The 72,089-nt window shown below is 35.8% G+C and overlaps 3 protein-coding genes and 1 pseudogene across 5 annotated transcripts; 2 read left to right on the forward strand and 2 right to left on the reverse strand.

Moving 5' to 3' along the window:
• Nucleotides 1–9,193: 9,193 nt before the first annotated feature.
• Nucleotides 9,194–11,912, reverse strand: LOC105060341 (rust resistance kinase Lr10). 2 transcript variants are annotated; one of them, XM_010944004.4, is made up of 4 exons: nt 11,878–11,912; nt 10,818–11,756; nt 10,569–10,595; nt 9,194–10,462 (listed from the first exon to the last, which is right to left on the reverse strand). In XM_010944004.4, the coding sequence occupies exons 2-4, from the start codon at nt 11,542–11,544 to the stop codon at nt 9,312–9,314; spliced, it is 1,905 nt and encodes a 634-aa protein (XP_010942306.1). In that variant the 5' UTR covers nt 11,545–11,756; nt 11,878–11,912; the 3' UTR covers nt 9,194–9,311. The 2 variants fall into 2 exon arrangements, with proteins under 2 accessions (XP_010942306.1, XP_073098535.1); XM_073242434.1 differs by lacking the exon at nt 11,878–11,912 and having other exon boundaries at nt 10,818–11,762.
• Nucleotides 11,913–12,096: 184 nt separating this feature from the next.
• On the forward strand, nt 12,097–34,286 carry LOC105060339 (rust resistance kinase Lr10). 2 transcript variants are annotated; one of them, XM_010944002.4, is made up of 5 exons: nt 12,097–12,860; nt 13,142–13,246; nt 32,737–32,769; nt 32,865–32,894; nt 32,984–34,286. In XM_010944002.4, exons 1-5 carry the CDS (start codon nt 12,104–12,106, stop codon nt 34,147–34,149), a joined length of 2,091 nt encoding a protein of 696 aa, XP_010942304.1. In that variant the 5' UTR covers nt 12,097–12,103; the 3' UTR covers nt 34,150–34,286. The 2 variants fall into 2 exon arrangements, with proteins under 2 accessions (XP_010942304.1, XP_010942305.1); XM_010944003.4 differs by lacking the exon at nt 13,142–13,246 and having other exon boundaries at nt 12,098–12,860.
• On the reverse strand, nt 28,994–36,955 carry LOC114912699 (glucan endo-1,3-beta-glucosidase 14-like; annotated as a pseudogene).
• A 7,035-nt stretch (nt 36,956–43,990) lies between these two features.
• LOC105060337 (basic transcription factor 3) lies at nt 43,991–48,713 on the forward strand. Its single transcript, XM_010944001.4, has 6 exons — nt 43,991–44,142; nt 46,041–46,108; nt 46,787–46,935; nt 47,034–47,090; nt 47,477–47,515; nt 48,218–48,713. The coding sequence occupies exons 2-6, from the start codon at nt 46,041–46,043 to the stop codon at nt 48,424–48,426; spliced, it is 522 nt and encodes a 173-aa protein (XP_010942303.1). The 5' UTR covers nt 43,991–44,142; the 3' UTR covers nt 48,427–48,713.
• Nucleotides 48,714–72,089: the final 23,376 nt, after the last annotated feature.

A 72,089-nucleotide genomic window follows, 5' to 3' on the forward strand; every position in this document is an offset into this window, starting at 1 on the left:
CAGCAGGGCGCGCGGCCCAGGCGCACGCGGGCGCGCGGCCCAGGCGCACGCGGGCCCGCGCGCAGGCGCGGCCTAGGCCCGCGCGCGCGGGCCGGCCCAGGCCAGCGGGCCTGCTGGCCCTTGCCCCGGTCCACCGTGGACCGGGTGGTCCACGGCGCGGTCTGTGGACCGCATGGGCGTTTCCCACGCGTTTCTCGCGGTCCACGGTCCTATTTCGTGGACCGGAGCGCGATCTAAGGGTCGAGGACGCTCCCGATCTTGATCCGACGGTCAGGAGGGTTTTTTGGCTATGTTTAGGATTCCTAATCACTCTCTAACCTATGTTTAAGGCTTTAAAAAGCCTGAGAACGAACAGTAGAGGGAAGGGGCTCGGGTTTTCATCGTACAGCCGTACGAACCAGCGTGAAGAGAGAGAGAGGCGCGGGTGTGCTGAGAGAGAGGAGCAGGAGGCTCCTGGACAGCGGTCGCCAGGCTCTTCAGGGGTTCAGGGGGGTCTCCAAGAGAGAGAGCTTTTGTGAGGGAAACTTCATGTGAGAGAGAATTGGGTGTACAAGGGTTGAGGGTGAGGTCTCCTCTTATAAAATTTTCTTTTCATAGTGAAGTTTGCATGCCCCGTGGAGGCGAGCCCTTTTGTGGCTGATCCACGTATTTTGATTGTTTTTCCTTTTGTTTTGTTTCTTCTTTCTTCCTGCTGCATCGCGTGGTACTGAAAGGATCTTGGGAGGTGGTGTTTTGGCCAGACATCCACCCAACAAGTGGTATCAGAGCAAGGCGGTACAAGGACGCAGATTGCAGTGGTGGTGAGCAAGACTGAAGATGGAGAAAACAGGAACAATCAGGATGGAGATCAACAAGTTTGATGGTAAGAGCAATTTCTCCTTGTGGCAGGCAAGGGTGAAGGACGTGCTCATCCAACAGGGGTTGATCGAAGCTCTCTTGTGCGATGAGAAACCGACCACCATGGAGGTGCGGCATTGGAAACGGCTACAGATGCAGGCGGTGAGTACCATCTGCATGTACCTGGCGGATGAGGTGGTGATCCATGTGCTGAGCGAGACTTCTCCGACGGTGCTGTGGTCGAAGCTCGAGGAGTTGTACATGGCGAAGTCTCTCACCAACACTCTTTTCCTCTGGAGGTAGTTTTACCAACTGCGGATGACTGAGGGACAGAGCGTGCAGGAGCATTTGAGCCACTTCCAGAAGATCCTCACCGACCTTCTCAGCGTTGGCGAGAACGTTGAGGAGAAGACCAGGGCGCTGGTTTTGCTGGCGTCGCTTCCTTCTTCGTACGAGTCCTTGGTGACTGCTCTTCTAGTGGGGAAGAGCACTATCAAGATGGACGAGGTCACCGCGGCGATACTCCAGAACGAGGTTCTCAGGAGGGAGAACCCAGCTTCGAGCTCAGGTGGTGATAGCTCAGCTTTGGTGACTTCTGGAGGTGCAGGAGGCGGTAGACGGAGCGATAGGAGATCGCATCGAGGGCGGTCTAAGTCCAGGAGGGACTTGAGCAAAATCAGATGTTACCGGTGTGAAGAGTTGGGGCATCTAGCCAGAGATTGCCCTCAACTGAAAAATCGGACGGTGGCTGCTGTAGCGACGACCGGCAGCGATTTAGATGGAGATGTCTTCGAGATATCTGACGAGGTATCTATTTCTTTCCAGCAGTGGATATTAGATTCTGCATGCCCCTATCAGGTATGTTGCAGAGAGGAACAGTTTGACTCCCTGGAGAACAGTGAGAGCACTGTATATCTGTCGAATGGATCGAGCTGTGCGATCAGAGGCATTGGGACGGTCAGCTGGAGGACACATGATGGTGCAGTGAGGAGATTGGGGGAGGTCCGATACATACCCGATTTCAGGCGGAATCTTATCTCACTTAACAGACTGGATTCGAGAGGCTACAGGACGGTAGCTGGTGGAGGAATCCTGAGGGTGCTACGCGGCGATAGGATTGTGCTGGAGGGGAAGAAGGGGAGCAAAGGATATTATTACCTGGCAGGGAGCCCAGTGCGAGGTGGAGCATCAGGAGCCAGGTGGAGCCCAGAGCGAGGTGGAGCTCCAGGAGACGGATCGGGCACGAGACAGGAGACTCGGGAGGACGAGAGGCGACGTCGCAAGGTAAGATTCCTATTGCCGCAGGATGATGCCCCGAGCAGGTCTCAGGTCAGGAGGAGCACAGCATACGACGGAGATGGGATCGAGCAGCCTGGCTCGACTCCCATGTTTGCCCATCCATGATCAGCAGGCGATTGCCCCAGGGCATGGGGGCGAGGAGATCCAGAAGCTCTCGGAGTTTGAAGGAGGCCGAATATCGAGTCGAGGTGGAGATTGTTAGGATTTGACGCCTCGAGATTCAGCCCACATTGAGCCCACAGCGAGGTTCGCGGCGAAAAATGGAGTCCAACGAGACCAAGATCACCTGAAACGGAGCTCGGATGGAGGAGATACGAGCTTTCGAAGTCGGCACGAAAATCGAGGCGGTGGAGGATCGCCGGCGACCGGCGGCGGACGGCAGCGGCGCGGCCGCAGGCGGCGGCGCGCGGGACGCGCGACCCAGGCCCGCGCGCGGGGGGCCTGCGGCCCAGGCGGGCGCGCGGCCCAGCGGGGCGCGCGGCCCAGGCCGGGCGTGCGGCCCAGGCGCACGCGGGCGCGTGGCCCAGCCGCATGCGGGCCCGCGCGCAGGCGCGGCCTAGGCCCGCGCGCGCGGGCCGGCCCAGGCCAGCGGTCCTGCTGGCCCTTGCCTCGGTCCACCGTGGACCGGGTGGTCCACGGCACGGTCTGTGGACCGCGTGGGCGTTTCCCACGCGTTTCTCGCGGTCCACGGCCCTATTTCGTGGACCGGAGTGCGATCTAAGGGTCGAGGACGCTCCCGGTCTTGATCCGACGGTCAGGAGGGTTTTTTGGCTATGTTTAGGATTCCTAATCACTCTCTAACCTATGTTTAAGGCTTTAAAAAGCCTGAGAACGAACAGTAGAGGGAAGGGGCTCGGGTTTTCATCGTACAGCCGTACGAACCAGCGTGAAGAGAGAGAGAGGCGTGGGTGTGCTGAGAGAGAGGAGCAGGAGGCTCCTGGACAGCGGTCGCCAGGCTCTTCAGAGGTTCAGGGGGGTCTCCAAGAGAGAGAGCTTTTGTGAGGGAAACTTCATGTGAGAGAGAATTGGGTGTACAAGAGTTGAGGGTGAGGTCTCCTCTTGTAAAATTTTCTTTTCATAGTGAAGTTTGCATGCCCCGTGGAGGCGAGCCCTTTTGTGGCTGATCCACGTATTTTGATTGTTTTTTCTTTTGTTTTGTTTCTTCTTTCTTCCTGCTGCATCGCGTGGTACTGAAAGAATCTTGGGAGGTGGTGTTTTGGCCAGACATCCACCCAACAAAATCCAAGCCAGCGGCCAACGGTGACAGCTAGCGCCGACCGAGTGATGACCCCGGCAACATCCATAGCCACCGGCGGTCGGAAAGACAAGAAGCAAAATCAGAGAACAGGGGAGATCCTGTTCTTGCCCAAATCCGGTGGTTCGCTGGCTCATATCGGTGGCAACAAACCCGAAAAAAAAAAAAAAGGAATAAAAGGCTTGGTGTCTTACCTAGATCCAACGAGGATAATCAGGGAAAATCGATGATTTTTCCGGCAAAAACCCAAGGAAATGGCTCGGATAAGTGGTCGAAACTGACGGTGATTTCCTCAGAAATTTGGTTATGAGAAGCCATGAAAGAGAGGATCACTAATTATAGATGTGATTAGGGTCATATTTATCCGAGTTTTAGTGGGTTTTGATCTTGATTTTTGATGAAAATCGGGAGAGAAGAAGTGGACTCCTTCCAGGAGTCCTCTTCTCTGCTTCTTTCTCCTTTTCTTTTTTTCTTTTTTTTTTGATTTTCTCCTGCTTTACGATTTGTGCAGGAAAAGTTTTTTAAAAAAATATGGGTTCTTACGGTACTCTCATCCCTTTGTGTCTATCAGATTCACCCTTTTTTTTCTCATTTTCTTCCAGAGGCCTTAACAATGCTATCAATGGGTTTTGTTGATGATGGCTGGTCGCTTTTGGGTGGTGATGGTGCGGAGGATGTAGTAGTTGCTACTAACACACCAAAGAAAATCAGTGAACAGAACATGGGGAATTAGTCTGCAATAAAAGAGTATCTTTAATTTCATGTCAAGGATATTTTTATCAAATGTTTTTTTGATGACACAGGTTTTGTAAAATTTTTAATAACAATAGTTATTATTTATTTTTTCAAAAAAATAGTTGGTGATACTTTAAAGCGTCGACACTTGTAAGCACCATTAAATGACGATGTTTAAAATTATCATTAAAATAAATTTAATTAAAGATAAATGATATTTATGAGCATCATTAGCTTTGTCCTTTATAATATTTATATGATTAACGATGCTTTTTAAAAGCATTGTAATATGAAATTTTCATGCTTTCACAGTCGATGCTTCAACGATGCTTGTGATGACGTTGTAGGTTTAATTGGCAATGCTTTTTAGCATCGACAAAGGCCAAAATATGTGTCGGCAATATTTCCTTTTTCTGTAGTGTACTGGAGTCAACAGGCGCGTCTCCCGATTAGGTTAGATAGTTTCTTCACAATATGTAGAATTATTAAGAAAAAAGGGAGACAAATTTGTCTGTTGATTTTGACAGATCAATCATACAAATTTCTCCATGGATTGAAAGTGAAGTTTCGGACCAAACCAAAAGTTTCTAATTGGAAAATTCCACAATGGTAAGCTTGGCGTAATGGAAACGTTTGAATCCCCAATACATTGTCACGGGCCAAGTAATGGTCAAGCTTGGGACTGCTTGATGTGAGAGATGTAATGCACACTATTTAAGTACAGCACAAAGAATATTTTTGCTCTACTAAACAATGAAGCAAATAATCTTTACATGTTTAGCTAACAGAAACTAAAGGCTCAAAAAGCAAAATGTTAAACAAACTTACTATATGAATAATTAAATTTATCAATAATGAAATGATTTGATGAAAATAGGATATTTAATTTATCAATAATAAGTGGCTAGACATAAAGCGGTAGACCTCCCTCCACAAATTAATGTCTCCAAACTTTTAAGAAAAGACCAAAAGATCTCACCTCTGTAGCAAGTCACACCAATAGTACTCACAAAAGTCTTTTGAAACAGAAAAGAGGAAAACAAGTTGACGTGATTGAGAATGGCAATACAAAGGGAGCATGGAAATCTTATCCCAAAAGATAGCATGCAGGTCAATAAATAGTAAGCTTGAATTACTGGAGTCAGCAAGCGCGTTTCCTGACCAGGTCGTGGACGTAGTCTCGACTCTCTCCTTTGAAAAATCCAATGTTAGACAAGTTTCTCCACAATGTTTAGAAGTATTACGGGAAATGGGAGACAAATTTCTCTATTGATGTTGACAGATCAACCATGCCAAAACGAAAGTCTCGAATTGAAAAATTCCACAATGATAAGCTGGCGTAATGGAAAAGTTTGAATCCCCGATGCACTGTCATGACCCGACTAATGAGTTTTTTTTCAGAATAATACAAAAAAAAAAATTTAAATACTAAAATAATTCAAAACCAAACTTATTTACTAAACTAATGTAAAAGAAAAAAACGTCATTTTGAATGGCATTTTTTCTCCTTCCACGTCACCCTGCTTTTCCACGATGGCATCATCCCAAAAAAAAAAAAAAAAGAAACGCCAATTGGAATGGCGTTTTCAATTTTTCCCACAAAAAAAAAGAAAAAAAAATCGTGAAATAATGGGAAAATTTTTTTTTTAAATTTGAAATTAATAAATAAATTAAAATTTTAATTTTGATTGAAATTTAAAATATAAAGATTTGAATTTGTAATTCATTAAAAAAATAAATTTAGATTTTTTATTTAAATTTTTTTTAAAAAAATGTCAAAAAAATCTTAAGAAATAAAAAAAAATTATCATAGAAAATGAAAAAAAAGAGAAAGAAATATGAAAGAAATAAAAATTTGAAATTTAATTGAAAAACATCATTCGAAATACTTGTCCTAAAAATTTTAAAAAAAATTTAAAATTTAAAATTTTTAAATAATCAAAAAAAATTATAATTTAAAATTTAAAAAAAATAAAATTTTAAAGATTAATTGAAATAAAAATATTATTTCAAATTACTTTCTCAAATTAAAATTAATTTATTTTAAAAAGATTCAAAAAAATTTTAGAAATAGGCTAAAAAAATTTTATAAAAACATAAAGAATTGAAAAAAAAAAGAAATTATAATTGTAATTGAAGAACAAACTTTATAATTTTTAATTTTAAGAAATAAGAATTATAATTATAATTGAAATTAAAAATTACATTTTAAATAACTAAATTAATTTAAATATAAATTTTTAAGAAATATTTTAAATAAAAGAAAAAAAAACGTAATAGAATATCAAAAAGATAAAAATGGAAGAAAACTAAAATTAAAATTTAAAACTATAAAAATTATAAATTAGATTAGAAAAAATATATCATAAAATAATAAAATTAAATTAAATTAATTACAATTTCTTTTTTAGGGTATTTTATAAATGTGACTTAAAAAAATTTTATTTGAATTAAATTTTGATAAAAAAAGAAATACATTAAAAAGTTAAAAAATGAGGAAAAGTTAAAAAGTGAAAAAGTTAAAATTTTTAAAAAATATTTAAAAAATATTATTATTTAAAAAATATTTTAAATAAAGAAAAAAAATACGTAATAGAATGTCAAAAAGATAAAAATGGGAGAAAATTAAAATTAAAAATTAAAATTATAAAAATTATAAAAAAAATATTTCATAAAAAAATAAAAAAATTAAATTAATTACAATTTCTTTTTTAGGATATTTTATAAATGTGACTTAAAAAATTTTAATTTGAATTAAATTTTGATCAAAAAATAAATACATTAAAAAGTTGGGGCAGTGCAGTACTAGTTTGTCTATACCGAGCTATGTGTCGGAGTTCCTATGCTGATCAGAGCGAGATTGACGGTTATCTTGTATTATTATAGGTATGTGAATTAAAATTTTTTATTTTTAATATTTAATTATATTTTACATTGGATATATCATTTATTTAATTTTTGAAATTTACAGATTTGGGTATGGGAGCGTATGCCGACTATCAAAATTTATTTTTTAACTTTTTAATGTATTTATTTTTTGATCAAAATTTAATTCAAATTAAAATTTTTTAAGTCACATTTATAAAATACCCTAAAAAAAATTGTAATTAATTTAATTTAATTTTATTATTTTATAAAATATTTTTTTTAATTTTTATAATTTTAATTTTTAATTTTAATTTTCTCCCATTTTTATCTTTTTGACATTCTATTACGTATTTTTTTTCTTTATTTAAAATATTTTTTAAATAATAATATTTTTTAAATATTTTTTAAAAATTTTAACTTTTTAACTTTTTAAGTTTTCCTCATTTTTTTACTTTTTAATGTATTTCTTTTTTTATCAAAATTTAATTCAAATTAAATTTTTTTAAGTCACATTTATAAAATACCCTAAAAAAGAAATTATAATTAATTTAATTTTATTTTATTCTTTTATGATATATTTTTTCTAATCTAATTTATAATTTTTATAATTTTAAATTTTAATTTTAGTTTTCTTCCATTTTTATCTTTTTGATATTCTATTACGTATTTTTTTTCTTTTATTTAAAATATTTCTTAAAAATTTATATTTAAATTAATTTAGTTATTTAAAATGTAATTTTTAATTTCAATTATAATTATAATTCTTATTTATTAAAATAAAAAATTATAAACTTTGTTCTTCAATTACAATTATAATTTCTATTTTTTTTCAATTCTTTATGTTTTTATAAAAATTTTTTAGCCTATTTCTAAAATTTTTTTGAATCTTTTTAAAATAAATTAATTTTAATTTGAGAAAGTAATTTGAAATAATATTTTTATTTCAATTAATCTTTAAAATTTTATTTTTTTTAAATTTTAAATTATAATTCTTTTTTTTGATTATTTAAAAATTTTAAATTTTAAAATTTTTAGGACAAGTATTTCGAATGATGTTTTTCAATTAAATTTCAAATTTTTATTTCTTTCATATTTCTTTCTCTTTTTTTTCATTTTCTATGATAATTTTTTTTTTATTTCTTAAGATTTTTTTTGACATTTTTTTAAAAAAAAATTAAATAAAAAATCTCAATTTATTTTTTTAATGAATTAAAAATTCAAATCTTTATATTTTAAATTTCAATCAAAATTAAAATTTTAATTTATTTATTAATTTTAAATTTTAAAAAAAAATTTCTCATTATTTCACGATTTTTTCCCCTTTTTTTTTGGAAAAAATTGAAAACGCCATTCAAAATGGCGTTTTTAAAGATGCCATTCTAATTGACGTTTCTTTTTTTTTTTTTTGGGATAATGCCATCGTGGAAAAGCAGGGTGACGTGGATAGGGAAAAAATGCCATTCAAAATGGCGTTTTTCCCTTTTGCATTAGTTTGGTAAATAAGTTTAGTTTTGAATTATTTTGATATTTAAATTTTTTTTTTGTATTATTCTGAAAAAGAGCTCCCCGACTAATGATCAAGCTTGGGACCACTTGAGGGTATCAAAGAAATTTTCCTACCCACTCTTAGCAGTTTTGCTCGTGACGGTCCCCCTACAACTCCAGGTATTATCCGGGAGTATTTTAGCTCCCAACGGTTAAGTGATATATATTCTATTGAAAATAAGCTGATTTATGATTAAAAAACTAGAAATGGGCTAAGTAGTTTAGCTCAGGACGGTTAAATGATATATTCTATTGAAAATTAGTTGATTTATGGTTATAAATCTAGCAATGGTGTAAAGGACATAGGCAAGAGTTCCTGAACAAAAAGACGTCTCCTTGGGATAATTTTCCAAGAATAAAGTGACCCGCTTACCCGTTAAAGTTGGGAAACCTTTGGTTTCACTAACATGAGCTGTTGAGCATCTAACTATGAACTCTTCCCACACAAAAATGCTGCGACAGATTAATTTTTAATATTGGTGTCCTAGGGATAAATTACTTTGCAATGACCACTGACCAAATCCAGGTATCCTAACTGCTGTTAAAAAAGTTAGCATATCAATCATTAAACCTCATAAGAGCATTGGTACTAAACTATCACCACAATAATAACAAAAGTAATCTATGCCTGTAATGCAGGCCTCGAACCAAGAATTACAGCATCAATCCCACAACTGAATACTTATTATTCATCACACTGATACGGAAACATAAGCAAGCATGCTTTTGACAATTTCACTTGCATCACTTATTGACAAAAGTAACAGCAACACTAACAAACATCAACTTCTTGCTCCGAGTATGGTTCAGGGATGGTTGTTAAATTTGTGTTAACACGCCTGTCAAACAAAGCTACAGAAGTGTTTGGTGGACCCGCAGAAGTGAAAGGATTGGGAGGCATTACCAAGTTCTCCATGCTTCCCTCTAACATCTGCACAACACTTGTCATTGAGGGGCGATCCACTGGGTACCATTGTATGCACCAAAGTGCCACAATAGTCAGCTTTCTTGCAATAGATGCGTCTTTCTCTTCAATAATGTGGAGGCCAAGCTCCTCCTGAGACAAACGATTGTAGATCCATTCTGGGAAGTACACTTGGCTGGTGTTTTCCACAGTAGCATCCATGTTCTTCCTCCCACCCACCATTTCCAGCAATAGCATTCCAAAACTATAAACATCTGATTTGTATGAAACATTTCCAAAGTTCCTAGAGCACACTTCTGGTGCAATGTAACCTGCTGTCCCTCTGGCACCTGTCATTGACACTATGCTTTTTTCTTTTGAACACAACTTTGCAAGCCCAAAATCTGAAATCTTTGGACAAAAATTATTGTCCAACAAGATATTATGGGGCTTAATATCAAAATGGAGGATACGTTGGTCACATCCCTGATGAAGATATTCAATTCCTCTGGCTATGCCAATGGCAATGTTATGAAGCTTGTCCCAGCCTAGCACCGTATTTCTACCATCAACTGAGAAAATGAACTTTGCCAGCGATTCATTTGGCATGAATTCATAGATAAGAGCACGTTTGAATCCATCAGCACAGAATCCTAGAAGACGCACGACATTGATGTGGTGAATCCTGCCAATGGTGCATACTTCATTTACAAAATCTTCACCATTACTGCCCATAGATCTCACGAGTATCTTCACAGCAATGGGCACTCCATTAGGAAGAAATCCTTTGAATACACTGCCATAACCACCCTCACCTAATTTAGTTTTGAATTGATTGGTCATCTTCTTGATATCAGCATAAGAATATCTCATGGGTTTAAGAGCTTTATAATCTTCCAAGAACTTTTCAACCTTTAGTTGATTCTCCTTTTCCTTCTTTCTTTTTAGCAACCAAGAGTGGCGTACCTTTATTGCGATTGCCGTTGTCACCAAAAGAACCAAGGTGCCCAGGATTGCACCTGCGCAAATGTACAGAAGTATCAGTGACCTCTAGTGCGGTATCCATAATTTCAGTAATAGAGGGTAAAGATATCAGGTCCATGTAGATAATTTAGATGGCCTCACCTAAAATCAAACACTTCTCGCATCCACCTGCATAGAGATGATTGTAGAAGGTCAGCAACATTGCTATAAAGTTCAAAGCAGACTGGTCCAAGATAAGTCGAGAATTTTGCAGTTTAGAAAATTTTGAAGTGCGAGAACTCTGCATAACAATGTGACTCTTTTTAGGACACTTTCCCTAGAACGATGGAAATGAAGAAACACAATTGGGAAAATTAACCAACTAGACTAAAAAATAGGTGAAATACAGACCTCCATGGTGATCCGGTGGAAGATTGCGTTGAGGTTGGTATGAACACATAATTTCATGACTAGTAGAATTGTGGGGTTGACAAGTTCCTCCTTCAATTTCACAGTCGGCGCAACGAGGACTCTCCCACGTTAGTAGAATGAAATCATATTCCTCTAGCATGGAAAAAAGCTGCGATGTCACCCGAATGGTCTTTATTGGTGTGCAATATTTTGGTACATCAGCCAAGTCCCGATATGATGGCATGGCGATGATTTGATTATCAGATGCACCTAGGCATTGGATTTCTTCATAATATCCGATGTTATAGTTAGGTGTGTCGGTTGCTGCAACTGAATTGGCTGTTGAACAGTTGAGGAGTGTGTAATTTTCATGTTCGTCTGCCATGTCAAAATCGTAGTAGTGGAAAGGCGAGTTGGAAACATCAAGGTTCCAGACAATGGATGCAGGGCAGAGTTTTGATTCAAGACGGATTATCTGTGTGGCATAATCGATGAATGCTATAGGAAAATCTCCGGATGATGGAAGCTTGATCACAGTTTCATTACCCCGGCAGGCCAGCTCGAATCCTGGATAGCCACAGTGCTCTGGGTAGTCGCTTCTCCGAAATGGGAATCTGATCTCGGGGCCGTCCAGACTGCATCTGGAGGATGGACAATCATCTTTGCTAGCTCCAATATCCGACAAGAAGAAGAGGAGGATAGTACAGAGGGCACCTAAACTACCCATCCTTCACGCATACAAATTAAGATTGCAACGGTAGCAAGTTGTGGTCTCCTTACAATCATAAATAACTCTTAGATTTCCATGGTCCTTTGTCTTTCCGCCTCCTAAGGCGTAATTTAAAATAACCTGTACCCATGTGGTGAACAGGGCATGATGTGCACCCTAGGGCTTTTCCATGCATGGACGAAGTGTTCTGTTCATTCTATTCATTGCTGCTGAATAGTCAAAGATAAGAACGAAGACCACGCAGGTTAACTAAGAGCTCAAGCGCGAGCAAATTAATAATGAAAAAGATTGCTTTTTACGCGCAAGGAGGTGGAACAAAATACTGATCACCTTACGATTTTTCCACGCGAAATTCCAGCTGAGGTTCCGTCGTTGATCTCTGCCAAACAAAATCAATGCGACTAGTCAGCTAATAATACATCCAAACAGAAGAAGAGGGAGAAAAAATGAAAGGCAAGACTGCCTCCGTGATTTCAACATCACCTTGGAAAGGCAGCTTCCTTTTGGGTCTTTGGGTCAAACACGCGTTTTCTTCTGGAAAGGCAGCACTTCGTTGATGAATCTTGGGGGGATAAACTCACAAGTGACCAGCACCCTGTTAACCCAAATCTTTGGAGCCTCATCCCCTCCATCCATGGACCCGAGACGGCTGGCCTCCATCATAGCCATCTTGTTGTTAGCCTCGCCTACCATCGCCTCCGGAAAATACTGCCCCCCTTCTTCTTGCGGAGATCTCCGGAACATAAGCTACCCCTTTCGCCTGACCACCGATCCTTCCACCTGCGGTGATTCCCAGTACCAACTCACCTGTGATCAGAACCGAACCGTCTTGGAGCTGTACCCGACTAGATACTACGTGGAGGAGATCTTTTACGAGGACTACGTGGCCCGTGTCGTCCCCAGCGATCTTGATGCCACGAGCTGCTCCCCACGGTCTCTACCCTTCCTGCCTCCGAGTTTATTCAGGACGTATGGCGATCCCTACTACGTATGGAGCCGGAACAGCACCACATTCGTGACTTGCCCCGCATCATCGGTGGACGAACCTTCGTATATCCCCATCACTTCTTGCGTCGATAACTCTTCCTCCTCCTCCAAAGAGTACCTGTATGCGCTGGTGGGCGACTTTACGGTGGCCGCTCTTCGGAACAGCTGCACTACCGCAGGGACGGTGCCGGTGACGGGCACGCTTCGGAATCGCACGCAGGCTGCGGTTCGCGACGTGCTGGTGGGAGGGTTTAACATCTCGTGGGCCACCGCCGTGCTGTGCCGTCGCTGCGTGGCTGAAGGGCTCCAATGCTTGTATTATACAGGTTGTCTTCTTTCTTCTTCATCTACTCGTCGAGCTTAATTTTATTTGACAGAAATACCGTACCGTCCACATTCATAAGAGAATAAATTTTATTTAAGAGAAATAGCGTACTGTACGATACTACCTTTTATTTTATTTTTTGACAGAAATATCGTACTGTACATATTCTTCTTCTCTCCTCTCTTAGAATGATTTTTATTTAACGCAAATATCCGAATTAATTGCATCGGACATAAATATCATACCACACAGATTAACGAGGTAACGGATTTCATTCGACAGAACATTTTTCCTATAAAGATCCTTGGCCCGCTGTCTTTCAGTACCGTTGGACGGGGTTCGACGTCTGCCATATTTCATGCAACAGTTCACTCCAATCCGCCTCTTGTGAGTCCCTATTAACTCCTTGATCCAATTTAATTTTATATATTTTATTTCAAAAAAAAAAAATTTTATAGATTCATATTAAAAAATTATTTAGTTATTTACTGTGAAAGAGAAGATGAGTTTTTTTTCTTTTTTTTTTTTTTGTAAAACCATAAACATGAATGACCCTCGGCAGTTTTCATCCTGACATAAAAACAAGTGTAGACTTTCCATTAAGATAGTTTTAGTTAATGTCCGCAAAAGAAAAGACGAGTTCTGTTTTTTTGCAAAACTATACGTATTATATGGATCATGGGTAATTTTCATCCTGGATTTAGACAAAATGATGGTGATAGTCTAAACAAATAGGCATCAGATATTTAAAATATATATTAGATGTTCAATAAATATATATTAAAAGTTTAGTAAATTGTAGAACTCATCTTATATTTAAACTCAAATATGAAATTGACTAAAAACTCTTTCCTTGCATAATCAGCAAGTAAATGAATTTTTTTGTATAAGGCTTCTTGAAAATTTTATAGTATTTATATTCGAATAGAATAACAGAGGGTAAATTAGAAATTTTGGAGCCTATTAAATCTACAATTAAGAAGTGGGTAGGGATGTCAATAGGGACGGTACCTGAATATTTAATCCATCCTTAATCGAATAGGGATTTTAATCAAAATGAAATTGGAATGGTATTCGGTGACCATTTTAAAAATTAAAAATCATTTGGCAACTAAATCCAACACCAAATCCATACCAAATCTGAAATCAAACATACCCAAATCTCTTAATACTATTTATTTTTAGTATAAATTCTAGCCCTCCATCACATTCAATCTAGACCATCCTTAGATCACGGAGAGGTAAATGGCTATATGGATAAACCTTAGAGGCCCGAGAGGGGGTTGTAGATAATATTTTTAATTTAAATATTTATATATGAAAATTTTGAAATAAATAAAAAAATTAATTTATTTTTGATTTTTTGGTTTCGATTTTGCAAGTTTTTTTTGATGGCGGTTATAATTTTTAATTATAAAATACATCTGATTTCAGTTTCAATTTTGGAGAGAGGTGAAGGATTTCAGATTCAGTTTCAGTTTTCTACTAGCTGCACTGAATCTGCCCCTATCACACTCTTAGTTAATGATCTAAGCCAAATATGTGATCAATTAGGATTTAGCTCCATAGGATATGCCAAGCCTATCTTTTTATTTATGCATATCCACATCGTTCCAAACTTAAACAGTAGTAGAAATAAATTATCTAATATACTTATCTAAAAATAATAATCCATAAGCATTTAATCATAAGATTTTGTTTACATCAAATTTATTGAAGAAAAAGGCTAATCATATGTCTTCGAATCCCTAAGTTCCTCACAACTCAAACCCAAGCCCTATCTATTCCTCGGCATTTGGGGGGAAAAAAAAAAGAAGAAAAAGATAGAATGATTTTTAGAGGCTTAGTAGCTTATCAAAAATCTCTAGTCCCATCAAGTATATTATACAAGAACTAGAATTTTTTGGTTTGCATGATTTTCTATAAATAAAACTTGTCAATGAATAAATGAAACATATTACATCAATCAATGTAGATTATAAAAATATATAATAGAGTTGGCCAACATAAATTTTCAAAACAAACATAAACTGACCATCTACTCTCACTCTCCTGGTCCTAATGACTATGTCTATATCAGCTCATGGTAAGCTCTAAAAGAGATTAGATCCTAGTAATAATATTTTATCCATTAGTCACGCACTAGTGATCGCCCCACTAAAGGCATGACAAAAAACTAGCTCTGATATAATATGAAAAAATATACTTCTATCAGTATGTGCCAGTAATTAGCTCCAACCGTCCAGATCTAAAAAAAATAATACATCATCAACCGACATGCACTAATGATCATCCCAATACAGATATAGAATGAGACTCGATCCTGAATCTATAAAATTATAAATAGACTAGAAAGTAGAAAAATCAACACATAATATATCAATAAATTTATCGATGCAAAAAATATATATATAGCTCATGTCCAAGAAATACATGTCATATTTGATCTCGTATTTTATAAATCATTTTCATATAGCATACACAAAAATAGATTAATTATCAAATAATACAACTTAGAACATAAAATACTAGGGATGGATATAACTTACAATCTAAGTCAACCAAATCCAAGAAAAATTGTTCGAAAAAACTATTCACATCGTTACGTTAGAAGCGCAACTCGAACCCTAAACCTAACATTTCTCTGGAGTTGAAGGCTCTATTTAAAATAATTAACACCATCAATCCTTAATCAAACAAGAGAAGGGAGAATAGAGAGAAGAGAGAGCGACTTAGTCTGAGCCGAAATAGAAGTCTAATTTATTTGGAATGGGTCAACCGACATTGGAAAGGGAGAGATGCTTGATTGAGAGCCAAATGGGCTTTTTGGGCCCTATCTACTTGGTTTAGGTCTAATCAGAGGCCCAGCTTATTCGATCTGGGTTGACCAACAAAGGTAGAAAGGATAGAAAAAGATACTCACTCTGAGTTCGATTAGGGCCAAAGTAGACCAATAAGGTACAAATCTAGATCTAGCCAAATTTTAAGCTGATCTAAAGATGAAATCACAATTTGTGGGTTCTTATTCCTTTTTCTCTTTTCCTCTCTCTCTCTCTCTCGGTGTACCCACATGTGCACTCTTTTTCTCATGGCAAAATAGGGGTTCTTGATGGCATTCAAAGGGAAAATGAAAAGAAAGGAGAGGAATGGTGCTTTGATGGTGGCATGGCGAGCATGCCAGGATCCTCAACTATGGGCAACCAAGATAGTGCTGACAGTAATAGCCTCAATGAAGAAAAGAAAAAAATAGAGGAAGGAGGAGGGTGGCTAAGCAAGATATTAGATGAAATCAAAGGAATGAAATTTAGCTTAGATAAGAATAGAAGTGGGTATAAGACTCATCGACGATTGTAGAGGCCGTCGAATCTTGACCGTTGGCGGTGATTTCCAACAAAAATAAGATGGCCACACTTGAAATAAGGAAAACAGGGTACAAAGGATTTTGAGAAGAAAAATAGAATTTTGGGGTGGCAGTACTCAACTGTGGCAGCAGGGCAATTGCCAGAGATAAGGAAGAAAGGAAAAGGGAGGCTTGGGGGTGATCAATCATTAAGAATCAAGGAGATTTAGAGAGGGTTTTGGAAGAGATTTAAACAGAGAAGGCTGGCTTAATGGTGGATAAGGCCAATCATTACAGCGGCCCCAATAATTGACGGATATTCATCCCAGCCTCGAAGACTTCACATCAGCCACTCCACCTCGATCTTAGCGCAATGGCAAAGGATGCTCGAATAGGGATTGTGGTTGCAATTCCCTTGTTCCAATCACCATCCCCATTTTTTTTCAAATTTTAAATGAAAAATTGGATGGGCCTACTGACTTTAGCCAACGTGGATCTCATTTGGGCCAGTTCTCACATCCATCCCTAAAAAAATATATTTTTAAAATTTAAAAAATCTAAATCTTTCAAAGTTAAAGATGCTTAGTCCAAAATTTATATACAACTCTTTGCTCTTGTCTGTCAATTCTGTCAAACTGAATACACATGATATCCTTGAGTGTCCACAAGCAACCGACCTCTCGGGTCAACTGCAATGCTCATATGCATCTTAGTGCCAAAGTATAGACTATTCCTAAGAGTATTTCGCAATTTAGTACTACTATGCCTACTCTATAGTTTTCTTACTTAAGTAACATATATTTCAAGATCTCTATCTCTCCTCAATCAAAATTAGTGCAATAACTAAATTTGGATCAATTATTAAAGGCTCCGTATTACATTTAGGATTAAGATATTAGGCTAGCAAGATTAGCACTAAATACATGGCTAATTAAGATTCTTTGATTGAAATAATAATCTAATCATGAATAATGGTTCATTTGAGAATGCTAAATCCTCACAACAAGATCAACAATTAAAATTAATTGTGTTTTCAATAGAGCTTGAAATGAAACAAATTCGATGCAAACATTGTGACAGATATTTGATTCCCACACATATAAAGAGTAAAATTATTTTGATGGCTGCTAAGGTGATCATGATTATATGGTGATGACTTTAAACAACAATGGCCTTTCATGGAATATATAAATGATTGGCACTAAATCATAACAGCAAGTCCAAGAAGATAAAGTATTGATGCCATAATTTCTATGTTGTTGCGATTATAATGAGTTTTCTAACGAGGTCATCAATACGTAATAAAGCTTAAAATTTAAATATAAGGGAGCAACAAATAATGGATAATTTGTTCGGATACTTAATAAGTTAGATCATATTTAATCAATAATCAATCTAGTCATGAAATGCTCAAAATCCTCTTTGGTGTAGCCAACATAGCCACATCATAATGAGCATAAGAATCAATGATATTTACCTTTACCAAGTCTTCCATCAAAACATTTCAATCACAATTAATATTTTTGACTAGTTTTAAATAACTCAATCCCCTAACTTCTGTTGCCTAACTCTGATCAAATTCTCCAAAACTTCATAATGATCCCATAACAAAGGATTTTGTCCTTTCTATGTACACTAAATCATGATTAACCCTTAAATAATTGTCATATTTGTACCCATGTATAGCCAATTTATTAAATTTTAGATCTAATTTGAGCTAAGCCAACTCTAAATTCTCTTGATAATTCAATTGGACAATTTGAAATTGATCTCTTTTATCTATGCTCCAATAAATTCAAAGATCCTAAATTGACTCACCTATAAGCATATTCAATCATCTAGAAATTTCTTCTTTTTCTAGGTCAAACTCATTAAAACCTCTCAAAATTATTCATGAAATTTTGCTAGTAGTCAACAACAATGGACGAAAATCCATGATTAATTCATAAATCAAGTTTTTGATTTCAAAATGATTTTATAAAGATCTAGTAACTTGGTTCAAACACTTATTAGAAACTCTACCAAAACTTAGGCTCTTATGATTTCACTACAAGATCAATCCCACCAATCAAAAAATATCTCTATTTGTGTCATTCCAAACATATATATCTCTTTTTCTTAAATTTTTCTTCAAATGGTTTATCATGATGTGCTAAATCGGCTAGAATGAAGAGACTGATCTATTTTAACACAAAGGATCCGCACAAAACATTAGGTCGAAAAGTAATTATTCATGATAATTGTTAATTATTTCATAATAAAATCTTATTTTATTCCATAGAAGTCTTTCTTATTTAAAATATTCTCAAGTAATCTTTTTGATTACCTTCTTTCCATTTTCTCCTTCTCAACAAGAAAACAGAACTCTTCCAATTTCCCACCAATTAGAATCTTACCCATAATTTACTACATGAATTTTTTACCCTCCAAATAACTCTCGACAAAATTGAAATTGCTATCACATTCTATAATCACATTCAATTTTGATTTCTAAAATAAATTAATTGCAACTCACTCAAATTGCTCAAAACATATCTCCATAGATCAGTTATCTAACCATTGTAACATTCCTCCCAGAGCTAGACTTGGTGTACTTAATCAAAATTTTAATTGCATCAACATTAATTCCAGACTTATCCTAAGAAAAGCCTTAGGGCTACAACATATATTTTGAGAGAAAATTAAACATTACAAAGTAATTAAATGAACTTTTAGTACTAGTAATTATTTTGAGACATCCAATGAAAATCCTAATTCTATCTCACTCTCACCAACTTAAGCTCGCATAATCCTAAATTGGCTCTAGTACCACTCTATTTGTCATGCTTTAACCCGATGGCCCAAGCCAAACATATGATAGACGATCATATATCCATAAGATTTAACCCCATAGGATATATAAGGCCTACTTTTTTGTTTACGCATATCCACATCATTCCAAACTCAAGCAATGGCAGAAATAAATAGTCTAATATAATTATCTAAAAGAAATTTTTCACTATCATTTAATCATAAGATTATATCTACATCAAATTTATTCAAAAAAAGGCTAATCATGTCTTCTAATCCCTAAGCTCCTCACTAGCTACTCGATCCCAAGCCCTATCTATTCTTTGGTATTTGAAAAAGAGAGAGAGAGAGATAGAGAGAGAGAATGATCTTATAGCTCAACATGTTACCAAAACCTCTAGTTGGATCAAGCATATTGTATAATAACTAGAATTTTTCAATTTACATGATTTCAAATAAATAATATATATCGATGAAAACATGGAATGTATCATGTTGATCAACATAGATTTCAAAAATATATAATGCATTTGATCAAAATAAATTTCTAAAATAAACATGGATAGACCATCTACTCTCACTCTCTTAGTCCCTATGACCATGGCTATGATTGGCCTATGGCAAGTCTCAAAAAAGATTAAATCTTGACTACAACATTCCATCTATCGATTATGTACCAGTGATCACCCTACTATAGAGGCTCAAAAGAAAAACTAACTTTGATATTATCCCACAAATTATGCCTTCATTAATATGTGTCAGCGATCAGCCTTTATTTTTGATAGGCTCAAAAGAAAACTAATTCTAAATACAACATGTCATTAGTTGGCATGCATCAGTAATTGCCTCATTGGAGGTCTAGAAGAAGATTAGATCCAGAGCCCATGTGATCATAGTCGGATCAGAGAGTAGCAAATTCAATATACAATATATCAATGCTTTTATCGATGCAACAAAATATAGTTCATGCCCAAGAGAAATATGTCATACTTGATCCAATATTTTTATAAAATATTTTATGCTGTGTATCAATAAAATATAGTTCATGCCTAAGAGAAATAGGTCATACTTGATCCAATATTTTTATGAAATATTTTATGCAACATACACAGCAATAGATTAATTTTCAAATAATGCAAATCAGATAATAAAACACTAAGGATGGAGGAAACTTATACTCCAAGTCAAATAAATCCAAAAAAATCTGTTCGAAAAAATTATTCACATCTTTAAACACACAGCATGATCCCTAGACCTGATGCTTATTTGGAGTTGAAGGCTTTGCTCAGAATAATTAACATCATCAACTCCTAGTCGAACAAGATAATGGAGAATAGAGAGCAAAGAGAGCGACTCGATCTAAATCCAAATAGGAGCCTAACCTATTTAGAATGGGTTGACCAACATGGAAAGGGGGGAACACTTGATTTAGGTCAAATCAGGGGCATGGCCCATTTGTCTAGGTCAACCAACAAAGATAGAATGGGGGAGGGAGGGAGGGACGGAGAGAGAGAGACTCGGTCTAGGTCCAATTAGGGCTTGATCTATTTAGTTCAAGTTAACCAACAAGATATAGGTTTAGATCTAGTTGGATTTTGGACTTAATTTAAAGGTAAGATCACATCAGGTGTGTTCCCTTCTTCCTTTTTTTTCTTTTTTATTCCTTCTCTCTCTCTCTTCTTATGGCAAAATAGGCATTCTTGGTGGCAATAAAATGAAAAATAGAAAGAAAAGGGATGATCCTCCGATCGTGGCACGATGAGCATGCCCGGATCCTCAACTGTAGGTTGCCAAGTCGATGGCAACGATAGCGCCCCCACAAGGGAAAAAGAAGAAAATAGAAGAAGCAAGACATGGCTAAACATGATCTTAGATGATATCAAAGGGATAAGATTCAGCTTAGACGAGAATAGAAGGGGTGCAAAACTCACTGACAATTGTAGAGGTCATTAAATTTTGACCAACTATGAAAATTTTTGATAGAAATATGATCGCCACACTCAAAGCAGGGAAAACAGGGTATAGAGGATTTTGAAGAGAAAAATATGATTTTGGGGTGGCGGTGCTCAGCTATAGCAGCATGGCGACCATCAGAGATGAGGAAAAAAAGGAGAGAGAGATCAAAGTGATCAATTATAGAAAATCAAAGGAAGTTAGAGAGGATTTTCATAAGAAATTTAAATAGGAAAAAGATTGGCTCAACAGCAGATAAGGCTGGCCATTGTAGTGGCTCCAATGATTGATGGCCATTCATATTAGCCTCAAGGATTCCACATTGGCCATGCATTCTTAGCCTCTTCCCAATGGCTGGGCACTTAAGCAGGTATTGCAATCATGATTACTCTATTCAAATTGCCATCCCCATTTTTTAAATTTTAAATGGAAAATCAGTTGGGCTTGCCAACTTTAGCCCATGCCCTGTTTGGGCTGATTCTTACAACCCCCCTGGCATCCCTAGATGTGGGGAAATTGATGCACTAGAAGTGGCAAAAAACATGAAATAGGAAATGAGAACTAAGATCATAAATTAACAAAAAATTATAAAAAATATGCACATAAAAATGTATAGAAATTATATCTTGAAAAATAGTTTAAAAGACAAGATGGAAACTATTAAAAAAAGGTTAGTTTTTGTTCTTGTTGGTTTCTCAAACATAGAGTATTATATACCAAATATTTGGATGCTATAAAAAAAAGCCCCTTTTTGTACTACTCTATTCCTAGAAAAAAAAAGTAAAAAAATATTATATGATAGTAAAAAATTGATGTTATCAAATTTCATAAAAAATTATACTCCTCATTTCTTTCGTTCATCTTGTCCTTGCCCCCTTTCTTCCAATCTTTACAAGTTTTGGATCTCGAACTTGGTGGGTAGAGTTAATGAAAGCCAGTCATAAGGGGGAGAAATTATTGCATGCACCGGGTGCAAGTGAACCAGGGCAAATCCTAGAGCATATCGATGGTCGATAGCCTGTAATCAGAAATTGGTGAAATACAAGGGGTAGCATGGGATGTTATCCATCATAGGATTTGATGTGATCCAATTGCAACTGGTGCATACAATATGGAGGCCATGAGGAGACAATAGAGAGGTCATATCTATCTTTCTATTTATACCATATCCAAATTGATTGTGTTTTAAAGACCAATACACCAAAAAAGGTACAGGTCAAAATATTAAGAGTGCATTGAATGTGGTGTAGACTGGAAAGAGTAAGAATTATCAGCCTGCAATGAGTTACAATCATCTTCTCACTATTATATCATGGAACGAATGGAGTAGTCATACCTATCTTCTTACTATCCATAACATGAGAGGAGAGATAGCACTATCATTTATGGAAATAATAGGCCATTTGGCATATAATAGGAAGGATAAGTTTCCAAGATGAATAGTGGCACCCTTCTTAGCAATTACAATGAGCCATTTATAAATATATGTTAGATGGTAATATTGAAAACAAGAACCTTCAATACATCAATGAATCTAGTTTATCTCTAATTTTCTAAATCTTTACTTTGCCTTGCTTTTATATTATCAGTAGGACTTTATCTTAGAAGTAGCAGCAACTACAAACTTCTTCTATCTTTGATCTAATAGGATCATTAGATTTAATATGAACCACTTTGACTACTATGAGAATGATTGGACAAAATACAGGAGTGAAATCCACTAGATTGGAAGCTAAACAGTAGACCAAACTTGTAGAGGATATATCTTAGTCGTACAATGCTTGATTGAGATGATTTTTTTTAATTATTTTTTTTTGAGATTTACAATATCACATCACTCTTAAAAGGACTTGTGTAGCTGGTGATTAAACTCACATTCGACCATTTGGACCTTGAAATGGGCTAGTGAATTCAAAATTTTTCTTTTGGAAATATACTTTGATTAAATGGATATTTAAATCTAGAAGAAATTAAATGAAACAATAGAAGACAAAGTTGATATAAGAGTCAGGATTTGCCTTCTATAGGACTTTAGCTTTTTAAAGTTTATTTCTACAAATCATGTCTATTTTTAGAAACTAGTCTTATTTGAATTAGGAGAGTGATCCGATCCAAATTTGTGAAAGGATGGATCCTACTTCGATTACAAATAAAGACTATATACCTCAGTTTTTGAATCATCAATAATTAATGAAAAAAAGATTATAAATCATGCTTTTGCTAATTTTCTATCTTTTTTCTAAATTTTTTTTAAGTGATTCATGTTGAATAGGTTGAAGTTCTTCCATCATTCTGATCTGATCAATCTAGCCTTGGTTGCATCCTACCCAATCTTATCCATCTACCTTCAAACAAGCAATGTGATAATAGTCAGAAGTCTTTGAAGATCAAGACATCTGGATCCATGCTATTTGAATCATCTTCCTTTCTATAATTCTCATTCCAGCTACTTAAATACTGGTGTGCACATTTTTTGCTGTGAGGACTACTTATGAAGAAGCTTTTAGCATATCTTATCATGCACCAAATCCAAGACATAACATAGCCATACTATCAAAGGATATCACCCTCGATAACACGAAGCCAACAATCATATTCATAAAATAAAATATAATAATATAATTTAATTCCAATCATTCATTAAGTAATCATATATATATATATATATATATATATATATATATATATATATATATATATATATATATATTAAAATGGAGCAACTGCATTAGTGTGTCTCCATCCACCACGTGGGCATGCCTCTGTCTGCCACGTGTGTAGGAAAATAAAATTAGGAGGAGGTGGGTGAGGGCTCACGAAGGTTTGAAACTAAAAAAAAAAAAATAGGTCTTTGGAGGAGGGGGAGGCACCTTTAGGGGGGTTCTTGGTCGGGCGGGCCATCAGCGATAGAGAAGGAGACGAAAGCAATGGTGAAATGAAATGGTAGGTGATGGAGGGGGCAGAGGACGAGATGGACACAGAGGTGGATGGGAAGAAGGGAGCAGGGGAACGCGAGGGTGAGGGATTTAGGGGAGGCAGAGGGGGAAGGTGAAAGGAGGGAAAGGGGGAAGAGGGGGCAGCGATCGAGGTCGAGGTGGACAGCCATCGCTTCTGTGGCTCGTCTTATATCCTGCAGCACCTCCACCGTTTACTAGATCCTCACAGACGCCTCCTTCGGTGTTAGCCCCAGCTGAAAATACTCCTTCAAGAAGGATGCGTGCCTTAGCTCTGCGCCTGGGCATTGTCCCGGACCTCTGCTGCTACGAGTCTGTCAATTTGTTTATTGGGGCCATAAGGGCAAATTGTGGTAAGGATGGTGGTAGGGTCGCTGTGGCAATGGGGATAGTGACAGTGATTTCAGCGGTGTTCTCTAACCCAACCTACCATCGGATACCGATAGAGGATGATGGATCGATCTCTATTTTCATCTCTAGTGGAGAAGGCGACGGCGGCAACGACCATGAAATGGAGAAGCATCAGCAGCGTGTGCATCAGGAGCACCCCGCCTGTGGTTCCAAAGGTGTCTTGGAAGAACTATATCAAAAAAAAAAAAAGAAAAACATCGAAAAAGAAATCATTTCAGCACGAATAGTGTAAGTTGTCAGTGAATGCATTAATAAAAAAAGTTACATATCGCATATATATATATTTTAATATAAAATTTGTATATGACAATGGCTTTTTTTTGAAGGGGATAAGTAACAGTTGTACATTTTTTATTTATTAAGATTGCATGGAGCGATTCTACCTATTGCTTGCCAAATTACTTGATTAATAAATTTTAGAGATGGCTTTGATTTTTGAAAAGTATAAGCCTCATAAATGCAGTATTAAAGTCTATAGTGTTTCTATATAGACCGTCAAAGGATTGTATCAGGACTGAATCCCAACCAAAACCTTCCTAATATCTCTCTCCACCAACCCTCATGAATGAGCTGAAGAAAAATATAATAAAATAAAAAAGTAAAATTAAGTATTATTAAAAAAATTTCATGCATCGTATGGGGTTATAATCTAATTAAACTAATATTAGTTCAATGTATCTAAATCCAAAACAAAAATACCAAAATCTATATCTCATAATTCATAAAATTGTTGACTGTAAGTTCATAATCTTCCAAAAACTAAATTTAGTTATAAAATTTCCAAGCTTGCTCGTACAAACCCCCAAATTTAGATCTTTCGTTGTTCCTAGTGGTCTTATTCTATTAAGAAATTTTTTTTTTAAAAAAAAAAAGCTAGACTAATTCAATAAGTAAAACCTATACTTCTTTACTGAATCAAGCATAAGTTTGTACATGTATCAATAAATCATTTAAAGAAGATGATTATCATTAGAAAATAAAATATTTTTTAATAATAATATATTCATACATAAATCAGCCATATTTTTGCAAATACTTAAATCATGAAATATAAGTAAATATAATTTCTAATGCATGGCATAAATAAATTCACAAATTATGCTAACATTATAAAGAAAGTCGTATCATTTATTAGTTTAGCATATCACTATTTTTAATAATCTTCTCAGACTAAATGCTAAGGTTACCTTATACCTATGATAAGAATGTAATTAATATTATGCTAACTACTATAATGCACTATGAGGGCCTTATGCCAAGCTATTATAATCAGCTGGTGAGAGTCGTATGCCAAGCTACTGTAACCCACTGATGAAGGTCGTATACCAACTACTATTACTTATTGGCAGAGCTATATATAGCTATCTATGAGTCTATAGTCATACTTCTTAAATCATATTTTTTTAAAATATATGTTCTTACATCACAATAAATAAATTAAAAAATATTTAAACACTTTACAAAGTTCATAACCCATAAAGTGAAACAAACATGAAATCAATATCTTCATAACAACTACATAGATTTTCAAAAATATGAAATGTCTAGTTCATAAACAAGTTGTTAGTATTAGAATATTCATAAAATCATCTTTTCATGGCAATACATGATTTGCATAATATCATATGCTTGATCTTTAATTTTAGAAAAGATAGAATCATCAATATCAAATACACCTTTTATATTTCATAGTCTTAAGCATTGAAAGCTTCCAATAATATGAAAATAAGTAAAGTGTATCAAGATTACTTATCTCATCCATCCTAGATCTTATAAACTTTGCTAGGCGAATTTGTCAAACCTATTTAAAATATTGAAAGCATAATTAATTTACATGCGATGAATTCAATAGATTCAAATAATAGGAAAGGAGACTATTGACCAAGTGGTCGATCTAACATGTTAACCAGGCATCGGGGCCAGTTCAAGCCTCATACCCAAGATTTAGCATGGATCTACGAGATAGGGATATGGGATTCGATACTAGGATTCATGTCTTCTAAGAGAGAGAATATGGGTGAAGAGAGAGACACAAGATAGAGAAAGAGAGCTACATTAGAGAGAGAGAAGGAGAGAGGGACAACTCTCCTCTTTTTTTTTCTCTCTTTTTTCTTTCTTCTTTTTTCTTCTTCCCTTCCTTGACTGGACAGGGGAGGATGGGGGAATGGTGGTTAGTGGCTGGAGGAAAAACAGCGGATGGTGGATGGTGGGTGGTGGGGCATGGCTGGTGATGGATGGCAATGGATAAATAACGACAACGACTGACTGACAAGAAAACAAAAAGAAAAAAATTTGGAAAATATAGGATCCTAGCGTGTCTTTTATTTGGCCATTGGCCGTTCACCAACAGTGATGGTCTCGCCGAGGAGAGTGGTAGGAAGGTCGGACAACTCAACCAAGATTCCAACATCATAAGGCACAGCACTGATGGCCAAAAAAAGAAAAACAAATTAGAAAATAGGGAAAGCAAAATCATGATTCTTCTTGTCTTGGTTTTTCAGCGAAATCGATAGCCGAAGATGATGTCCAAGGCCATGAGAAGAAAGGGAAGAGAGAGAGGTAGGATCGAAGCTTTACCTCGACTCTAGTGGCATCTTCAACTTCAATTTTCGGTGACCATAATAGTGGTATCCCGTGAATTCAAGGGGAGGAAAGAGGCGATGGTGGCCTGCAATCAATGATCTTTCAAAGGGGTGGAGGATTTTAGGAGGATGGGAGGCCTTTTAAAGATGGAGGCAAGCCACTGACTGCCTCAAGAACCTGACTTCCATCGGGAGTCATCCTTCTTTGTTCTTTTGTTTTTTTTTTTTTTTTCCAGGGTTTGGGGTTAGGCTAGTCCAGTTTGAGGGGTTGGGTCTCACATGCCCATCACTAGGCAGCAAAAGTCACATGGTTGCCTTCATGCCACTACGTTTGTTCAGAGATCAACGCAGTAGTTGAGAGTAAAGTGACCAATATGCGAAGGCCACTTATGAAGCGCTATATGGCATTTTTGGTTTCATTGCTAGAATAGGTTGAAAGAACTTTTTTTTTCCATTATCGAGAGCTAATATCATAAGTTATAGCATATTCTAGTGCATATTATGATAGAATTGGTTGATCCTGTCTTTGTGACAAATGAATCTCCTATCAATTTTTGCGTGGAAATGTTGAGGCCTTCGTGGAACCCGACATTGGGATTTTGGCCTATCGAAAGGAAGAGGCCGAAGACTATCTTGTAGAGTCCATGGGATTAATAGATCAAGAATCCTGCCAGCAAGTATAGGATTATACTAGATCGAACTAGGAATCGATACTTCGGTCAATATTGGATTGAGGTTTGAGCTTGAAACTCTGCCATCTCATTTTGCAAAAAGGTACCAAGTTCAGTGAGACTCCGCTGACATATGCTGACATAATTCTTTAATAGTAGAATTAGTCAGTTAACAGATGGTGAGTAGTGTTACAACTTTACACTACTAGTCATCCCCAACGTGAGCGCTGATGGCCAACCCTCCTGTTGATACCACAAGACTTTTTCTAGCTAGCATATATCCTAAGTCCATGTCAGACCAATTGTGATCTAAAAATTAATACAGTAAAGAAGGTGGAAGTTAAAACACAAAGGGTTTAGATAGAATGAATATGATGTGGACTCAAAAGAGTGAGAGTTATCAGTCCATGACGAGGTCTTAATGGAACGTGAGAAAAAGTAGAGTTCTTACGCCTATCTTCCCCAATTTATGATGTTGGATGAAAGATAGCATTACCTAGTATATATATAATAATTGTGGGCCATAACGACAAGAAAAAGTATCCAAGTTACACCCATCTTATTACTAGTTACAAGAAGCCACTTATACATATTAGATTGCAATGTAAAAAGGAAAAGCCTTTGACATGTAAATGAATTTAGTTTGTCTATAATTCTCTTTATTTTTTACGTTACCTTGATTTTAGATTACCAATAGAACTGTACCTTAAGAGTAGCAGTAATAGTAAACCTCTTCTATCGTAGTCCTAGCTACATTCTATTCAACCCATTCATCTACTTTCGAATGAATGGTATAATGATAATAAAAATTCTTGAATATCAAAGCACCTAAATCTATTCTATTCAAATCATTTTTCTTTCAATTATCCTCTTTTCAGCTACTCAAATGTTAGTAGTATGCCCGCATATCTATCCCTTAATGTGAGAATTTGTGAACAAGTTTTCTAATATGCCCGTTCCTAAACAGAAGAAAAATCCAACCATCACTTTCCCACTCCTTTATTTCTCTCTATTTACAAATAGAAAATGAGCAGACATGCTGTTAATATTTTTCTTTTTTGCACAGGTTAATTTTTTTTCTTTTACAAATCCTAAAATTATTTTTGTGTTTACTCATATATTACTTGAGAAAAAGAGGGGGACTAGAAGATAGCTTGTGCTATGAATGCGAGCATTTCAATGTAAATCAATATTTATCTATTTGTGTATATGATTTTGCCAAATAACCATCATGCAATTATTTACTAAATCAGATAATTTTTTTATACCACACACCACGCCCTCCCCCGCCCCCCCCCCCCAAATGAAAAAAGAGCAACCTTTTTTCATTGAAAAAAAATCTCTTAACTTTCCATTAAAAACTATTCAATATAATTGCACCTACTTCAACTTATCCTTAGAGTTAGGGTAAATTATACTAACACCCCATCAAATTTAAGCCAATTGCACTTACATCTTCTATACTTTAAAAAATATCAAATATATCCTTGAAATTTTCTAAATATTCCGATGAGGTCTCGACGGTCACTTAACCACTGATAACGTCCGCTTGTCATTACAATAGACAAAAATACCCCTATATCACAGAGGCCGTTCGAAATGGATTTTGACCACATCTCTCCCAATTCTAAGGGTTTTACAGTTGAATTTCCGTCCTCCTGTCATCCTTTCTCCAGCAAATTTCAGATGACCCAATCACACAAACCCATCCTTCCATCGTCCTTCCATCATTCTCTCTCCGATGCGGTTTCCAAACCACCATCTTTGGTTTGCATGGAGTCCCTTTCTTCTTGGCTAGCCTCTTGAGCAAATTATAATTATAAGTTCTTGCAGTCTGAGCGGTAGCTCCTGTTTCATCTTCATCCCCTTTCGAAGCCCAACCTGTCTCGGAAACTAGGATTTCCATCTCCTCGTACCCAGCTGCTTCCAAAGCAGCATATGCTGCATCTATCTGAGCATTAAACATATTGTCATAGTGCAAACCAGCCTATGCATCATGCACTCCACGATTTGGCAGGAAAAGAGCATAATTAATATCTATATTATTGGGGTCACTTTGGTAAGACAAAAATGGATATGTGCTGATAAAGAAGGGAGATCCAGCCTTTGAGAATAAATCCAAGATTGGTTTCATGTATTGGAGAACGTTCTCCTCGAAAGTACATGATGATGGAGGATAGGAATTATCAAACACAGCCTGAGAGTGTGGAGCCAAGACTTTGATGACATCTGTCATTGAAGCTTACTCAGAGCATTATATACGTTTCTAATAGCACCATAAAGAGCTTCTGCCAGCTCCTGATCTTTTTCCTCCCAGCACTTCATTCCCTACAGCGATCCCTCTGATATGCGTCAGGCAAATATGCTTGCACATTTTCTTTAATCCAGTTGACAGCTTGATCTTCATTCGTACTCATATTTTTAAGATATTCATTGGGAATTCCCACCACCAGTTCAAGCCCGGATCCTTTAAATGCCTCCAGAACACTGTGATCTGCATCATAGATTCTACCATTCTTTATCTTTGCTTCTTTCAAATATGCCACAACAGTTTCAGGTGGAGGAATGTTATCAGCAATTCTGCCATAGTTTATTCCATAGGTTCCAGTAAATGCCTGAACTGTCACAAGGCCTGCACAACAGCATAAGCAATTTCACTAGCTGGGCCGTATTGACTTGAAAATTTGACAATCATCTCCAATGTCTGAACTTAAAACTATTTCCACATGAGTACTGATTACCCAAACAGTGATACAATACCAGCTAAGTATGTTCACCTTTCAACAAAAAAACTAAAGTTTATTTTTTAAAAAAAAAGAAGATGAAAGAAAAGAATGCAACTTGAAGTATGGACTGGCCGATGTTTTATGTTTGAAGTGGATAAAGAAGGCAGGCGATAACAGAGATATAGTATGGTCAAGAATTAACTAGGGATCCTAAGTTTTGAACACAACTTGCACGAACTCAACTAGTTTTAGTTTTGACTAGGAGAACAAAATTATCATATGAATTTGCAAACCTCTGGAATGTAAAAGTAAATTGCTGAAAAGAATTGCTATAGTCGGGATGAGCCAAGAGATGATTTTCAGAAGTAGTGGACCAGGAGAGGAGGAGAAGAGACAGACACCCGAAAATCGAGATGCACCTGTTATGGTTTCGATGCAAATCCAAGGAAAACCCATGAATAACTCGTGCATGTGTCCCCGAGAAATCAAGCTTTAGGCAGAGCAGGACAGAGAATACCCTCCAAGAACAAGTCGATGGGAATCAATAAGAAGGGGGTGATTTTGATCAAACTGAGCTAGATCATGCCTATTACGCTAACGACGAATAGACAGAAAGAGAGAGTGAAAGGAGAAGAAGAGGATTTCATAATGAATATTGTTCCAGTGTCACTGAATCAAATATAAAGAGAATAGCAATGAGAAATAGAATCAGATTGATCCTCACAAAAAAGGAAGAAAATCAAAGACAGAGAGAGAGAGGGGGGAGGGAGATCCATAGCAAAAATACATACCGCCGTAAAGAAAGAGGAGAAGGATGAACAAGCATCGGCAGGCCCGCATCACATGGGCTCCTCCTAGTCCACAAAAGAAAAACACCGCCGCTCCTCCATCACCATCCGATGTATCCTAGGAGAAGCCAGAAATAAGGAATCCTCCAAACATGGCCGATGGAGGGAGAGAGGAGATGAGAGAGAGAGTGGGAGTTAGAGCTGGACAATCGAGAGCTAAACCCAGCCCCCTACTACAATGACCGCAGCCTCTTCATCTTCTTCGCGATTGCCTTCTTCCATCCCATCGGTAAGGGCACTTTTGTCATTTGCTAAAAATAAAGTATCATGTAACAGCCATGTGATATCTTTCCATTAATGAAGATGGACGGTAGGATCTCGTCGGAACGTTTCAAAAACTTCAAGGATCTATTTAATATATTTTAAAGTACAGAAGATGTAAGTGCAACTGGCCTAAATTTGAGGAGGTGTTAGTATAATTTATCCTAAATTTTAACATTTATACCTTTCTTCCAAGGAAAAAAACCACATATCATCTCATATATGAAAGTTACATTTAAAAAAAAGCTTTTTGAAGGATACGCATAAAAGAAGCCTTCATGCATCTCATGATAAAATCTAAACTGATAAATTAGTTACTCTCTTTGCATGCTTATATTTAGATCACCGAACTCTCTAATTATATTTTGTTTCTTTGCCTCATTTTGCTATAGAGATTTGCACATACAATGCATGTGAATCAAATGGAGAGATAGAGTAAAAGAAAAGTATTAAAAAAGTAAAGTAGCATTAGCTAAGGTCCAATATTGAGAAGAAAATTCAGAAATTTTTCAAATAATTAGAATTGGGCAGGTGCAATGCACATGGTTGTGGAGAGAAAAAGAGCAAAAAATATCAATATCAAGTGTCATGGTCTACCTTGAGAAGTTATTGAAAGTTATGTAGCATTTTGTTAATTATTTCAATGGAGACAGGAAAGGATAGTGCCCCACACCAAAATGCGCAACACACATGCTCACGAAGAGGGAACAAAAAGCGAAAAATGTACAATGCTGTAAAGCACTTAGACAATTATTTTAAAGGTATAGTCAAGACTCAAGAAGGGGTAGTGTCTCACCCTAAATATGTGTAATGTAAGTAGGCATGAAGGGAAAAAGTTAAAAATTTTATACACTACAATATGGCTATATGGTGTGAAGAGTTGCATAGTAATTTTAGTAATTGCCATTAAGGTGGAGTCCTATCTGTAAAAGTTTCTACTGTAGTAGTAGTGATAAGAATGGCATACGATTTAATTTTAGTGCTTTCATCCACAAATCATTAGCTTGATGAGAAATAAAATATCGTTAATTAATATAAAATATTAATTTTTTGAGCAGAAGACTCACCCAAACATTTCATTGAGTTTTGAATGAGTACCAGAATTCCATCAAAAAAAAAAGAAAAAAAAAATGAAGAAGAAGAAGAAGAAGAAAAAAGAATGAGTACAAGGTCCAAGGCCCGAAGAGGGACAAGCAGGCCTAGCCCCTCAAGGTTCATTGGAATCAAAACCTTTGTGAACGTACATATATGGTTCAAAATGTCGAGAATATTTGTTGAATTATTTGTTTTGGTTTCTTTCATGAAACAGAAAAAAGAATTATTAGTTTTGGTTTCATGCAGGTTTCTTCCAACAATTATCATCCACCATACAAGGTAAGACCTTCTCGGGAATCATTTTTACTGGATGACTATATCTTATTGCAGACGTTCTTCAACTGCTTTGGCTAATTTTTTTGATGTATTGGCAGTTTTTTTAGGATGGTTCGCCGAGGTTGAAGGTACAGTTGATTATCTATCTTGCAAGTACTAGCGACCTTGTTGATATATATGTACATCTGAAAATCTCTTAATGTCTCTCTTTGCATAGGACTCTTTATCATACCAGCACGAACCATCATTGGGATATCATGCCTGCTGGTCTACCTTGTATACAAATTACGAAGGCGGCATAGATCGCTGGACAACAGAATCGAAGATTTCTTGAATGACTACAGGAATTCCATGCCCATCCGATACTCTTATCGGCATATCAAGAAGATGACCAATCAATTTAAAGAAGAATTGGGCCAAGGAGGTTATGGTTCGGTGTTCAAGGGAAAGCTTACAACAGGCCGTCCAGTGGCAATAAAGATTTTAAAGAAGGCCAAAGGAAATGGACAGGAATTTATCAATGAAGTGTCCACCATTGGAAGGATTCATCACACTAACGTGGTGCAACTCATTGGTTTTTGCTTTGAGGGTTCAAACAGAGCTCTAGTTTATGAATTCATGTCCAATGGATCATTAGATAAGTATATATATTCCCAAGAAGGAAGTGCTGAGACTTTGAGTTGGGAGAAAATGCACGATATAGCACTTGGAATAGCACGAGGGATTGAATATCTTCATCGAGGTTGTGACATGCAAATTTTACATTTTGATATCAAGCCTCACAACATCCTTTTGGATGATAAGTTCAACCCCAAAGTATCTGACTTTGGATTAGCTAAACTCCATCCTATAGAAGAGAGTAAGGTTTCGGTAACTGCTGTAAGAGGAACCATAGGATACATGGCCCCTGAATTGTTCTATAAAAAGGTAGGTGAAATCTCTTACAAGTCTGATGTTTATAGTTTTGGGATGTTATTGATGGAAATGGCAGGTAGAAGAAAGAATCTAAACCCACATGCTCCAAGAAGCAGCCAAATCTACTTCCCCTCATGGATCTATGACCAGCTTGATCAAGGAAGAGACTTGGAAATGGAGGATGCCACTCATGATGAAAAGGAAATTGCCAAGAAACTCCTGATGATAGCACTACAGTGTATACAAATGAATCCAGCAGACAGACCATCTATGAGCCAAGTTGTAGAGATGTTAGAAAAGAAAATCGAGGATATGCAAATGCCAACAAAGCCTTTTCTATCATCTCTAGACAAGGTGTTCAAGGAAGATCATACAATCAACATGGAAGCCTCGGAATCATTATATGAGCCTGGAAGCAATACAGACAATAGATCAAATAATGATATAATCTCTTGCTCATCCAAATGATAAAGGGATGTTGCTGCTTTCCGCGCTAGATCTTTGATTTCACTTTGTTGCGTGGTTCTACTACAACTAGAAATGTTATTTGTGAAATCAGTTTTCTATAGCTTAATTCAAAAGACAAGCTTGCGTTCATGCATAAATTTCATTTTTTGTCACACAATTCATCATGCAAATCCCATCTTCTTATATCTTTGTTTCCTTTTGGTAAGATTATCTTCTTGTATGCACTCTCTTTTTCAGACTTGAAGCAGTCCTGGAGGGATGTTCTCAATTCTATAGGCCAAAGCATAGAACCAATATGGCAGATGCCATGCTCACAAATAACCCTCTAGATTTTAGGGAAGGTCCTTGTCCGACTTAAGGGCCTGTTTAGGTTTCTATTTGGGTATCTAAGATTTATAACCATGGAAAGTGGGTTTTGATCCTATAAGATCATGCATAAAATCCTACTAGAAAAAGAACTCATGTAAATAAACCTATCATGCATTTGGATGATAAATTAGAATTTCCTCTCCCTCCCTCCTTCCTCTTCTCCCTTCTGTATCTACCCCGTGTTTTATCCTTTTCAATATTTCCAATAATTAGGTAGATGATTCAATTTGACATGGTTTTAAGCATTAAAATTATCACATAGATCTTATATGGGAGAAAGATATGAACTATAAATCAATGTTTAATTTACTAAGTATTGGAAAGTCTTTAAAATATGCTTCACATGACTAAAAAGTTTCCCAATAATTATTTCATATGAACATTGGAACACAAGTTTTTACTTCTATAGGGGTATAATTTTTATCCGCCCAGCTACAAAAGCTTTACTCATTATAATGGTAGAGATGATAAAATGCAATCATATAACCAATTTAAGACTTGAACATGAATTAGACTTGTTGATACTCTTTTGTGCATGAGTTAAAATTCAAATAAGCATCTTTGATAATGAAAAAAGTGCAATTTAAGTACAAAGGCAATAGAGGCAATTCCTTCACTAATGAAATCCAAAACAAAGAAAGGTTTTGAAGCTATTACAAGAGAGTAAAAGAGGTTTTTCCCAATAGACAGTTAATAGCCAATTTCATTCTTACTTCACAAAGGCACCTTGCAAATCTTACAGAGCTATTCTATAACACTTCATGTTTGGTAAATCATAAATAATTTGCACAATAATACCTTCTTCAGATGGTTATTATAATGCTCATAGACAGCACATTTAGTACAATATAGATCCACCATAACAATCATAACCATGACAGAAACCAAATGGTAGCCAGAGACTCCAAGTATCATCTCCTGACCCACTCAACTGTCATGAAGGGAAAGAGCTAGACAAATTCAGAGTATATGTTTGGTAAATTCATGATGGGATGTGGGTTTTCAGTCCATAAACTGCTGCATAAATGCCTGAGAGATGGTTATGTTAATCTTAATGTATCTTAACTTGGAGAGCAAACATAAGGAGAAATACAAACATACAGTAAAGTGATGAGCTTATAAACTAGAGAAGCAACATATTTACCCACACATCCAAAAAGAAGAAAATGTGAGTTTGAATCTTTCCCATACCTTTGTTGCCTTATTGAGATGGACCAAAAGATTGCATAACTCCACTGGATGCTCCTAATAGTAGGAGCAAGCTTCTTCCTCACATGTTTCTCCGCCAACTCTTCCAAGTTTTGGGCGCCTTCTGCCATTGCTTGACATATCCTAATAGTAGTAGCAAGCTGCTTCCTCACATGTTTCTCCGGCAACTATTCCTTGTTTTGGTTGCCTGCTGCCATTGCTCGACTTATAATCTAGATCCCTACTCAGAACTCACAACAAATACCACCCTCTCTAACCTTATTGCAGCAGTAGAAGCACTCCAAACTTCTGATGAGAGGCCCTTAGAATTTTCATTATTATTACTACTATTCTAGTAGGAGAAAAGAAGTTAAGCCCTCCATATATGACATACGGGCTTTGTTCTTTTCAGCAGAGAGGGGGAAGAAGGGAAGATTTTGGTGTCTTATATGTAATATCCTTTTCTTCTTATGGGCTTGTATCATCCCATAACAGTGAAGCTTAGGACCTTTTCTTTCATGCAAAATATTGTAGGTGCCATTGTGGAAAGTAAAGTTCAGCTCATCAAAGATGACAACATGCATAACTATAGAAAATGGTATAGGATTCAGAGGAAAAAAAGTCAAATGCCCAACAACAGAAAAATTACTCTATTTGCTTCGAGTGAAATGAATGATAATCGCAAATCCCTCATGCTGGCCTGCAAACACACCACCAAATAAAAATATATTCTCAATCCTTACAGTCACGAACAGAACAAAAGAAGAAAGAAAGAGCAAAATTATTTACGAGTCTCAGATCCAATTCAGCATATGATCAAACAATTGATGAACAACATTTAACGGATCTAACATAGAGGAGAGTGGAGGGCCTCCACGATGTGGAATTGGACATCGAACTCGAAGGCCTTCTAAAGGCTGTGGCAACACGATGTGGAATTGGACATCGAACTCGAAGGCCTTCTAAAGGCTGTGGCAACCCCCGTTGCCACAGCCGCAGCAGCAGTGGGGCCAGAAGGGCCACCAGGGGTCGGCACGGCAGCAGTGGTAGTGATGAGGAGGAGGAGGAGGAAGGCAAGATAGGAGAATGGGGCAGAATGGAAGGAGGCGTGAGGGGGCGAAGAAGTGAGGGGAGGAGCGGAGAGGGCGCGGGCAAGGTGGGTGATGGAAGAAATGATCAAAAAGGAGAAGAGGATGAGGATGAGGAGGGAGAGCCAGATGATCTCAGGAAAAAAAACGACCATTGGAGGAAATTTTCATTTTCCTATAGGATTAGCTTTTTCCCATTATTTTTTAACCCCACGGTTCAACCAGGCAAACGGAAGCTAAAAATGAAAGGGTAATTCTTCGTATACCACATGCCAAAAATACACCGTCCCATTAGATTATTTAATTATTTTTTTAATATATATTTAATATTTATAAATTTATTTTTTTATTTATAATTTTAAATAATAAAAATAATTTTTTTTAAAAAAATTATAACATCTTATAGTTATATTATGATATCCTACGATCAAATTACGATTTATTTCTTTTTGACTACAGATTGTCACGAAAAATAAAAAAAAAAAAAATTTATTATTTAAAAATTTTATAAATTTTTAATAATAAAAATATATTTTTTATAATTTTTTTAAAAAAATTATAATATTTTATATATAAAAAATTATAATTTAACTACTAAATGTCATAATATAAGATATTATTATTTTTTAAAAATAAAAAAATATTTTTATCATTTAAAATTTTAAATAAAAAAATAAAATATTAAATATTAAATATGTATTAAAAAAATAATATTTATAAATTTTTAATGTGATTGAACAGTATATTTTATTAAATTTGAACCAATCTTATTCTTTCCAAAGCATGCCCTTAAGATTAGCTTGAATACCAAGACCCAACTAGCGGATGTTTTGGAAGTTTGATGGCTTGTTAAATCCGTTGTACAATAGTAAACTTCGACTTGTTGGCTATGCTTCCAAACGTACCAATCACATCAAGCAACATGATCTGGAATAAATTCCTTGTTCATGAACAAGATGGAATAGGACAAATTAACATATTATTGCACTTTATTCCACCAAAAAAAAAAAAATGTTTTGGCTCTCCAAAATAAAAGAAGTTAGTAAAGGGGCAAAAGGAGGATCGCTGAAAGAAATTCTATCTTAAGTTTGTCAATGGAAGTGAGTAAAAATTAGTCTAAAAAATTATAGAAAACAGGGGGTTTATTTTGCACCATCTCTAAGAGAAAAAAAATATCTACAAATGGACTGAGAGGGAGGAAAATCTTTGGATGCCCATTTGCATTGGCAATCTAGCTGCATTGCCTAGAAGGATCCAGATTGCTATTCCACGCTTTGAAACCCATTAGGCCCAGAATGGCAATGATTGGTCCACGACCAACGACCAATTGCTGAAAAGATCAACCGGGGATAGAGATGCAGATGGCCCAGGATTTGTTGCTTGCAACCAGTCTAATGGTAGATGCAGTCAAAAAATGATTGTAAGCTAGCAGTCTTTGTAGTCTTAATATCCTACCATGATAGTAATATAATAATATTATATATGATTATAATATTATATAATAATTATGATAAAAGTTATGAAAATATAATTATTATCATAAAATTAATGTAATAATAGCTCATAATATATTTATTACCACTGTTATTTAATTATTAAAATAAAAATATTGTAGTTATAATTAATTGATATTTTATTATAATATTAATTATATTTTTGTAACATGATATCCTATATTATTGTTTTATGTGTGATATTATATAACATTATATACCATATGACATTATATTATGCTATATACTATACTATATTATAAGATAGTATATTACATATTAAAAAATAATACATATTGTACTATTCTATATAATTAAATTATACTAGACTATGCTACATTATATGATATTGTATTATATTGCATTGTATTAACATAATTAATAATTCATTAGATGTAATCTTACAATGTCCATTTGAGGATGATTATACCCTCTATTGCTACCATCTCCATTTTGATCAAGGCATACCAAGGAACTCCTTTGTTGAGTCCCATTTGGGTGTATTAGGAAAAGAATGGTGATAAGTCAAATAGTAGGATAAATAGATGCATGAACATACCACTGAAGTTAGAGCATCTAAAAAGATCGTATTCAAATAGAGGATATAAATTAGCATAGGTTAAAATGTTTTAACCTTTAAAAATTTTTACTATTATCATGCCACCATTCAAAGAAGATGAATGTGAATAGAGATAAGGATGTAGCCCTGGGCTACAATAGTGGAGAGCTAAATGATCATTACTCTTGATGTTCATTTTTTTTTGGATAAAAAATTTATCTAGAAATCTATATTTTTGTGAATAAATATTTTTCAGATAATATTTAGATAAAAAAATAATTTATCTATATTCTTTTATATATGAAAAAGTGACTTCAAAATCTATTACCTATATTTTTTGCATTACTATTTTTCTAGATAAGCTGCTAAAATTTATCGATATTTCTCATAATATCCTTTCTGCTTTTTAGATTTGAAGAAAATGGATGGCTGAGTTATTGAGAATTGAATGATTGAAATATTGAAAATGAGAATGAAATATTTTAAAAATAAAATTAAATATCTACTTTATAGTGTATAATTTTATTTATTTATATTAAATATAATACCTATCTGCTCTGACATTTGCGGTCCACTTCTAGTCTCTACTTCTCGTAGTTATAGTAACCGATGCCAATTGTCCTTTTATTATGTCATTAGCATGGTTGCTTGGCACCAACCATCCAACATACTTTAGCACTTAGGAATATTTTGGAGGCCAATTCACTCGCCCTAGTCTACTCTTTCCATCGGCTATCTGGGCAAAAATATGTCTTGGCTAAAAAATTTGAGTCCCTAGCTGATTTTTCTTTAGAATTGCCATGTGTATAGTGGATTTTGGTTGTTAAGATGTTGTATAAAGAACACCTGTTATATCCTATTAGCTGTCAATCAAGCGGGTGGTGGGATGTCACACCACATTTGATGCCATAAGTATGGTGTTCACGTATCTAAAACTCTTCGCACCTTTTGAAATTCTTACACTCTCATTATAACTTTGTATAAATGCAACCATCTCCTCATGACTTATATAGTCGACACTCGTTGGCCTAATGAACCTGGGTCTCATATTCCAATTTCATTTGCATCTCTAAGGGCACCATTATCCAGCTCTTCGACTGCCAGCCATAATGTATTATTTAATTACTATCATAATTGTTGCAGTTTTTTTCCAACAGATAGTCATAGATGGTAGTCGGGTGGGAGCCGATTAAGAATTACATCTGTTAGTTAGTAGGCTGTCAAGATGCCGGGAGATGGTGTGTCATTGGAGAAGCCGCACACAATCAAAGCTAAGACGAAAGGCAAAGATAGAGCTTAGATTGAGATGGTGCTGAGCTCCGCTCGACGAAAATGGAAGAAAGATCTGCAAAATAAATCCCGCTGGAGGTGACTCCGGCGAGGACCCTCCGTCGCTCAAGATAGCGTATAAAAAAAGAGTAGAGTCTCTGGGTTTAGAGAGAGATTGTCTAAGCATACCTGGTGGGATCTTCGCTTATCTCTATTTATAAAGGGGTCAAAATGGATGATGATTGGATAGACGATCATGTCGATCTTGTCCTATCGTACAGTGCGGCATGATGCCATATGAGCATCTTTAAATACCGGCGGTGAATGTGCTTTTTATTTAGCGCGCACACGATGGCAGACGCTACAAGACGTGGGGCATAATAAATATCCCTTGAGGTCCATTTAATGAGATCGTAGTATCCCATCATGGTGCGCAGCTAGCCGGTCTGGATATGGTGTCTGAGTGACATAACTTTGATATAACCTCTTCAAGTCATATGATGGCTATATTCGGTTTGCCGTTAGTTGGTAGAGATCGATGTTGCTTGAGTCAATGGGATGGAATTACCAAGACGCCGTATCTTCATTTGGTGTAGTCGGTTGTTAACTGACTATTAAGTCGGTTGTAGGCCAAGGGCCGTGGGAGGGACATTAACCCTAGTCGGAGTAGCGCCAACTAGGAGAGATCAGTCTTCAGTCGGCCGGATGTCAGCAAGGGCATCCGACGTCTATTCAGTCAGGAAAACTCTGTATAGCCGAGTCAGATTAATTGCTGGTCGGCCGGTGCAGTTTGCCTAGTTGACTCGAGGATGAGAAAGTAAGAGAAGTCGGCTAAGTCACGGGAACCTACTCCAACAATAATAGTATTTTTTCAATTACTAATCTGAATCTTTCTCACAGGGCTTTGGCAAAGATAGTGATAGAGCTAGGTTACTAGCCCTTCGTATTAGCCATTCATCACCTGACATCACTATAAAAGTGAGGTTAGTTAAGAAGTTGTAATAGCACCTTCTCACCATCCTAATCTGTGAATTTGTTTTGCCAAAAAGCATAGCCGAATTTTTAGATGCAATCTCAACCCTTTAGCAACTCATGCTGGTGATCTTTGTCATAGGCTTTCCAACCTTTTTTATATTCACAACCATTGGCCGACTTGACCAATGAATGAGATGCCATAACCACTCGCCCCAATGAGCTAGAAGTCAAGATCTCTGTCTTGGAAGAAGAAGTTAAGCCTGCCTAGATGTATATACGTCAATCCAAGATAAATTGTGAGACTAGAAGAAGTGAATAGCATCCCTTGAATTAGAGCTTCCAAGAAGAATAGACAAAGCTAGAATATAATAATAAGGAGAAATTTTTGGACTTAGATACAACTGAAAACACCTAGAAGTTTGTGAATTTCAGCTTCCAAACCTCTTTGACATGATAATTGCCTTTAAGCTAATGTCCCAAATTCTCCAAGAGCATTAGGAAAGAATTTTTGTGAGAGGCCTTTAGATCAAAATAGGACGTCATTATGTGAATCGACCTCTTGCTGAAACTTAGTGGAACGTCTTCTTATGAGAGTATATATATGCATACATACATACACTATTTATTTATTTTTTTTGCTTTTAGACCAAATTTATCATGTCTTCAATCTTCCAATAACCCTTTGTATAGTATTGAGATCTATACCATCCATAATTTACATGAGAATCTTTGATCATTGGAATGGTTGGACTCTATATCTTAGAGGATATCCATGTATGACTAAAATATAATGCCTCCTAGCATAAAACTTCAATGTGCACGATATTTGAGCGGCATAGCTTTCCCTACTAATGTGGTTGCCCTTTAGCCTTTTTGACCACATGGTTGCCATCTTGCTATTTGCCTCCCAAGGGATGGTCAATATCCTTGACCAAAGCATACATTTCCTCAATTGGTACATAATTTTGTCATTTTAGCTAAAGAATTCTAAGAGCATTGAATAATCTTTGGCCCCATTTTCTTTACTAGTCAAATTTAGACTACTAGATTTAAAGATCTTGATTTGAAACATGACAGGCCAATTTATCTTCTCTAACATTCTGATCGGCGAGGTTAACCACAATCTACATTATAGCATGCTATGGCCGAAAGTTGATATTCAACGGAAGAATCAAGCTTCTCCATTTGTTTTATTATTATCATCTTCAATGCTACCTTATTATGGTCTAACAATAATTTCAACATGATAATTGCTTGACATGAGAATATCTTTAATAAATTATGCCTATATTCCTCTAGATAAGACTAAAGTTGCACAAGTACTTTCTAAAAAAGATATTGAGAAATAAATTAAGATTATCAAGCTAGCATCTATGTCTTCTCAGCATTATTGTAGTAGCTATGTTGTATCCCACCATACATGCCATAGAACAATATGGCAATTATTGGATATGAGAGCATCTCCAATAGATTGTGCCTATGTTCCTCCAAATAAGACTAAAGTTGCACAACTACTTCTAGAAAAGATATATCGAGAAATGAATTAAGATTAACTGATCTATTGTCTCCTCGATAGTATTGCAATAGCTATATTACATCCTACCATATATGCCACAGAATTTATTACCTCCCTTTCCATCCTGATTGGAGCATACCACTTGTTGGTTCGGATGTTCAAGAAAATTATGATAATAAATCAAATTGCAGGATAGACGGTAGACATGCCATCGATGTTGGAGCAACTGGAAAGGTGGTGATCAGAAGGAGCATACGACAGTAGTGTGAGTTTAGGCTTCTTAGTGTTCAAAGATTTTTACTACCATCATACCATCATTGAAAAAAGACACATCCGAATAGGGATAAGAGTGTATCTTCAATTATGATGGTAGAGATCTAGGTTATATCTGAGATAGAAGATTACTAGTAAAGTATGCTAAAATAAGATAAAAAATATTGATATGCGGCATCATTGAGGGGTTCCTTTACAATGTACAATGCCACTTACTTTTTACAAAATATAATAATTATCCACTGTGATAGTTGCTACACGTTTGGCCTTTACTTTTAACAGCTTCGATAATTGACACTAGCTACCATCTTATTATGGATATTCATAAGTATAATTATCCACCAACCGTTAGACTGATAATTATATCTATGGATCTTGGTTCATCCAATATGCTTTTATTGATCGTCTTTCTTTATTTGGCTTATAATACAATCTCTATCACTTAGAAATATCTTGGATGCTCAATCATTCGCCATAGTCTATTCCTTTGATCAATCATTTGGACAAATATATACATCTTAACTCAAAGCTCTAAGGTCTCCATCTGATTCTTTTTTAGCTTTGCCATGTGTACAATAGTCTTTGGATGTTAAGATATGGTGTAAACACTTTGATTCTTTTTTAGATTTGCTATGGGTACAACAGTCCTTGGATGTTAAGATATGCTGTAAACACTCTCTTTATATTAAATAACCAAATAAAGGAACTGTAGATGTTATTACCAAAAAAAAAAAAAAAAAAAGGAACTATAGTTGTAGCTTTCAAATGCAAGGAAGTCAAATAGATGATTGCAAATACAAATTCAGTATTTGTAGTAGGTTAGATTACTTGTAAGCAATCCAAATTAGCTGGCTCCAGGATTAGGATTTGAAATTTATGCAAAAGTACCATTGGCCATCAGATGAGCCACACGTGACATACGAAACAGCCGTTCTAAGGTTGCGTTGGGTCCGGTCAGGCCATCAGGACTGATTCAGAGCTCCATGCAATCAGGGCAGATAGGCCCCTGCGAACGATGAAACAGGTTTCGGTTTGGATCCCGGACTCAGTTGGTCAGAGTTCAGGCTCGGCATTCGGGTTCGACAGGCGACCATATCTAGACATCAGGGTTATTTTGGTAATTTCGATCCGCCTGAGTGTATCTCCGTCTCCGCCCAACCCTCCTTCCCAGTTCTTGTTGTTCGAAGCAGGCTTGTGCTGTTGCGGCGTCGTTCCCCTTCGCGGTCTTCTTCCCTCTCCTATCCATCCTTGAAGTCCCCGAAGGTATTCTCTCTTCTTCTTCTCCTCCTCCTCTCGGCTATGTCTATCAGCAATAGGTTATTCTATTTTTTTTTCCCTTTATCCCCTTTCACTCTCTAGTCGGTGATATTAGGGTTTAGGGATTCTCATAGAAAAGGGTTTTAGGGTTCTGCGGCTTTTCCGGGACGAACTGGATTCTAGGGTTTAGGTCTCGGTATATCCTGTTGGTTGTCTGAATTGGAAGGGTTTGCTTTCATCTAGGGTTGCTCTCTGGTACTTGGCTTCACCCGGGAAATTCGGTCTTTTTTCCTTTTGTGCTCTCTATTTAGATCTTGATCTGATCTTGTTTCATGCTGTAGTTTTGTTCGGATGCAAGCTAAAGCTTATTATGAAAGAGTGCTAAAAATGGTTTTTTTCCTTGTGAATTAGAATTTAAAACTAACGCTTTATGTGTTTATTGTTTGCCAGCTAAGCATGTAGCAGAGACTGTGTGTGAATAGTTTGCTAATTTCAAGTACTCTTTATGATTATGTTACATGGTAATTTTTAACGCAATAGTGTGGTATAACCTGATTGATGAATTCATGATACAAAAATCTCTCCTTTTGTCTGGTAGCCTGCTAAACATAAAGATTACACGTCTCAATGTGAGGAGAAGTTCATAATCCATGAGCTGCTATATTGATTCCATGCTAAGAAACACGCACATGCTCAACTGCATGGTCTTATTCATCATTTCTATCATAAAAATTAACCAAGTGAAGATGCTATCAACTTATCCTTGTCATATAACGTGAATACGAAGTTGAATGATCATCGCTACAACTTCAGCTCTAACGGCTTTCTGATGTCTGGAACTTCCATGTATATGGTTTGAAAACACTTGGAATTTGCAGGCACTTTGGTTGGGTATTATGCTCAGCTGTTACCTCCTCCTGCATAAATACATACATATACATAATTATCTTTTCTAGAACTTGATATTTAGCAAACTTGAGGAGGTTGTGAAAAGTAAACTTTTGTCCACGATGGATCACTTTTTTCCCAATTATAGTCTGATTTGTCTTATCCATGATGAACCAGTAGTACATGAAATGCCCATCTTTTGTCTAACACTAATAAACATCCTAATTAAGATAGGGGGCCTCCTCAACTATCCTGGATTCTAGAAATTGTATAATCTGGAGCTACATTATAGACCTTGAAAGAAGTGCTGAAGGGCTGTAAACATGCACATTGTGTCTGATTACGACCATACTTGCATTGTACTTGCTTACACCGAGGATTAGAATAATCTTTAGAAGTAGCTGGTTCCGTCTATCTGCCAATCCCAGGGTAGATTACCTGCCACCTCCGGATCTCAACCATGGCTACAATTACTGACCGGTGCTTCTATAGTTTGTTGGTCTGATACTCTGTGGTTTCTGAGCTTTCCATAAGAAGATGTATACCAACACTTTGAAAGGGTAATTACTATTCTTATATCTGATGAGGACTACAGCTTTTTTTGGAAAATCTTTTGCAAAGCCTATCTGCTTCTGCATGTAATCTTCTTCATGAGGATCTTTTAACATGCAAAATCTGAAATGATTAGCTAGTTTTGGGCAAAAGCCCATATGAGGGAGCAACTTCTGTTTGATCTTTGACCAGCCACCAAATGGTGATCTTGTCACACCATTCTACTTTTTCCCTTTTTGGTTATATAGTTGCAACAACTTCCTTCTATTACAAACTCTAGGTAAAATTTCATCGTAATCTTAGTTGTCATGGCTTATTGCACTTTTTCACCTATGCATTTCGTTCTGGCTTTTGATCTAAAGTCTTCTTCCTATACCCTTGTGATGTGTCATATTTTCCTCTGCTAATTCTTTTGAATGACATGTACCCTTCAATTCTTTTACATTTTTTCTTTCACTGTGCAGATGGATAGGGAGAAGCTCATGAAGATGGCTGGTGCTGTTCGCACTGGTGGAAAGGGCAGTATGCGCAGGTTCTAAAGTTTTTCACTTAATTACCTACCATGAGAGTATACCATCTAGATTCTCTAGAGCAACATTTTGTGTGGTTAAGGATATAATATGGCCAAAGTGCTCGTGAGATTTCTTGAGAGAGAATATGCAATTAATGTCTGGAGAAATTAGAAATATGTTGTTAGCTGTAGTTGATAACTACAATGTTAATTTATATGGTGTTCTTTAATACTTAACGAGAAATGAAATTTTCAGATATTTTAGCAGAATGTGTCTTGAATAATGAAGCCAACCCCATAAAATTAAGTAAACCCTTGATATCTCTTAATATTTGGACAGCATAATTTGGATGGATGTTTTGGAAAAGTATATTTACTTAAACATAGTTTAAATCCAACAGTGTAATTGCATAGGTACAATGTGCACATGTGAAACTACCACTTCTACTGTTTAGGAAGGAAGAATTTGATTGGGGTAATGTTTTGTGATTTTAATTACATAATTGCTGATGCCTCTTAGCATTGATGTATCTTAAGAATTGGACTGCTTGATTATGTGAACATTGTAAAACTTATGTTTGGGCATATAAGTTTATCACTTCTAAAGTTCAGGAAAAAAGAATTTTAATTTTTCTATTTGGGCAATTATTTATGATTTTTCTTCCCTTTGTTTTCATTCTATTTAATTATGTCCATTAGGAAGAAGAAGGCGGTCCACAAGACGACGACAACAAATGACAAGAGGCTTCAAAGCACATTGAAAAGAATAGGGGTAAATGCTATCCCTGCCATTGAAGAAGTCAACATCTTTAAAGATGACATTGTCATCCAATTTGTGAACCCCAAGGGTAAAGAACATCTTGTAAACTAAGAGAAAGAAGTGATAATTATTCTCCAGAATTGGTCAGTTGTGACTAAGTAGTTTTTTTTTTCTTTATTTGTCCAGTGCAAGCTTCAATTGCAGCAAATACGTGGGTAGTTAGCGGTTCTCCCCAGACAAAAAGTACTTTTCTCTCTAGCATATAATCATGACTAAAGAACACACCCAAAATAAAACACACACACGCACGCACATATTCACACTTATGACTGCATGGAAACTATTGCATGTGTTCCCATGTTGTTTGTAATCATTGAATCAAGAATCATGATGCTATCAGAAGTAGTAGTCACACCAAACAACCAACAAGTTGAAAGATTACTTTTCCCGCTGGAGTTTTTCTGCTGTCATATGGCTACAAACATGATATGATACTATGTCCAAGATTGTCTACCGAAATTAAAAAATGTTCTTTTTATATAAAACCATTTTCTTTTTCATAAAGCAAATCTGTGCTCGTTTGCTTTCCTGAATGTTTACAACTCACATGTGGCACTTCATGGTGACAGGACTTCAAGATCTGCTGCCTGGGATCATCAACCAATTGGGTATGTTTTCTTTCATGATCAACTCATACTGCTATCTGCCTTCACCAAGACCTGTTTTCTGTTATAATCTTCCTCGTAATAACTTGCCAGTCCCCATATGGCTCGAAGTCCCACCTTACTTCAGTGCTTATTGATTGTGCTGAACTTTAGTCGCCAGCTTTCTGGAATCATCTGCTTCCCCACACACCCTCCTCTCCTGTACACACTTCCACTTCGAACAATTAAGCTGCTGACCATCGATTGTCTTACCTGAGGCACAATTGTTCTTCCTCCTCTCTTTTTTTTTTTTTTTTTTTTGGCATTTTGCTTGCATGCTATGATGTCAAATTTCCATTGCCTGTAGTATTCACTTATGAGAAGTTTGGGAGCTGTACTCAACCCGGCCAGACTACCATTTTTCTCGTCCTTATTATTTACTGGCACATTTTTAAAATTTTTTACCCTTTCTTTTGGGTATGCCAATTTGTGATTACATATATCCTGTGGTATCTTATCTTTCCATATTTGCTGAAAGAAGGACAATTTAGATTCCTGTGTTTCTTATTCAATTATTTGTTAACCTACCTGTTCACTCCCAATTTGTACAGAATTGATGGGATTTTTTTTTTAATGATGTTCCAATAGCCTTTTGCCACTTAGTTCCCTGGGTGCTTCGTAATGCATGACTGTGTTAATTACTAAATGCTAACTTCTCTTATTCAGGCCCTGATAACTTAGACAATCTGAGGAAGCTGGCAGAAGAGTTCCAGAAGCAGTCAGCTGGTACTGGTGCTGCCTCTAAGGTGGATGATGATGACGATGTGCCTGAGCTTGTGGCAGGAGAGACATTTGAAGCGGCTGCCAATGATAACCAAGCTGCGGCCGCCAGTGAAAACAAAGCTGCAACTGACAATGAAAACCAGGCTTCATAGAGATTACAAACTTTCAGGGAACATGTCAAAACCCCTTTTTATTGCAGGTTCTTTCTCATTTTGTGACAAACTAGAAGAGCTGATACTGTCATTCTTGTTTTGTGACACTTGAATAGTTGTCGTTTCAAGACGCTTTAGAAAAGCAGATGCTTTGCTACTTTGTTTTCATAGGAGGCATATTAGAGTGTTTTCTTCTTCATAGGCATGGTTCACCTGACCAACTTGATGAACTGCCCAAAGTGCTCATTTTACTCTCTTATTATGGAATGGATTTTGTTCTTGTCGAACTTCCTTGTCATCACCATTGAGATAATCTGTCACCAACAAAAAGTGCAGAACATCCGAACTCTTTCAAAGAATCTTGCAAAGATTGAAATATGTTTACTTTCTCAGGTTATAGAATCTGAATAATTTATTTTGAACTGGGAAGTAGTACAAATCCTTTGCCACAAAAAAAAAAAAAAGGAAAAAGAAAAAAGAGAAGAACTTTATGAGTTGTTGGGAGCCCTGGATCACCATGAAACATTTTGTGTAAAAAACATTTCGCATAAAGGAGATGAAATAATTTGTTAAGAGTTGACCTGCGTGAGTTCCGGCTTGGTTTGCCTTTTGTATCTTCGTTTTGGTATTGTTTCTTGGATTGACCTTCTAAGTACATTACCTACCGTAGTCATTCTCTCTCTCGTTATCAGAGCTTGCAATGTCAGTTCTTGTCCAAGATTCAGGTGTGGCGTGGAAATGTATAGAAAACCTGTTAAATGGAGAACAGTGGTGTGCTTTGTTGGAAGATCCAAAGGCTGTCAACCAGTTGGGGACCGCCCTTCAAAATGGCTAATTGCAAGAGAATGGAGAGAGTTTGTTGTTTCTCAACTTCCGAGAACTCCCCCAAGTTTTCTGAGCAGTGACAAAAGCATCTTGAGTTTTGCCAAATGTGTCGTTTCCGGGCATTCTAGCCTGGATGTATGATTTCCTGTGCTGGTAGTAGCATGGATTGCTGTGTCAGTTAACGTGAGACGAGTCTACCTCTTCCTTAGCATTTGAGATGCTTAACAGATCTCATCATGTCACTGGTCCTGCATGTGAATATACTGTTGGTTCAGCAATGAAAGGAGATTGTTTTCATTGAGTTTAAGGAATCATATTCAGTCGGCTGACAGATGAAAGGCACAGTTATATGCGCAACCCACACCATTTCAGTGCTTGGTAACTGCATCCAAGCATGGATCCTAATGGTGGCAAACTTAAAAAGGCTCAATGGAGTCATTGGAGATGCTAGATGGGTGGGACGGAGTCTCAGGGATGATAAAGTTAATGAACCCTAGCTGCTGCCGAGGATCCTATGGCAACAGCGAATGGAGAAGCCAAGTCAAAGTCATCAAGGCTTTCCGACGTAGTTGACATGGAGTTGCTATCACCTCTTCCATCTATCCTCCCGTAACACTGCATAGTCATCAAGACCGTGGTGCGGTATGTTGGATTCCTTTTTCTGGTCCTGCCAGCAAGCTAGAAAAAATAGCAGAGCCAGGTAATGCAGAAGTCGAACATAACCATCTCTCACTCTCTTTGTGAGATTCATATTAGGAAATCCTTTTTCTCCAAATAAGCAAAAATTAGGAAGAACAATCCTTAAATCTATTGCCTCGGTGTCGCATGTAATTGTTTTATCTAGTGTACTGTTCTCTTCCAGCAAACATGCTAAATGCTATGCCCACCGTCTTGATTGTACGTGCAACAAATCTGCTAAATATCATGGGGATAAGCAAGCCTTAGTATTTGAGGCTATAGAGGGCAATGGAGTAAACCCAGCGTACATCCTTTATGATGCATAGGTTGCACCATAGAGCGCTGTGCAGCTCTTGATGGCCATCATTGGATGATGGATGGCTATCAAACAAGACGGTCCACAAATGTGTACCTTATAATACATGGCATATGTTGCTTGGTCTATTTTTTGATGATGGTATCGGGGGTTGCATAGAATTCATAGCCCATGCACCATAGAGAATCCTATTAGGAGTAAACATCGTAGAGAGTAATTTTTATTCAGAGTAAAAGTAGCAAAAGAGATACTACCAAGTTGATAGCCAAAATCATCTATGGAAGACGGTGCTATAAACTACAAAGACTTCTACAAATCTAATCAATAAGCCACCATACCACCTCATCCATAATTTCTTTACCATACCACCACTATCTCCTCATAAATCTGGAAATAATAATGATGATGAAAAAAATGATAGAACTACCTTCTTAAGCCAAATTAAGGACCTCATCTCAACACCTGCACCCTAATTCTCTATTTCGTACGAAGGAAGGATGGGAGGCAGAAGGATGGATGAATTTTCTATTTATCATCTCATATGTTTAGTGAAACATGGAAGAATGGATGAAATGATTTTCTCCTCATTTGCTATAGTAGCAATGAAAGAAAAATAGAAGATATTTATACAATATTTTTACTAAATTATCCTTTGATAAAAATGTTATTATTATCAATTTATAACACTTATTTATAGTAAAAAAAAGTAAACAATGTAAAAACTTATTATCTTTATAATTTATAATTATATAAATATTTAATTTAAATTTATTTTAATTTAATAAATGATTTTATAAATCAACTATAAATAAATTAATTATATAAATAACTAATTTATTTCTAATTAATTTAACTAGTTAATTAATATTAAGCAAATAGTTAATTAGAAAATACTAAATATAAATAGATAGATAGAAGACAATTCTAATTATTTAATTATATATTAAAAGAAAAATAATTAGTAATAAAATCTAATAGTATATGATCAATAATATATATAATTAAAAAATATATAAATAATATGAACAAAAAAGTGAAGAAGTGTTATAATTTTGTCCAAAAATTTAATGGGAGGTAATTTTGTCAATATAAAAATCCACCCCTCAACGCTTCATTCATTCTTTCCATTTGGGATGATACAAATTGATGGACTAGGATGGATATGAAATCCCTCCCTTTTCATCTATCATTCCTATAATTTTTTAAATCAAACGGTAGATGAAGCCATCTATCCTTCTAATTTCACCCATCTATCCTCTTATGAATCCAACCAAACATAGGGTAAGAGAGAGGTGCCCATCAGCAAACTAAAATCCAATTGGCCCTGTTCAACACAATAATCATAATTTTCCCAAAACTATTTAGCAATCATAATCTCATTTCCATCACGGTAGTTTGTTGAAGCAGTCTAAGTCAGAATTCCAATGAATGAGCAAGTAAGAGTGGTATTTATGAAGGACAAATCATTTGTTTGAGCAAACTCTTAGAACCTTTTAACTGGTGTACAGGAAATTTATAAGATACCGTATCGGAAAGTTGAAATTGCTCTACTCGGACTATTGGCAGTCTGACAGGAAAACATGTTTGCCCATCACTGTTTACAATTTACATACAGTATTTATTGCGTCAACCAAAATTACAGACCAAAAAATGGGATGATACAGCCAACTGAGAGAGACCCACCTGCAATAATGTTGATGCTGTAGATGTTCGTTGTTTATTTCCAAGAATGATCGGAGTGAAATGTTATACTGTTCCTTAAACTTACTATGCTACCTAAACCTATCGTCATAAATCACACACAAGATAACCAACTTAAACTAGACCATTTATTCTATTGTTAATACAGTCCCATAGCCACATTTTTTCCCCAAGAGGTCTATATTTCAAATTTCAGACAAGAACTCAATATTCACAACCCATAAACCAAACATAGTTAACAACCTTTTTCAATTAATCATGCGACTGCCAACATCCAAAAACCGTAGATACACAACCTTCAGTCTATAGTAACAACCCAATCCATGACTCCAAACAAAACCTAATTAAAACAACATCAAAATCCAATTGAAATGCTTAAATAAACCCCACTTCAACCTAACTAGCCAAGTGCAACTACCCAAACACATTGGCAACACAAATCTATTTTAAATCAGCTTACAAAGCCAAAGCAATATATTGAACCCTTTCCAAATCCAATAACCAAAACCTAGTGAAGCCCAATCACCCAATCTTAACTCCATTATACCGCACACTCAAATGCATTCACGGCCAAAGTATTCATGTCCAACCAATAACCCCTGGCCACCTTATTTCCACCCTATAGCCACCCTATGGCTGCCCCATGGCTACCCATAACCCATTGTTGACCCATCTAACCAATTCTCATTGCTTTAAATATTTCATCTCTCTTGATGGAGAGTCAAGAGAGGCCAAGGAAAGAACAGGCGATAACATCCGAGTGAAACCTTAAACTAATTGGCTTTCTTAACTTACTAGAATGAAATTTCTTTTTATCGTTAGACTCGTTGCAACTTACCAAAAGTTCGAAATACATATTTTTTTGGAGAGAAGGGAAAGACGTATACTAGATTTTGAAATTTGACCTTTCAAAAAATTTGTAGGCCAAAGATCAAAAGTAAATGAAAATGTTAAGCTATCATGCATACATAGTTGGTTGCACGTCTATTAATGTTTGTGCATTTTTCATATTTCAGACAAATGCAATAAAGCATAAACGCACATAGTTGCAAAGAATTACCTGGAATCTGTTCAATTAAATAATTTGCGGCATCACCAAACGGGTTCTCCTGGATAAACCAATGAACTAGATTCACAACTTCATCATTAGTGACCAAATCAAACAGTCCATCACTTCCCAATATAACAAATTTGTGGCTGATAGGGAATGGATCAGGGTAAACATATATGGTGGACTAAACGAATTACAAACTCGAAGAATGCCCATCAATGCATCATTCAACTTACATTGTCAATATTTTACAATTTAAAAAATAAGTTAATTGAGTTAATTCACCTTTTACTATTCAAAAAAATAATCACAAAAAAAGAAAGTACCTATTTCAAGTAGCTGACACCAAATCCACGAGTTAGCTTTAGCTTTCCTTTTACTTTCCCACCGATGATAGGTGAAGGATCAGCAGTATGATCAGCCAAAATCTTCTTATACTCTGCCTTGTTGTCAGTGGTGGGAATCTCCATTAATTGAAGGGCTTCTAATGTTCCATTTCCGGGAGAATTGATGGTAGTTTGCACAGTTCTGCTGTCTCCTAAACTTAGAACGTATAAATCCATCCCATGAAATAAATTAGGCCAATCTTTCATTTCTCATTCAACCATATGAATAAAATCACTCTCAACTTGGAAAGATTCATTTGGGAAGTCTTCATGTGAAAATTTAGTGGATAAGCCTGGCTTATTTTATTTTCCGAAGTCATTATAGCCAACTATAGCTCACTCATCATAGTGCTATGACCTGATGAACTGTGAAGATAACTTATGTTCATATAAAAGTATTGGATTCTCTTTGTTGCTTAATATGACATTCTGGCAAATGTAGATAAAACCACATATTTGCATGTAAAGTTCCAGCCAGAAAATCAGCAGCATCTCGTCCATTAAATCCACCATGGACTCCAGAATATAGCTATTTATTGGACCATATTTTATCCATCCGATGATGTGTCCGACACATGAAGATACAGTGAGCACATGGCATCATGACCTGACAACCTAGACCGTGTGATCTGAACGACGTCATGCAGTACCTCAAAAAGCTCTATAAACCTCGGCTCTCATCTGACCACTTAAGGGAGGTCGGTAGCTTGGTGAGATCCACATCATCAAGCAACCGCTGATCTCACTTGGTCTTCTCTCCAGTCCTCCATGGGCCACATCAAGGCTCCAGAAGGCCTCTAGTGCACGGGACATTCCGATTTGACAGCCGACAGCAGCTTTTTCCTACTCATGGAATACTGGTCCTGTAAGAACAAGCTAATACCTACTACTTTGGCCTCCTAATGGCTACCTCTCCAGCGGGTGGCGATCAATCACTCGACGGTTCTCCTCTCATAAAAAAGGTCAGGATCGATGCTACAGGGGCTCTCTCTCTCTCATTTGAGCTCTCACTACGCTCTTCCTCCTCGAGATTCTGCTGACTTAACCATCAAAGACCCCCCCATCTTCTTTTCTTGCATGTGAGGACTCCTTTTGTAGGTCTTAGAGGCCTTGGTTAGCACTCAATCGCTTCAGCACAGCATGGAGAGTCTGAGTTGTCCCACCACATCGATCGATCTTAAGAAAGAGCGGCAACAGAATGGTACTAGAAGAAGGATCCTTATTGTCCTTTTTTTTGGAGAAAGATGGTGAGAACTCAATCTCAGCACAATCTCACCATATCGCACTGACAATCATCGCTGCATAACAACTCCAATGGGCAAAGTGTCGGGGAGCAAACTCCCCGATGGCCCACCATCATTCGTCCAAACCCAATCGCCGTGCTAATAAAGCAAATTCAGACGATCACGGCTACTGTGCAGCAGCTACAATAGTGCGGCATAGAAAAGATGCCAGTTCCCCCAGTGGCTGTTGCCCAACTATGCAACCCAAGATGGAGGGGTGAATTGGATTTTTAAAATTTTAAAGTTAATTTAGAACCACAAAGATTAAGAAATAATAAGCAAGTTATATGTAGTAAGTGGTTTAAGCTAAGTGTAGAAGTAAGATGCAAGAATGCAAAAAAATAAGAAAATTTAGATAGAGAGCAAGTACTGCACACCACAAACAATCAAAATTTATAGTGGTTCGGTACCAACCTTTCACCTACATCCACTCCCCGAATTTCTACTTAAGAATTTAAATCCACTAAAACGTATTCAACAAAAATACAACGTCGGTATCTCCGACTTTAGCTATCCCAAGCTAGAACACTTATTTTTTGGGTACAAGCTAATCCAATATAATTCGATTCAAGGTTCGGATCAACCTATCTAAGTTTTGGAACCCTTCCAAAACTAAAAATCAAGACAAAAATAGAGTATGACAGTTAATCACAAAGAAATATAATTTTAGCTCCTTTAATGAGCAAATAAAATTTTAAATACACTTTACACAATAAGGAAGAAGCTTTTTTGATTTTTTTCAAGGTTGTTGAAGACTTGAATGAGCTCTTGAGGAGTTGGTGAACTTGAAATGAAAGCTTCTTTTGCTTGAAAAGGGCTTTTTGCTTAGGGCTGAAATGAATACTTGAATAACCTTGAAAACCTTTTTCTTTTTTCCCTCCTTTAAGACCCTTTATATCTTCAGTGGATGCTAGAGAGTGATCTGGACTGAAATAGAGCCATTAGAGTGTATTAAATGAGCATTAAATGCGACCAAAATAAGCTGAAAAACTAGCTGTTACAGAGATTTTCCATCACAGGGATCGACTCATAGGGTCGACCTCTGCACAGAGGTCAACCCTATGAGTCGACCTCTATGACGGAGAATAAAAAATCACTGTTCTGTATCTTTGGCCTGCACAGCAACAGAGTTCGACTCATAGGGTCGTCTCCTTTGGGTGTGCCAGCCAAAAATAGCGTGCCGTTCAGTCCCTTTTGACAGGAGTCGACTCATAGGGTCAACTCTTTTCTTTAAACTTGATTTTCTCTCAAAATATATATCAAAAAAATATGAAATTACCTCCAATAGACACAAATCTTCTGTTCTTGCTTTTGAGGCTCTCGAATCAGAACTTGATAAAATTATGATTTTGCCCTTGAAATACAATAAATCTTTTTCCAAGCCAAAATCATTAGTAACCTCCTCAAATATATTGTAATCATCAAAATCAATTCATGGAGCAACAACGGCTCCATCACGGTGAAGCCGCTGGACCCATGCAGAGAGGTTCGAATAAGGATAGGGGCCCTCGGATGTGGCCCAGGCTTCATGTCGATGGTCATTGTCGATTGAGCCAGCTTCGCACCATTCACCCTGATGCCTCAAAGCTCTAGGGGAGACGATCGATGGGATCGATCGTCGAAGCCCTCAAAGGGAGACTCCACTTCAAATCTCTCCCCATGCCGACATTGCTCTCGGTACGAGAATGAACTTACGGGGAAGGCTCGAGAACTGGAATGTCGAACCAATGGACTCCAGGTGGGTCTAGCCATTAGTAGGATGATGGCCCTAGCCCTGAAACTCCACCACTACCCTCCAAAGAGATTTAGAATGGATAAATTTTATGCTGATTCAAGATGCTGCTGGATGAGCCGCACGGTACACACATCGACCTCTTGGACGATCAGGAGGATCGGAGCAAGCATAATGGTGAACCGATAGGAAAGAGACTGGACTCCATGGTGGACAGGGATGCACATGGAAACATGCATACACGGCCCTTGCTAAAGTGATGCCCTCCTGATCATGAAGGCACTCGAGACCTAAACCTACGTTGACACCCCAACGGCTTCATTTTCGCAGTGATATTCCAAGTCCGATGCCCCTTCTTGCCTATGAGCAAGGATCGTGACTGCATCGTTGACCTCCACCTATAGGAAGGATCTGAAAACCATCGCTAGATTCAGTCCAATGTCTCTCCTTGCCTACGAGCAAGGACAGTGAGCACATCGTCGACCTCCACCTATGAAAAAGATCGAAAAGATCATCGCCAGCTTCGGTCTGGTGCCTCTCCTTGCCCATAAGCAAAGATAGTGAGCACATTGTTGACCTCCACCGATGGAAAAGATCAGAAAGATCATTACCAACTTTGGTTCAATGCCTCTCCTTATCCATAAGCAAGGACAGTGAGCGCATCATTGACCTCTACCTATTGGAAAGATTGGAAAGGTCATCACCAGCTTCGATCTGATGCCCCTCCTTGCTCATGGGTAAGGATAATGAGTGCATCATCGACCTCCACTTGCAGAAAGCACTGAAAAGATCATCGCCAGCTTCAGTCCGATGCCCCTCCTTATGCACGAGCAAGGATAGTGGTGCATCGTCAATCTCCACCGACAGAAAGGATCAAAAAGATCATTGCTAACTTTAGTTTGATGCCCCTCCTTGCCCGCAAGCAAGGATAGTGAGTGCATCATCGATCTCCACACCTATGGGAAAGAACGGGGAGAGTCCACACCCTTGCACTGCGTGAATGTCATGCGCTCACAAGTGGGTGAGGTAGAGATCTCCTGATGCCACATGAAATGTTACAACAATAGTCATCCTGAGCACTAAAGAGAAAGGAAAAGAGAATATTTATTCCTTGGAAGCTACATCATCATTACAAAGACAATAACAACAAAAGGGATTGACAAAATAGGAGCTACATTGGCATCATCGGCCACCTGCTATGGGATTGGGCTTAGGCTACACCCCAGGACTGTCGAAGATGTTCCCATGAGGCCCTACCTCGATGAAGGTCACATCCTCCTTAGAGGGCACCTAGCCACGTGAGGATGCTGAAAAATCACACCAAGCAGAGGCGAGCAATGATAGTGCTCTGACAACCATGAAAGCGACATCTTGGGGAAGTGACTAGATGGTTTTAGCTTCAAGCAATAGAGGACTCTACTTATGGAGGAGTTCGTGCCCTAGTATCTCCAACTATCCCACTAACCATGGAACACCTGTCATCGGGGGGAGGCCCCAAAGACCGTGCCATTAGAGGTCAAGGTACCAAAAGTCCCTTTCAATGTGTCATTGCCATTGTAAAGGCACCCAACATTAAATACCTGAGGGGCACAGCCTGCCAGCATACAAATCCAGTTCCAATGGGAAGAGGACAAGGGAGAAAAGGCAAAAAGAGAGTAGGAGGAAGGTGTTTGGCATAACTTCGAATATGATAAAGCACTCGAATACTTGCGTGAATACCAACGATTGGATCGATAGACCAACCCCTCGAAGCCACCCTGGTTTAAGTATCGTAACTTTCGGACACAAGTTGGTGGAGTGATGGAGGTAGAGATTAGACATACGCCAAAGCCCAAATTTATGATTTTCTAAGGGAGCTTAATTCCAAAAAGATTCATCCGAAGATGGAGATCGGATTTATACTAGAGCCCTGAATCTATGGTTTCCTAAGAAGATCTAACCACCTTAAATGTCTACTTAATGAAAAAGATCAGATGTCTGTTGAAACCCATAAAACAGCAACACGCATTTTATGGTGTGGCAACACCAATGAAAAGAAAAAAGTTCGGAATGCAACCATGGAAGGGGTATGCATGGCAAAAATTTTCTTTTCATTCATTAAATATCTACAAAAAATGGTGCCAAAAAGGCATCAAACAAAAGGGGGGGGGGGCAGAAGAAGAAAAAAAGGAGAATAGTCAGATAGAGAGCTAGTCCTCGTCCAAAGAGAAGCCTCCCACTTCCTCATCACTATTCTTGGGGTAGAGGCAGTGCAGCTCCAGCTGCGACATCATATACTTTATGCGAGCCTTGCAGTTCTCAAAGCCCTAAATGAAGCCGATGGTGGAGGCATCGAGAAGCTCCCCCTTAAAGGCCTCTCAGGCCTTGTACTCCACTATGTAATGAAGCTTGGCCTTGATGAAGGCATTCATGGAGGTCCCTTGGTTGATTGCCTTACTGGGGGGGATGGAATCTCCCTAGCTCGCCTAGACTCACTCGGTACCTTAGGAGGAGACGATGCCCAGCCGACAATGGAGGGTGCCAGAGATGCAGCCCTCGCCTTCTTGGGCCAAGGCTTGCTTCTCATGAGGGTCACCTTCTTCTTTGCCGCCTCCTTCACCGACTATAGCATTGGCTCCATCTTAGGAAGAGGCAGGAGAGCAAGAAAGATTTCCCTGGTGAATACATCCAACACTGAGAGAATGACCTATTTATACAAGTTTCAAGCAATGCACACCCAACCCACCAACAATTGGATCATGCCACACATCCAATTCAGAAGCGCCAGTCATCGGAGGCAATTAATTGTGCCCTTTCATTATCAAGGAGTAGGAGCGGCTTACACACTATAACTTGCCTGAATCCACCACATGGCAACTCGGGATTGGCTTGGGACAAATCCCTAGTTTATTCCTTCGAAGAATTCCACTTGCCATTATGACAGATAAGGTCACGAGTTGCCTCATGGATGAATTATTAGGATCTCGAAAAATGGACCCATTGACCAAGACAATGCCTACCACTTGAACTCCTCGGACGTATCCGAAAAAGACCTCAAGTTCATTCAACCAAAATCTTCAGGTTGGATGGATATCGATTGAAGCAGCAGTGACCCCATCAAAGGACTTTCAAGAGCCAACATCTCAAAGATTGAAAGACACCCATCGACCTTGAAGTCTCATCCTGAAGATGAGAGAGTTAAAGCTCATCAGATTGCAATGTCGGCAAATGAAGTATGATGAATGACAACTTAATGGTAGAAGTTTGCACCACCGCAAGCTTTGATGAGCTTTCAGACCCATGAGTGTCCAATGACTACGATCGTCGGTCAAAGAGCCCTTATGGAAACCAGGTCATCGATGAAGTCTCACGATGGCAAGGAAGCTTGCTTCGGCATGAAGTCCTCGAGATCCTCCTGGTGACCTACTTCTCAGTACAAAATGCTTCGAACTGAGAAGTCGGAGGAAGTGTTGGACCATATTTTGTCCGTCTGGTGACATGTCTGACATATAAAGATGCAGTGAGCACATGGCATCGTGACCTAACAATCCAGATCCGACTCTCATCCGACCACTCAAGGGAGGTTGGTAGCTCAATGAGATCGAGATCGTTGAGCAATCACCAATCTCACGTGGTCTCTATTCTAGTTCTCTATGGGCCACATTAAAGCTCCAAAAGGCTTTAGCATGCATGACATTCTGATTTGACAGTCGATGGCATTGGTAGCTTTCTCTTACTCATGGAAGGCTGGTCCCATCAGAACCAGTTGACACCTACTACTCTGGCCTCCTAATGGCAACCTCTTCGATGGATGACGACCAATCACTTGATAGTCCTCCCATCATAAAAAGGATCAAGATCGATGCTACAGGGGGCTCTCTCTCATTCGAACTCTCACTACCCTCTTTCTTTTCTGTTCTCTCCTCCTCGAGATTCTGCTAACTTAACCTTTGGAGGGTCTCCCACCGGAGAACCTCTCACCTTCTTATCCAACGTGTGAGAACTCCTTTTGTAGGTCCTAGAGGCCTTGGTCAGCACTCGATCACTCTAGCACAGTGCGGAGAGTCTGACCTGTTCTGCCACATCGATCGATCTTGAAGAGGAGTGGCAACACCATACATTTTCTTCAGAACAAATAGCTTGCAAATGATCATCTTGTGGGGCACCACCAACTGCTTGTACATCAACATCACTAAGAAAGCTTGATGATTCAAACCTTTGGGAGCACTCATGGAGTTCTAGAAGTTTCTACCACTCTCGAGCACATCGCTATCAGTCGATACAATACCATTTGATGTGGATATGCAACTTGAAAGATGTTGACAGCCAGTCCGACCTCGAAATAGAAGAGAAAGATGTCATCCTTCTGAACGACAATGGTGAATCCAATCCGGGCAAGATTTTCCCTCCAATAATGCCATTACACATATTTGTATCTGCCAAAGTAGCTTTTGCACTGAGTTTAGCACTCGACGAACATGAAAAGGAACTGCTTCTATTATGCCCCAAACAAAGCACTTGGATCAGGCACGTGATGACCACATGAACCATAAAGCAAAGTCCTAGAGATTATATAAGGCCTTAAAATCTATTACAATCTCAATATCCATAAATAATAATGATCTCAATTCATAATAATTAAAAAAAATTATATAATTATAAATTTAATTATTTTTCAATCATCTGATCAGATATCAATAATGCTCTATCTATTCATCTTTTCATCCATAAGCCCAAACCATGGCCAACATGAGCATCCTATAATTCTAGAAAAATAAAAAAAAGAGGATTGTGAGCTTTACAGCCCAGTGAGAGTTTCCCATACTCACACACTGTAAAAGATTTTATCGCTAAAACCTTTTGTGATGAAAAAAATTCATCATAGAGTTGTTGCATAAGTACCATTGCAATAAGTCATGACTGAATTTTTATGGCAAAACTTATTTTATCATAAAAATATACTTTTAGTAACGACATAGCATTTTGTCACAAAAAAAAATCTCATCTAGCGATAAATATTTTGTCACAAAAAGATAAAAAAATTTGTCACAAAAAGTATTTTCTCACTAAAAGAGTAAGATTTTATTTCATATGCATTATTAAATGACAAAAATTTTTTGTCACTAAAAATCTAGCTTTGTGACAAAACATGTTATCGCTAAAAATTTCATTTTGTGACAAAATATTTTGCCATAAAAGATTTTTGAGTATAAATTTTATGCAACAAAATATTTTTATTACTATAAAAATTGAATATTCGATAAAATATTTCTATCACAATAAAATTTTTTAGTAGAATAGGATATATACTTTAAGCAACAAAATATGTTATCACAAAAATAAGTAGTTTTAATGATAAATATTTTATCACAAAAAATATCTGTAATTTAAAAGTAATTTATAGTGATAAAATTTGTTGTCACAGAAAGTTAACATGCTAGTAAAAAATTTTTTAGTGACAAAATATATTACCACAAAAAAGTTAATCTATCACTAGTAACAAAATTTATTATCACAAAAAAGTTAACTTACTATTAAAAAATTATTTTTTGTAATAAAATCTATTATCACAAAAAGTTAACTTGCTATTAAGAACAAAATTTATTATCACAAAAAAATTAATCTGCTATTTTTTTTCTTCAAATAAACAAGTAAGATATACTAAAATTTAGATTGATTAATCTATTCATAATAATTCAAATATCCTTCAAATACGTAGTCATATAAAGATTCCTATATATTCTTCTATACATCATCTTTACAACAAAAATTTATAAATAAAATGATAAGTCTCATACAACACTCATAAAGTTATGAAATACTCAAGTCTTAAGTAACAACCATGAAACTAAAGCTTCCACAAAGCTCCAATGTAAGTTAATTTCCTTCTCAACCACAATAGGATCAAGCTTCCATAAAGCTCCCATGCAAGTCAATTTCCTTCTGAACAACTTACAATACAAAAAAAAAATCCAAAAAAATAGAATAATATAAGTATGCATGCAAAATTAGAAAATCTTTAAGCATGCATATAAGATATTTTATGTTAATTTATATGAAATCATTACTAATATTAAATAACTATAATCAAATAATAATGGCAATCACCACCACAACCACTACCACCATAATCATTCCATAACTATCCAAGCATGTAATAATAAGTAATACAATATATAATCATGCTATTACATCTATTTATTTATAAATACAATAATGACAATTACTATACCACAACCACTATCATCATAATCATTTAATAGCTATCTAAATAACCATAAGTCATACAACATATAGCTATGCTAATATATCTATCTATTCAAAAATACCCACAAGTGACAAATACTACTACAGCCATTACCACCATAACTATTCCATAACTATCCAAGTAATCACAAGTAATACAACATGTAGCTATGCTAATATATCTATCTATCCAAAAATATAACAATGACAACCACCACTACTACAACCACTACCATGATAATCATTTCATAACTATCTAACCACTACCATAACAACCACATTAACTTTCAATCTTCAAATCACCATTACAAACAATCAACAATTATAATAATCGAATTATTATAGCTAAGAGATAGTAAATAAGTGACTTTACTGTCAGAAAAGTAGACTACTAAGCTCGATTGTGTCACATCTTTCTTATGAATTACTAAAATTCCTTCATTTGATCTTCATAAGTCTTCATTTTTTCTTCATACATGGCAATCTTCTCATTGGCTTCAGCAATCTTCTAATTGGTTGTTTCTAGTTGAGACTCAATAGTAGCAAGTCTATTCCTAAGCTCACTATCACATGAGCTTGATACGTAAGATGAGCTTGAACTTTCAACTTTAATGTCATGTCCCATATTCTTCTCAAATATCTTGACTTGCCATGTCCCATATTCTTTGACCATTGATCTATACCTTCCTCTGAGGATTGCTATCTTAGTTCAGTCATTTCATCCTGTGAAGTTTTCAAAAATAATTTAGATCTCAAGATAACTTTTTTTCATAAATAAAAAATATAAGAAGAGTACACTTATACTTATAAATTTTGATTGAGTAGTTTCATTAATAAATTTTTGACCACCCTTCTTTGTGTGTATATCCTTGAAGAAATCAACCAATACTTGGATTCTCCTTGTAAAGGTAGAATAAAAAAATAAACAATTCATTAATCTTAATATATATTAAATATTTTAAAAATATAAATATGTTATAAATATTATATTATTATTTTTCAAAATCAACTAAGAAAGGTCTTAGAGTCCGAAGTATGGCTATATAGGAGTTATGAACGATTACTTGAGTTTGTTTGTGATCGCTTCTACAATAATAAGTTAAAAAATTAAATAAAAATATAAAAGATATGTAAATATATTTTGCCATATGAGTTACTACCTTAAATTCATCATCCTCTATCCGATCACATACTGAAAGCCAATCTTCTAATCCAACTTCTGGGCATGGAGATTTTTCTTGTGGATTTATATCTTTTACTATTAGCTTCTTATGTTCTTTGTTGAGTATATTCCTCCAATGCCTACAATAGATTTGAAATATTTTATAAACATATTTCTTCACATGTAGAGTCGGTCAATCCATAATTTCAAGCCATCTCTGAAATAATTAATGATAATGTCACTTAAACAACTTTTTTATACATTAATAATAAAACTAAGTGAAAAATGAATATAACTAGTATAAAAATTATAATAACCTCTAAATGTGGATAATAATTTTTTTATTTATTTCTCTAAGATTTTTTTCCATCTTCCTACATCATGAAGAAGTGTACATGTCTTAACAATAAATCCAACTTCTCTTGTAAAATCAGCATCATTCTCCAATGGTATACGTTCTCTTTCTCCAAATGCAATCATCTTATGCCCATGATGTAATGTTAAACCAAATATTATTTTTTTAAAATATAAATAGCAAAGCATATATAAATAATTCATGCACTAATATAATAATGAAGTATACAAGTGACAACCTTATGGACTTTCTTATCTAATATTATGCATCGTGATGTACCATGACCTCTCCTCGATAAGGAAGAACCTAGAAATACAAATATAGTCAATATCAAGCATGCATATAATTATTATATAAGTATAAAATTATATTTACAAACTATAATATTTTAAATAGATACAATTATTCATTTGAATATATATACTTACTTTCACTACTCCTTAAGCTAGGAGGACTGAGAGCTCTTCTAGAGGTATTTGTAATAGAAAAAATCTCATTGCTATTTGGTAATGTAGGTATAGTGAATGTTGGAGCTAAAGTAGGTGTTATAACATCTTCCTCTCAACCTACTATATCAACATTTGATGAAGATAAACTCCAGAGTCGCTTATATTGGCCTCTTCTAGGTCCTGCCATAAATCTATAAAGAAACTAGAAAGATAAACAAATTAAGCAAATAATTATACTCAATAGTTGTAAAAAATATTATACACTTAAAATTTGAATACATCACAACTATATAAACATAAAGAATAAAAAAATTTATGAAGATAAAATTTTTTTCATAAATTTCTTCCAATAATGCAACATACATATACGAAAAAAAATCTTTTTACTAATCATCAAGATCATTATCAATGCTTTCATCAATTTTCATATTATCTTTCTCTTTAGTTGTATCATCTCCATCAATGTCCTCTCCATCACTGCCATCTCCTTGAGTGTCATCTTCATATTCTTGAATACTATCTGGTGTGGATCCTCCAATATCATTCATCAAATTTGCTAGGATCAACATAATCTTATTTAATATGTTAAGAGACTCATCACCACTTTTAATAATTGAAACTATTCCATTCGATTGAAATTACTGGACTGCTTCATCATCAACTCCATCTTTCACATCTATCAATTCTAACTTGAAAAGACTTCACAAATATTGATGTTGCATCCATTGTATAAGTTGCTAATTATAGTCTAACTTTGTGTGATTGATGTAAAAACTTATTAAACTTGATCAGATAATAGAAAAGGATAATCTTTATATCACCATGACCTCATATCAATGCTTATAAGTTATCCATCATCTTGTACTGTTCGACTGCTTTTAGTGTTAAACCACTCGCACTCAAATAGCATCACTTTATGTGAGTTAAACAACTCTCTTCAAAAAATCAAAGAACTCAACTATCTTTCCTTCATGTTCTCCTTCTACAAGTAATCCACTAATTTGAATTTTATGAAGGTTGTCATAATCTTTTATGTGAAATTGAACTTCATTCACAATATAACTAGAGCAACATCTTGTGCTAGATTTATGAGGATCATTTGCTCACACCCATAATTCATCTGTGACTTCTTTACATGCTTGGTAATATAATTGATTCATCTACATAATAAACATAAAAATCAAATTATAATTATTGTACTTTCCTCATCTCTCTCAACAACTCATATAAATTATCTACTAAGTCTTCACTAAATTTAGTATTGTTTATCATTTCATCATTGATATCATTGTCACTATTATGTATCGATATTCTTTCTCCATGCAAAGTCCAATTTCTATAAGTAAGAAAAAATCCTTGCAAGTACAAGTCACATTTTACTTGACTAAAGATCTTGTATATTTCATTATTGCAATTACAGTAAGAATAAAAAATCATATCATCCAGACACCTCATATATTCTTTTACAAACTTAAGAAAGGATTCAACACCTTTTTTATATCTCTTACTAAAAGAATTATTATCATCAATCCAACTCTTGTCCATATTCTATAAAAAAAAAATCACATAATAAGCTTCTTTTAGAGTATAACTAAGAATTTCAATATCATATTTTTACAAAAGAAAAAATTAAATACCATTAGAGGAAAAGATATGAGAACCTGCCACAACTTGCCATAACTTGCAACTGAAACAACTATTGTTTATTATATTATTTAGATAAAATATAAAGTAATTTTTATATTAATAATATTTTATAATAATATAGTATAATAATTATATCACATAATATATTATATTATTATAATACAGTAGTCATATATTATTGTCATGATTATTATATTTCCAAATCAAAATATTATTATATAATTAAATTATATATTACAATATTATGTTAAAAACCTTAATTAGAATGTAAGAAACCTCTTTGCACTCTCTTAGGTGCTCTCCTTCCCCTCAAATCTCTGAGAAAGAGAATGAAATGAAAAGAAAAAGAATAGGAAAAAAAAAGAATGATCAATCTATGTGGGAAAAGGTTTTATCAATTTTTTTCCATCTTCCCTTTGTTTTCTTTGATTTGTCCACTATTTTCCCCAGCCTTTTTCATCCTCAGTAGATCAAAAATACCCAAACTCACTTCTACCTAGATTAAGCTCTCAAAAACTCAAGGGACCAACTCAAACCACCACAACTCACACGAAATACCCTAATTGGAACCTAAGAAACCCCTCCGCTCTCTCTTAGGTGCTCTCCTTCCCCTAATATCTCTAAAAAGAGAATGAAATGAAAAGAAAAAGAAGCAAAAAGAAAAAGAATTATCAATCAATCTGGGAAACGATCTTACCTTTTAATTTTTTCATCTAATCTTTGTTTTCTTTGATTTTTTCTCTATTTTTCCTATGGTTTTCTTCGTATTTTTCATCCTCAAGAGTCTCAACTAGATGGGAGGATTAGAGCAGCTGAACAGGAAAGCTTAGACGATGGGCGATTTCGAGCAGCAAAATAGCCTAGGATAATTACTCGTGTTTCCCCTCGATTTTTTTTTTCTATCCTTAGGAGTCTCAATCAGGTGGGAGGTTTGGAGCAGCCATACTGGTTAGAGTTGGTTCATATATTATATAGAACTTTATTTAATTAAATATATAAATAAAAAGGAAAAAAGTAAGAAAAGAAAGTTAAAATAATGATAGAAGAAGGGAGAACCGGTAATAAGATGAGATGCGACAATAGGTAGAATGGGTTAGGACCACTAAATTATAGTCATCAAACTTATTATATGTAAGTTATTTATTATTTATTTTTTAGGACCATCCTCCTTAATTAAACTAAAGTTTGTATTTTGTTATTTTATCAAATTAACTTTATTTTGTCATGAAAGATTTCAGTGTTATACGGTATGCAATTAGAATAAGAAAAAACTACCAAGATAGGACTCAAACATAAAAATAGGCTCAAAATTGATCGAAATAGTGAAATTTGACCTCGAAAATGACCTCAACTGGGTTTCCACCAAGGTTGCCATGGCATAAATCTTAGAAAACTATATGAAAAGCATATCTTGATCATCTTGCAATACCACTATATGGAAAAATTATAGTCAGTCAAAGTTTGGTCAATGCAATAGCCCGATGATTTACTCACATGGACTTATTCCTATCCTGTTTGATGTAAAACTCTTTGGCTTGATATTCTACATCATATAATAAGTTGATAAATATGATCTTAGCTGAACCACTAAAGTTTTGTAGCATTTGATTTTTTGATAAAATTTATTTCATCCTATATAATTAGTATCAAATAATTTTAAAGCAATACAAAAATTTTCTTAACTTTTTGTGATACTTATTTTAACATTTAATTTTTTTTTCATAATTTTTGCAAATGAGTTTTTCAAAAAAAAAAATATAATGACTTCCTATGACAAAATATTTTGTCACAAAAATATTTATAATTAATTATTTTTTTATAATAACATCATTTTAATGCTTTGCAAATAAAATGGTAGTATATTGTAATAGCCATTTGCAACAAAAATAAAAAAAATATATATAATAGCTTTTTGTGATAAAACAATTTTTATCAAAAAAATTAAAAAAGAAGGAACAAAAGGAGGGATCCTAATTTGCTTTGCAAAAAATAAGTCTTAGTCATAAAAAAATATATTGAGTTTTTATAATAAATATTTTTGTCACAACAAATTTTAAAAAAAAAAGAGGAAACAAAAAGAGGAATTTTTTTTTTTTGCAACAATCAAGCTTTTATCATAAAAAATATATTGACTTCTTATAATAAACTATTTTTATCATAATAAATTTAAAAAAAGAAGAGAAAAAGGGAGGGAATCTAATTTTTTTGTAACAAATAAGCCTTTGTCATAAAAAATATATTAACTTTTATTAACAAATATTTTTATCTCAATAAATTTAAAAAAGGAAAAAATAATAGGAGAAAAACTTTTTTTTTGTAATAATCAAGTCTTTATCATAAAAAATATATAGACTATTTGCAATAAAATATTTTTATCATAATATATTAAAAAAAGGAGAGAACAAAAGGAGAAAATCTAAATTTTTTACAATAAACAAGCCTTTGTCATAAAAAAATATAAAAAATATAATTACTTTTTGCAACACAATATTTTCATCCCAATAACTAAATAGTGATTTAGACTTTTTATGATACAATATTGTCTCAACAATTTTGCTTAAAGTGATAATAGTGATTTTGTTGCTATAAATAAAAAACTAAAGTTAGAATTTTTTTATGATAAATTTTTTGGCACAAATTGATAATTTTTAGTGACAAATATTTTATCGTAAATACATATATATTTTGTCACAAATAGATTTGGTACTAAAATCTGAGAAATTGTGATTTCATTGGAGTATTTTTGTGATAAATTTATTATTTTATCGTAATAACTCATGTCTCTAGTGACAAAAAGAGATTTCATCATAAAAAATTAATTTTTTTACAATAGAATTATAATTTGTTACAAAAATTTTACTTTTAGTGATGATATTTTATTTTATTACTAAAAATTTATCATAAAAAAATATTTATTTTTGTAGTGACACTATCATGAATATGAATCATGTTTTAACAAATATATATAACTGATAGAAAAATAATAAAATTCATGCATCATTAATTTTATAGTTGAATAATATCATCACATATAGTATTATTAAATATGTCAATATCATAAATCAATGATTTTGTTCAATAATAATTCAATAAAATTACTTATCATTAACTAATTAATGCAGTTCTGATCTAAACAATATTATTATTTTGGTGCTGGACTAGATTCGCTCACGCTCTAACCCATGGCAAGCCAAATACGTAATATATTTCTGTCTGTGGCCGACAACCATAACTCAACCTATAATTGACATCACAAATGCCATATTTCATACATGCCGGCTAGTTCAGATACCCCTCAATAAAATATGGTTCATCATCTTGATTAGATTTCAGTACTTGACTAGTCACAACTATACTTCAATCGTGATAGGCTAAACATCTCAGTCCATGATTGATACGTCATGTTTTACACATGGCTGATTATCCACATGCTCTCTTTTTCTATGCTTTATAATTATCTTTTCAGTATTAGATTAATTACAACCATGCTCTAGCCCATAGTCAGCCAAACACAACACTGTATCTCAATCCAAGGTTGACCCAGCACACACTATATTTTTTGCATAGCAAATAATCCAAACACCATCCATGCCCCATCCATATTATTAAAGTCAATTTAATTTTTATTATTAGATTAGTCACAGTCATGCTCTAGCCCATGGTAGGCCAAAATGATGCCGCATCAGAGTCTGAGACTGATCCATCATATACACTATATTTTTTGTATGACTAGCTAATCTAGATACCGCCCATCCTATCAATTATATTAAATCATATTTTTGTTACTCAGCAAACACTAAGCACTAATTAATCATAATTCAAGCAACATCAATTCAACAACATATAATACACATACCGATAGATATATAAAAATACATCAATTATATAAATTTAATTTTTCATAAATATGTAGATGATTATGTTGAAAAATCCTTACCTCCATTGGTAATTGACTCAAACACAGTAATCGATAAACTTCTCAATTTATGAATTTGAAAATAAGATGTTCTGCTCGACACCTTATACAGGTCACACCTCTTATGATCAAGGTCAAATATAAAAATAATAGATGATTAGAGATAGTGAAAAATTATGACAAACGATCATAACATTATAGGTCCAGGACTCTTCATAGGATCAATCAATTGATCTGGATTACCTAAGTATCTGGACCTTCCATTGGTTCATAAATTTTTCAGAGAGAGAAATCTATAAGAGAAACAATCAAGAAAGAGAAATTCTAGAAAGAGAAAGTCTAGAGAAAATAAAGAGAGAAACTTGTAGAGAGAGAAGAGAGAGATAAAAACTCTCTCTTTTTTTTTCCTTTTCTTTCTTTTTTTCTCTTATTCTTTATTTCTTCTTGGTGTAAAACAGAGGAAGGGGAGATCTAAGCCAGCCATCTCCCATGGTGGCACTCCTGATGATAACCCCTAATGGTGGCAGAGCCCTCGATAGCCTCGACCTTCGATAGCCAAACATGGCCGATGACGGTAGCTATTTCGATGGAAGGAAAGAAGAAGATAAGAACAGAGGAAGCCTTATTCAGAAAATCCAGTGGCCACCCAGTTGGTGAGGACCTCAAAGAACCTAAGGAAAAAAAAGGAAAGAGGTTTAGAGGCCATACCTTATTTCTAGTGAGGTATTTGGTCTTCTTTCCCGATGACAATAATAGTGGCTCTCAAAAATACTTAATAGAAATCCCATAGATTTCATCGGTGATTGATCAAGGGGTGGAAGGCAATGCATAGGGAAAGAATTCGGAGCTTTTTATAAACCGATTCCTAGGGCTTTCATTAGAATCCGACAAGCCCTAAGAGTCCTATTCTAGGTGAAAAATGGAGAAGGAAGTAGACTTCATTGGGAGTCTGCCTCACATGCCAGTCATGTGAGGTTCCAAAGTTTTCTTCTCTTTTTTTTTTGGATTTTTGATTTAAATCTCATGCATGGAAATTTAAAAAGTCTGGATCCTTACATTCTCCTTTCTTAAAATAATTTTGTCCTCAAAATTAGCATACTACAAAGTTGAAATCTTAAGGGTGCAAAATTTTTAACCAATCCTCGAGCTCCTATGTAGCTTCTTCACTCGAAAAGAAATTCCAATCCTTTAGCATCACATCCTTCATATTAGAATAAATATTTTCAATCAAATTTGAATGACTTAAATCGCATATGCTTTCACTGCACACTCTGATCTAAATCCACTAAATTTCTCAGGTTTGCTAAATTTTCTTTGAACCAATAAAATCATAGATTCTCAATTCCTTGAATTATAATTCGAGATACAAATTATCCATTCAAATCCTATGAATCACCTCTATCACAATTCCTAGTAACCATAACCCTAAATTTTGATGTTACTTACATCATGCGCTAGTCACTTATATCACAATCCTAAATGATCATAACCTAGGATCTGATATCATTCTGTTATGTCCTAGTCAGTTATGTCACAATCTCATGGGATCATAATCTAAGTTCTGATACCATTCTGTCACATCCTTAGTGATTATAAAATTATGCTCAAATATCCCTTAACTCATAGTCCCTATAAATCATAACCTTAAGCTCTCATAGCATTTTATCATGCCCCAAATCCAGCACCTAGGTCAGGCACACAATTACTGCATGAACCCTAAAGTGAAGCCCTAGAGATCATGCAAGGCATTAAAATCTATTACAATCTCAATACCCATAAATAATAATCATCTCAATTCATAACACTCAATAAAACTTGTACAGTTACAAATTTAATTATTCTTCAATCATCCAATTAGATATCAATAATGCTCTATCTATTCATCTTTTGTTGGATTTTGATGCTTCAAAATTTAACCCACAATAAGAAGCCCACAG

The sequence above is a fragment of the Elaeis guineensis genome, chromosome 1 (assembly GCF_000442705.2).
Source record: "Elaeis guineensis isolate ETL-2024a chromosome 1, EG11, whole genome shotgun sequence".
In the NCBI taxonomy this organism is placed as follows: domain Eukaryota; kingdom Viridiplantae; phylum Streptophyta; class Magnoliopsida; order Arecales; family Arecaceae; genus Elaeis; species Elaeis guineensis.

Coding starts and splice junctions, on each gene's coding strand:
- LOC105060337 (XM_010944001.4), top strand. CDS start 46,041: ATGGATAGGGAGAAGCTCATGAAGATGGCTGGTGCTGTTCGCACTGGT. Junction 46,936..47,033: donor CCAATTTGTGAACCCCAAGG/GTAAAGAACATC, acceptor TTATTTGTCCAG/TGCAAGCTTCAATTGCAGCA. Junction 47,091..47,476: donor CGGTTCTCCCCAGACAAAAA/GTACTTTTCTCT, acceptor TCATGGTGACAG/GACTTCAAGATCTGCTGCCT.
- LOC105060341 (XM_010944004.4), bottom strand. CDS start 11,544: ATGGGTAGTTTAGGTGCCCTCTGTACTATCCTCCTCTTCTTCTTGTCG. Junction 10,596..10,817: donor TCCACCGGATCACCATGGAG/GTCTGTATTTCA, acceptor ATCTCTATGCAG/GTGGATGCGAGAAGTGTTTG. Junction 10,463..10,568: donor CGAGAAGTGTTTGATTTTAG/GTGAGGCCATCT, acceptor ACATTTGCGCAG/GTGCAATCCTGGGCACCTTG.
- LOC105060339 (XM_010944002.4), top strand. CDS start 12,104: ATGAATCTTGGGGGGATAAACTCACAAGTGACCAGCACCCTGTTAACC. Junction 12,861..13,141: donor CCAATGCTTGTATTATACAG/GTTGTCTTCTTT, acceptor TTCATTCGACAG/AACATTTTTCCTATAAAGAT. Junction 32,895..32,983: donor ATGGTTCGCCGAGGTTGAAG/GTACAGTTGATT, acceptor CTCTTTGCATAG/GACTCTTTATCATACCAGCA.